Source organism: Charadrius vociferus, unplaced genomic scaffold (assembly GCF_000708025.1).
Source record: "Charadrius vociferus isolate BGI_N301 unplaced genomic scaffold, ASM70802v2 scaffold443, whole genome shotgun sequence".
NCBI classification, from domain to species: Eukaryota; Metazoa; Chordata; class Aves; order Charadriiformes; family Charadriidae; genus Charadrius; species Charadrius vociferus.
The window spans coordinates 301,651-373,739 of NW_009647420.1; the positions used below are offsets into that span (position 1 = coordinate 301,651).

A 72,089-nucleotide genomic window follows, 5' to 3' on the forward strand; every position below is an offset into this window, starting at 1 on the left:
ATTTTTTTTGAACAATGAATGTAAATATTAAAATGCCGTGATATTTTTAAACTTGGCTTTAGAATACTGGAGTGTCTCTGTGGGAAAATCATTTGTCCCTGGCTGTGTAACAATCACTTTCCACCAGTCAAAACTCTGGCTACAGTCTGTTTCTAATTAATCAGGAAGACAAGACAGGGTGAGTCTTGTACTGAGACAGTGTCATATATAGTGGACTCACTGTAAAGCATGCCAGACAAAGATGTGTTTAGTGCACTAAAAGGAACGTTCTAATTATCAGCTTAATGCTCAAGTTTTACATTCTTTTGAAAAAACAACACACACTAAAGCACAGCATATAATCTGGGTACACTGAAAACATGTAATGTAAAATAGTAACGCCTAGGAATATTTGGAATTTTACCATAAAATTTTCTATTCTTCCAGAAGCCCTGCAGAGTACAGGAAATTCAAAAATGTTGAAAATCTAGCTGCTTGTTCAAAGCTGGGTCTTCGACTATTCACCTTCAATAATTTTTTGAGCCAATAGAGCCAGAATAGTTTATACAGCCTAAAGTAAAAGATGCGATGCTCCAAAAAATAATGAAAATCGAGAAATTAAAAAAAAAAAAAAATAGTTTGTGAAAGCCGCTTGTATTTTCTGGCCAGTACTAGTTCTGATTTGCTGAATAGAGCTCTCTCTTGCAAACCTTACTAACACAGATGGTTCAGCTAAAGTTAAGGGAAGCGTTCATCTATCAGCTATGTGCAGGGGCAGATCATGAGAGAGAAAAATGATTTACTTTAGAAAATGGGAGTAATGGAAATTCTGTCCATGTTCACTTTTATTTTGCTCTTGTTCCTTTTATTCCTGATGCGAAGAGCACTGTAGTGAGTGCTGTGTGTCATTGCTCTTTGGGATTCTGGAAATAGAATAGGACTTGCTCCAGCAACAGAGCTTAGAAATGATAGTCAGGGAGTGTGATTGTGAAAGAGGAGTTATGTCTGTTTATTATTCTGCCGTCTTTTGAAGAAGACCAGTGCTGTCCTATAATCTCTTAAAATTAAACTTTTCATGCTCTTTCCAGAAAAGTATTTCTGACTTTATTGCAAATATGGATAGAAGTCCAGGGTACTGTTTATGTATTTAAAACAAAATAATGGTCTGTTATTTCTAGATGGATAAAGCAGTGAAAAAACCTGCAGACTTGTTTAACTTCTGTTCATGCTATAGCACAGCAGCGTCAGATAAAGAGATACCCTGAGTGCATGAATTTAGCTGAAGGGTTGATGTTACGTCGCCAATTAAAATCACAGATGATGGGAAGACCTACAGGTTGCTTTGTGTACCAGCAACAGTTAGAGATTTTTGGTTGACTTTTACATTTGAAGCAGTTCTTGCAAGTGGGTGGGCTTTGTGGGCAGAAACTCTCCCAGGACGGAGATCTCACTTGATAATCCGGCTCCGGATGTAAAAACGTTAGCCATCGGAAACTTAATCCAGCAAGGGCCTTTTTCTCTCTAACCTTCCATCTATGCAGCACATACCCTTTTCCTTCCACCCCTCAAGGTCTGCTTCCTTATCAGCAAAATACACAAAAAGGAATTGTTACAGATTTGTGTTGCAAGATTTCTCATCATTTGCATGAGCACACAAACAATATATATCCTAATTAGACCACTCTGATAACTTTCAAATTTTGGTCGGCAGTATATTTCCTTGCTGCTTCTCTCTTCCCAGAAACAGACTGTATGTTCTTTGGGGATAGGAATTTGTGTGATAATCCTAGTTACTTTGAACATAAAGGTAGTTTTGCGCTCTAGGATTTTACTACTTGCCTTTCTACCTCTAATGCAAGGCACCTAGTCTGCCTTTGGGCTATAAAAGCATGAAAAATAATAGTACTTCACAGGGAAAAAGTAATTGTAACTGAAAGGGGTGAGTAAAAACATAATAAAGTCTGCTGAGGCTAAACTAAATTGCATGAGTCATTTCTCAACAGAGACCACCTCTCTGACGTGCGCTGAGCACAGGATGCTCAGGGCCAGGAAAGCTCGTTGTGGATACCTGGGCACAGCATTGTTGCAAATTTTACTAAAGATATCGGGGGGGGGGGCAACCAAAAAAAAAACCCCAAAACACTACCATCAAGCCACAGAAAACAATTTAAAAGGATGATGACTGCTAGGTACCTTTCCTCAGGCATTCTTAGCTACGGCTGTGAATCACCAGTGGCCTCAAAGTCCTTTCTGGAGGTTATTGAAAATGCTTTGGTCTTCTGGGGTTGGGTTTTTGGTTTTCAGCTTCTAAGCTCAATTAAAATAGAATAAAAACAGGAGGGAGTATCTCCCTGGTGCTGTGATTCTGGCTGCCCTGCTCCACAGAGGCATGAGGTGGCTCTGGCTTTGGTTTGTAAGATTTTTGGGGCAGGGACTTAGCCACATGTGTTTGCTACCTCTGAATAACATACCTGTTTCAAATAATTAAGGGTATTAAGTGAAAAAACCCTTTTCCAAGACAAAACATTAACGTCACTTATTATGTTTTATACACAACTCCTAGAAAGATTTTTATATGGCTTTTGTAATTAAATACAAATATAACAAATGCTTTTCTTAAAATTAAGAGGATTATGGTTTTATCAGAATTACATGAGCTTTTGATATATGTGCAATTATATTAATTGACATTGGCTATGAAATCCATACTGAACGTAAAGTTTTCAAACACAAAAACACAATCGATTTCTCAATTAAGGAATAATAGGAAGTTAGGGTTTCATTGTAAATACACTCATTTTTGCTATCTGAAGCATGATATAAGCTTAATTTTAAAAAAAAAAAACCACAAACAATGTTTATACTAAATTGTTTCCCTTCCAATATCTCCACCTGGTGATTAAAAACATTGCAAACAAGCTAGACATTTTCTAACCATAATGGACTGATTTGGGTACTCTTGGTTCCATTTCTATGGTACGCAGACATCATGGAAAGGAGTTTACCCAAAGACAAGAGACTGGAACCGTTCTTCCTTTATTGACAGCTCTGTTGCCCCTTTCTCTTCTAAGGACCTTCTGACCCCCTGGCAACTATTATCTCCTCTCCCGTGCTTAATAAGCATATTTCAGATTAGATAAAGATACACCAACTCAGTTGCTTTGCTGTTTGTAACCTGTCCACAACTCACTGTAGTGGAAGCACATACTCTGTATTTGACAAATCTGACTAGTTTTAATGTTTTAAAGATTTTTTGCCTTTTTTAAAAAAAAGAAAAAAAAAAACCCACACACACCACCACCACCACAACTCGTTGAGGACGTTTTATGTTTTTATATTTGAAAGAGGGATAGCACAATAAAACAGGCGGCTATCTGAATGGTTAACAAGAATGTGAAAACACAATACACCATGAAAACAACCACCCCATAGAGTTAATCCTGCCAAATAGAAATAGCATGAAACTCTAATGTTATACAAGAAGTTCACCGTTTAAAAAAAAAAAAAATAATAATGCTGTGGTTTCTCCAGGAGTTGAACTGAGCATCTGTGGCTTGAACTTTAGGTTTATGGACAGCCAGTCCTCAAACAGCATTAACAGAGAGTGCAGGGGGGTAAGGGGGTGGGTGGTAGGTTGTTTTGGGTTTGGGGGGTGTCTTTTGATGGATTTATCACATTTATTACTTTGTCTCTTTTGCTAAGGGAATGGAATTGAGGGAGAAAAACAACATAGGAGGGTGGACTGAATGTGGAGAAACAACAACATAGGAGGGTGGACTGAATGTGGAGAAATGATGCTTTATTCTTAGCTTTATTGTGCATTTTCTGTGGTCCTCAGGGCACAGATAAACTTCAGCAGTTCTGCTCTGACTGCCCATGTATACGTCCCTACACAGTAACAAATAGAAGGCGATTTGAGACAGTGTGAAACCTGTTAAGGAGAGATAACCTGTGAGAGGTTTTCTTTCCACCTTCACTAACTACACTCCTGTGTAAGCTACCTTGTTGATAATTATGGTTGGCAAGTGCTGACTAAGTTTGTTCCAGATCTTATGGATTTGCAGTCACATATCAGCATTAAAACAAGTTTATACAAGTCCTTGACATTAACGTTATCTTTAAAATTCCTCAGTGGTATGCTTAAAACCAAGTGTTTTTATAAATTCATTAGCCTATACTGGTGAGAGTACTCCTATGTCTGATAATCTATTGCCTATGTAAATAGAAAACAGATTTCATTGATTATTTTTACTCTGCCCTCTAAAGCAGGAATAAAAATAATCATTTTAGGCATGCTGAATTTACTCACTAAAGCCTGAAGACATCCTGTGATATGCTATCACAGACTTTCTTGAAAGTGGGAAAACCTATAGGAGATTCTGGTATCTTCTCAGTAACATTTCTGAGCAAACACGCTGGGGATTCATTAATGCAAAAAGAATAAAACATGTCTGCAATTATTCTGAAATTAAGTAGTCATAAGCATTATAAGCTGAAGTCACACTTTTCGGCAGGAACCAATTGTACCTGCTCTTAAGCTCTGTACATGCCCGGCTAACCCATATTTAAGCAGATTGCCGATAATGTTTTCAGTATGCAGCTTGGTTTCATCTGCACTAGTTCAGCTAAAGGAGAAAAGATGTGATATAACCCCTCAAGTCCTTCTTACATGCACAGAACAATGAATTGCTTGAAGACCGATCTTTAAGCTAGATTCCTTCAAGCGCTTTGTAACTAAACAGCGATCTTGTATTGTTCACAATAAAACCGCCTGTTCTGGACTCCTCCTCGTGAAAGGTGTATAGTGATGCCATGTGAAAAACCCACAGACTAATGGGATAATTTCCTGTTAAATGACGTGACATCACAAATGTGATTAATATCCAAACAACCTAAAGCCATCAAAATACCGGTCATTTAGGAAAATGAGAGATTAGGCAATACTGCTGAACTTTTGTGAATTCTTACTCCTGTTCAAGACAAGACACTAAAAGGGAAAAATTGAGAGTCCCTAAATTATTTCATGAAGATCATGCATCTATGAAACATGCTGTAATTAGATATTCACGCCTAATTACAGAAAAGAAAGTGTGTTAAACCTACAGATGTGCAGACCCTGGGAGGAATATCTTTAACTCATATCCCTTCACCTCTTCATGCAGATTACCTGGATTTCCCAATCCATCAGCAAATTTTACTGCATTATTGCTCATGCTTTGGAATTTCCAAAGGCTAAATCCAAGGAATTAATGTGAAATGTTGCCTTAATGATATTTCTGCCAGCCTGAGCAGATCCAAAAAAATTAATTATTTCATATCTTTCAAGATGAAGTAGGCAGGCACACGTGTCTCCTCTAGATGCCCAACTGTAAAGCTTTTGCTTTATATTCAGTTATACATGAATGGTTACCCACATGCTATTTCTCGGTGTCTGTCAAAGTTTAAAAAAATGCCTCACAGCCTTAATTTCCTCAGTGAGTTCACTAGTGGGTTAATTAACATTCGGAGACTAACAGAGATGTTTAGCAGTGGAACATTCTATGGAGCATTAAGGGTAAAAAACAGTTATTCACTTTAGCACAGAGGTAAAGAATGACAGAGAACTTGAGTCCATAAGCACGTTAAGTAGTATTTCTACCACTACTAATAAAATTGAATAAAAGAGACACAAGAGAAGAGTTCCAGAAGCGGTGGGATGTGTGGCACTAACTCTCAATGTCAATGCATTTGTGCGCACAGTAATTAAAAAGTGATAAGCCAAAGTCTGTGAAGCTTTCCAGTGAGAATATTTCACATTAAGTGGTGCATTTTGGAAATAAATTCAGGTTAAGCCATGCATGGAAGTCTTCAGGGCACGCAGAATGCCTTAGAGTATGGCTCTCCTCTCAGTCTCTGCACATGGGCCCATCTATGGAAGAAAAATCTTCCACAGGCTTCCTCACTTGCCTTTAGATGAAATTAGTAAGTGTTCCTCACTTGCCTAGGCTAGTCTTACAAACTTAGTTACTATGAAAATCTTTTTTATTACAGAAAGAAAATGTTCTGCAACTCTCACTCCTGGTTGCTGTCATTTGTAACTTGATAAGCAAATCACAAGCAGTGATATTATACTGAGGGTCATTCAAATGTATCTTCTCAAATCACTATTAGCCGTTTGGAAATCAAGTAAATTCTGATCGATTCTGTCTATCAAAAATATTTAGTAACATCTGTTTGTTGCAGACTTGTTTCAGACCTTAAACTTAAGAAGTTTAAGCACAACTTGCTCACTCACATTAACATACTCCTTCCACATAGGTTAATTTGCTTGGAGGCTTGAGAGTCTGATGAAACATTAATTGAAGTCAAACAAAGATTTTCATTACTTCCATTCGAAATTCACTCAGGCACTTCGTCTGCAAATAACATGGATCTAGACATAATCAGTCGTATTTTTCTTTACATTACTATTTGCCATGTGTCCTGTGACTAACTTTTAAATGACTTGTATGAGAAACAATATTTGAAAAGGTTGTGATATAATAAGCAAAACTATTGACATTTTTTCTGGAATGTTATTGAACTCAGTGATTTTCAATAAAAAGGATGATCTATATTGGCTCAGTAAATACAGAGTTATGTACAATAGAAGATTAAGTAGAATACAGTGAACACCCTATAGGAATGATCTTAGCATTAACGGCAAGATGGGTTGCAAACATTTAAGTGCTTATCTCAGTATACACCAAATACATACACACAAGCAAATGAGAACAGTGATATACATCAGTGGTCCAAACCCTTCCTTAGACAGACCTTGCTGCAAATCCACCTCTTCTCAGCTCCTCGGTTCCCTATGTAACCCTCTGGGCACCTTACCATTTCTCCTCATCCCCAAAAAAAACCCAAACAAACAAAAAAAAAAAGCTATTCCTGCACCCAGTGACAGAACAAAAAAAAAAAAAAATTAATTTCTTACTTTTAGTAGCTCATTGATATTCAGAAACTTCATTCATGAAGTGTTGGAGGAAGCGTGTCCTATGCCTCATACAGCGCAGGAGGGATGGAGGGAATGGGAGTGCATATCTGAGATTTTGTACACCGAATCTTTGCTACACAGGTCCTTCGTTGACAGAAAGGCACCAAGGAGCTGCGTCAGTCCAAACAGTCCGTACCCACTCTGCAGCACCAACCCGACCTCAGGTGCAAAGGACAACTGAGCCTATGATGCCATCTTCAGAAATAAGAAATACCAAGAGAAGGAAGATAAGAAAGCAGTTTATGGGTATAATTGCAAAACAACGCTACTTTCTTTCCTGAGAAAAGGAAGTTTTAATTTATGCTTGTCAGTGCGAGAAAGCCATAAATTAAATTCTCATCCACCTCTGCATAGCAAAGGATAACACACCACTCCCTGTCCCTGTCAGGACTGTTTGCAACCTGGACACCAGCACAGAGAGAGGCAGAAGTAGCATTCTTGGGAAACATCTGTCCTAGTTGACTGGGCTAGTTGAGCAGTGCACCACTTTTCCTGACTGCCATGCCAGCTGCAGTGTGGCATGCAGATCTCTCCAAACTGGCACCTCCTAAAGGGGATCAATCACATACAATCCCTGGTTGTTTTGTTGTTGGTAGGGTTGGTTTTTTCTGTGATTTAACACTGCCAATTAAATCATTAACAATAACAAAATATGAAACCATCATGCATTCCAAATCAATATTGAAATTCAGAGAAAAATATTACCTGCTTCTGCAGCTTGTCATTTGGAAGAAATAATACATGATCCACTAGCCAAGCAGCATAACCAAGATTGTAAATCACTAAGACTGAAATCCCCACAGCATCATCTTTCTGTCAGCCTTTCCCCAAGACTCACAGAGCTGCAGGATGTCTGCCAGAGAAGTAGCATAAAATGCTGCAACATCGATAAATAAGATAGTTATCCCAACTAAGAGTTCAGATATTTTCCCCCTTTCTAAAGTATTGTTCATGTTTTTATACATATATGTATATATTTTGGCTCAACATTTCTTAATGTCTTCATTCTGTGTTATCCCCCTGCTTCTTTGCTTTATTCAGCTCAGCAAAGTTTCAAGGAGAGAAAGGGAACAAGCAACTCATTCACACACTGCAGGTATCCCTTCAGTATCTTTCCCCAGATCTTTTCTTAGATGTTAGCTGGAAGTTTTCAGGTCCTGCTTCACACCCAATTACAACCAATTACAGTATTTCCATTGTTGGGGGGGGGGAGGTGTTATCCTTCATTCTAATGTTTCATTTTCAGAAGCATCCAACTCATACGCAACTTGTATATCAGAGCAGAGGAAAGGAAGAGGAAAGAATTGTAGACTGTTACCCAATATGCAGATGCTCAAGGAAAAGCCTTTCTGCCGTCTGTGCAAAGGTTAGGTATGGGTCAATCACTACATCTTAATTTTGTAGGTCTCCAACAACGATAACAGCCAAGTCCTTTATTTTTAGCCCCTTTAAACTCTAAGTTTCTACTTCCAGAGGCACTCTCAGTATTAGATACTGGTTTTACTAGTAAACTAAAACAACAAGTCCGGATTTTACTTCTTTCACCTGGCAATAAACTCAGATTCAGTTCTCTCACTGACAAGATTTCGGGAGAAATACTTGCATATGCACAGCAATTATATTTTAAACTCATATTACTGTTCATCTTCAAGCAAAGCATCTAAGCATAGGAATTAACCTTCAACCCTCTACTTAGACAAAATTCCAAAAGTGCATCACATAGAGGTTTTTAAGTCTTTGGAAAGTCAGTATTAAAGACATAGACCTTAAACAGATCTCAAAAGTGAAAGAAGAAGGACATATGTATTGTTAAAAACCACAGTGTTGCAAAGTCTTTACAGATCAAATATCTTACTTGGTGAAGAGATTCCCGAAACAATCCCATGAATAACCGAAATAGCTGTGTCAGTATAGGGCAGGATTTTGCAAACCTTCATTCAGTCATTTATTCCCTATCCGCCAGCTGTGATAATTCTGAAAAGGATTGAATTCACATGGTACTGAATAGTTCTCTGTCCTATAGAGATGTCTGTGGGTTATCTGAAGCAATACAATTATAGTCATTGCAATGAGGAAATAACTTTGTGGTTCTTTATACATAAATGAATTTTAACTATAAAATATTCATTTTTGTTGTTGTTTTTGAAGAAAAGAAAATGAACTTATACAAATGCCTGTTTTAAACCAAAACCCAACTGCTGCTGGTTTTAAAGTTTCATTTTCTTCCATTTAAAAAACCTGAGAAGGATCCCCACAGACTTTACCAACAAGGGGCAAAGGGGGCAGGATCAGTCATATATTCTTTGCTTTAGTTTTATTGCAGAAATCCATGCTGATGTTTTAAATACATATTATATTCTGAAGTCCTTTTGAGGATTTCTACAGTTTTCTTGCTTGCATTTTCCTCAGAGGTCCAAAGTCCTCCTGGTAAGCACTCATGATGGCTGTTCAAAGGAGCAGGATACTTCCCAGTTATTCTGTTGATACCACACCTGGGGTAAAGCGGTAGTCACTCAAAAGTGGGCAATTAAGAATTGATCCAAAAGTTGGATCCATTAAATAAATCCAGTGGTGTTTGTTTTTTATGTAAAATCATTGCCAATCACTTTAGGTAAGTTGGCTTTGTAACAGCTTTCAGACCATGGATCTTTATGAACGGTAAAATATTTAGTGGTGAACAATAAAAGCTACACAAAATTTATGTGAGGTTAAATCATTAGCTGAATAGCAATAGGCAATAAATAGAGATCTACACTTGTACGTATAATCAGGTCAGGTTTTCAGGGGCAGAGAAAAGAAGAATAAAAGCAACAAATATGAATGTTTACGAATATGCACAGCCATGGCAATTTACAGCTTGCTGCTTCTTTGGATATTGGGGCCAGAGGAGCAGCTATTCACAGCTCATTTGCTAGCTCTGAAAGTGCTGGTGGAGGTAGAGGCAAAACAAGGCAAAAATATGGAATATAAATCCTTTGTTGTGACCTATGAAAAATAGCCCATTGTCCTTAGATATTTTCAGTAGCAGAATAATTCAGCTCATTCTCTACAGGCTGAGGCATCAAACAGAAAATTTTGATGACTGCTTGTGAAAAGCAATTATCTTTTTCCAGTGAACTAGAAAAACTACACAGAGTTATTTGAAATGTTTTATTTAAATTTGCCTCAAATACAAGGTAGTATTTTATTGCAAAATATTTCACAGCTAATTGTTTCACATAATATACTCACAGGTTTTGGCCTTGCACATCCAAAAAGCAGTGATTCAAAGCTTATAATGATCAACTGAGTCTGTCTGCTTTTTATTAAGACTGTTTTCTATTGAGAAATATTTCAAATGCAAACAGGTATCTTCACTGTATGACTTTTGACATGTCTTTGTGCCTTCACTTGCCCTGATAATAAAGGTCATCACAGAGTCAAAGAAATGAGGGCTGAAATATACCCCCAGGGTCCTGTCCTCCATCCTTTTCCCCAGTCCAGAAGACTAAGGTGCCCAAACCCCTACTAGAAAATCTGTTTTCTTATTTTAAGAGTACCACAGAGCTGCTGAGAGCAGCTTGCATTATTAGAGTGAGGACTTTTATGTGAAAGGTTAGGAACTTCCATGCCTAAATAGGGAGGTTCCCGCTGAACGGACACCAACAGAGCTGGGACCGGCATTAAAGTCTCAGAAAACCTCAATCCAGTGCTCTGTGAGGCTACAGTGCTCCTTACGCTGGTTTGTCAGCAGCAAGTAAAACCTACTGAAAATCAAACCTTCAGACTCTTCTTTTGTTCAGACTACATCTCATCAAATGCAAAGGTAATAAGATGGGGAAATTGTACTGTTCTGGGATGGGATTGTCTATCCCCTCCTTTACTACAGTAGCCCCATTTTGGGTGGAAACTTATCTTGAAAATAGGTGAAATAGGTTGATACTTACCAAGGCGTCATCTTATGGGGCTCTCATTACACCTCTGCTAGTTTTCTTCCAGGCATTTAGAAACTGAGTGATTGTTGCTAACATCATTGCAATCCTTTAGCTGAATCTGACTGAATTTGCCAGGCAGCAATGGAAGCAGCGTGTCACCAGCTCTCAGGTCATGCTATGCACACATTTGTATTTGTAATACTTCCTAGATCTTAAGGGCAAAACTCAATTCTCCTGTCTGCAATGCAGTGTTTTAGCTGCAGTGCAGATCACTAATATCTGTTCTCCCGGACCAAGTCTCGGGGAGGTCAGCTATGATTTTGTGAACATCGCTCTGCAATTGCTTTCCACATTCTAGCGTCTCTTTCACAATCGGTGTGATTAGAGGGTATGTGTTGCCTTTCTGTCTGTGATAGCTTATTGCTGACCTGATGGCTCCATTCCTTCTTTTTCCTATGACTTTTTAATGCACCCTCATTGCTGACCCTCCAGACACTCCCAGACAAAGTAGCTACAAGAGTGATCTACGGTCTCTGACCTCCCTTCTTCAATATGTAGTGGACATCCAATAACTCATATTGTTTTATTTTGTGATATGCCTTTGAGTCCCACTTTACGCTAACCCATGTGAGATCAGAAATGAGCTTCTCTCCTGACAGTCGGGTCAGCGCTACCTCGCTACACGGTTCCTTCATTTTTAACCTGTCATGTTGAGGAGTGAAGGAACAGCAAGAACTTGGATGGAAATAGTTAGAATAGCAGTGACAGGTTAGCTCCTTGTGATATGGTGCCTTCAGATAAACATGTCATAAGAAAACTGGTCTTGTTTTTATGTTTTCTCATTTTCATTTCTTTCTTCTGAAAAACAATGAAAGCATAAACCTACATCTAAAATGGTGGAAGACATGTTTTCCTTAAGCAGCGTCCTGGCAAACATCAGCCATTTTCCCACAAATGGGAACAGACTCAGTGAGGCGGGGACTCTGTTTTTCCTTCTGCTTCCTTTCTTAATTCTTTCCCAAAAGGCCACTCTGATGAGTAGCTCCTCTCTGCACGTGGACCTGCAGGAGCTCTCTTTATTACTTGGTTTGATTTTTGACCTGACCATTGACGCACATAATTGAAAAGCAGTCTCCTAAGTGCGGAATGAACCAACCCATAAAATCATGCTTTTTCAAGAAACATTTGTACGTATGTATGGATAGACATATATAGATATATATACACAGGCACAGAGAGTGGGAATTCTTTCACAATCCATTTCAATCACTGCTGTCATACACAAGAAGCATGAGCCTCCCCCTCCAGGCAGTTTTCGTATGGGTCTGCAAAAGATGGATACACAGTACTTTGTACAAGTGTAAGTATTGCCAGAAAAAGTGAAATAGTGGGGAATCAGTCAGGCAGGTCTCATCCATGAGCAGGCTGGGCCAGAGCTAAATGCTGCATTGCACCAACTAAAAGAGGGTGCCTTCCTTCTACCTGAATTTACCCTCTGCTACACCGCTTCAGACAAGAGAACTGAGTCTGCAAATGTCTAGGATTATAACCGTGACTTATTCCTGTGTTCTAGTGCTGTGTGCAGAGCAATTTCATCACCTTAAAAGACTGACCCTCCAAAAAATGAAGAAACTGCACACATATATCAACTGACTTTTAAAAGGCTTATTTTTATCCATGACATCAACACTGCTTTAATAAAACTTATCAAATGTCAGGTGTTTTCTGATGTACTGCACTCCCTGAAGTGAATTCTGTGCCCAAATGGTTTGCTAAAAAACTCATTATTGGCAGCACTAAATTTGCATTAAATTCTTCTCTAAAGATCAATTAATCGTTTGTAAATACTTAGGTATGTGGGATATTCCAATAACTGGAAACTGATCACTGAAGTTACATGTTATTCTTTCTTTTCCATGCCTGGATAAAAATGTAAGTGTTATTGGAATGAATTGCTGCTCTTGCAATTTTTAAAGTTTTCCATAGCTCTCAGTCTTGGGTGCTAGGAATTCAGTTCATGTAAATATTAATGTCATCAGAGTGTGACTGCATGAGAACATAAACATAATATAGAAAATAGTGTGAGCCCAAACAGAGCAAGTTCATCATGGAATGACTCATGTTAATATTACAGAAAACCTGCTAACGCATAGAGAAAAGTCTAGAATCAAAGACTTGAGCCTATATTTTACACATGGTGCAGTACAATGGTGCAATCTATTTTGTCGAAAAAAAAAACCAAACCCAAAAAAAACCCCAGAAAATATTTTACAAAAAGCCATTTTATTAACCCCAACAAAGAGAGAAGAAGATTCTACAGGCTCCCACCAAAATATTCAAAAAGGAAGCCTAAGCAGCATGAGCTGAGAGCACCCTCTTCTGATCATTATTTTGTTTTTCAGGTTCTACATAAAATATCTTCTGCATATGTTGTAAAATTCCAGTGACCTGCTCTTTAATCAGGATTACAAACACATAATCTGTTCAGGACACGAATACAATAAACTTGTTTCAGTTACAAGCCAACATTTTTACTTTAATTGTTTTTTTTTTTCAAAGGTGAAGACACTTCTTCCAGTAAGTCTTTCCCCTTGTATGTTCCAGTTTAATTTCCCTGAGGCCATCCAGGGACAGAGGTGAAGGAGTCAGGCTGATTTTTTTTATTTAGCCCATGTCACCAAAAGAGAGATTTAAGTGCGGCTGAAAAAAATGCTAGTTTAATACTAAAAGACTGTATTTACAAAGATGAAAGAAAGAGGAAAGGGTGGGGGGAGAACGAGAGCAAGAAGAAGGTTAGGGACATAAATATTTTTTCTATAGCTATAGAAGCGTCATTTGTACAGTGTTCTCAAACAGACCAAGCTGAAAACACAAATTTTAACTCCCACTTTAATTCAGGAAAAAAGCAGAGAGCAGCCGCTGCCCTTCTACCTCTTTCAGTCTCTGAGGACCAGAGAAGAGAAGTAGCTCATGAATATTAGAGCTAATGAAGCCCGATTTTCTCCAGATTTGTGTTTCAGTGTTGATTGACTCTCATGTCTGGAAGATGTAAATTGTGACTGAAGCTTGTTCTGCATTTGAGGCACTTAGATGTGCTTTCTTCAGCGTGTATTCTCTGGGATTTAAAAAGACTCAAGCTCATGCTGTAGAGTTGTTCTTTGAGGGCAGCAGTCAGATGTCTCTCTGACCTGGACATCTATTTTCATAGATCGTAGGAACATCCTATCTCTGAGATTTCTATTCCTTTATCATATTTGGTAAAATACGACCGTGCATTCAAAAAACTAGATAGCATGGACTAATGGTCAGATATATTGATATATCTAACTTAATACACGCTTCACCCCATCTGTTTAAGTCTCTGAAGCCTTTTTTTAGAGAGCCCTTGGTAAGCGTAGGTGTGGTTAGAGGTTCCCCTTGGTGTAGGTAGTGATTCAAATCAGAAGCGAAACCCAAAGAGACAAGAGGAGCCTGCAGCCGTGCAAATGAGGCAGTGCATTTTGGGGTGAGTGGTTCCACCTCTCAGTGAGAGAGGCTAATGTACCAGCACGCATCCTCAGCATCACGCACACTGAAAGCCAATAGAAACAAAATTGGAAGATACAGGCACAATCCTATTATGTGATAAGGAAACCAGGGTGGATAGAGACAGCACAGAGATAAGAGGGTCATGAAAACTAACGGAGCAATTTGGATCTGAGAAAGTGGATGCACTATTCACCAGATGCACTCAGCCACACTGGATTGCCAGATGAGGCTTGTCCTTGTCAAAATATAATAAATTAGCCTCTTCAGCCCTCTCTGCATTTAAGGTTCTGGCACGGACCATTTTAGACAAACACAGATTGATGGTTGCAGTGTACACAGGAATGACACAGGACCAGGATGATGCTGAAATATCATTAAAATTGATGATTTTGGCTTGTCCCTCTGTCATCTTTAGTACAGCATGGCAGTGCATCTGGAGACCTGACATTATCAAGGAACAATGTAGAGCCTTCTGGGAAGGGAAATGCAAGAGACAGAATACAGACATATGCAGAGATGCAAAAGATACAGAAACAGTTTTTGATTCTGCTAGTAAAGAGCTACATGATAATTCAAGTTACCCAACAGAAGAGAAATCCAGCTCAGGCTGTTATGTGCACTTGCTTGCAGAAAAGGTAAACTACAGTTGGGTAACTGAAACAAAGGTGTAGATACTGTCCAAAGACTTTTAAGGTAATGTATGGCAACCCAAAGCAAATGCAGCTTTGAAATTATTGGCCCAGAAGTGGTAAATTAGAAATTAGGATTTTAGGATATTATGGTAGAAATTCAGGAATTGGGCCTTTTTTCTTCTGGGCTCTTATTCTTGGTTGGAGGCAGATAGTGAGACTGACCAACTGCAAAAAATCTTTACCATTACAACTGCTGTATCACCTCATTTTCCAAAACTTTAGCAAGGCTTTACCTAGCAGCTGGAATGTGGTGGAAAGGACAGTCACAGAACAAAGAGTTTGAGGTTTTGAGTCTGGTCATTTGCTCCATCTGAAATAAGACTGTAGCATCTGTGAGCATATGTGGTTTGAAATGGTGAGGGGTCTGCCATGTGGTTGGCATCCATATGGGATGCTCTATGGTAATGTATGGAAATCTCGGGTTATCAGTTCTTGTTATCAGGCTTCACAAAATGTGGACCAGCAGTGCATGAAAAGGTTGTTCAGTAGAATTAAAATTATCCTGGGGCTTAAGAAGCCTTCAAAATCTTTAGATATTTGCACATCCTACTTTATTTTTTTCTTTTAAAGAAAAAAAAATGACAAGTATCTCTGAATCTTTCATTATGAACGAACCTCAGAAAGTACTAGGAATGATACTTGAGCACAACACTTTTACAAAAATGATAAAGAATGATGGGGAAAGATGATAAAACGATGCTCAATCTCTTATTCATCTTTCTGGGAAAGAAGCTGAGAACAGGGTTCAATTCATATTTATCTACTTTAAAAATTTCCTCAGACCCTAGTCTACTATATTATTATTTTGAAGATTGTGCCATTTTGGGAGGTCAAGAATGTCAGTTCTTGTGTTCTCAGAAATGCACCGAGGGGTTGTCAAGGTAAGCCTTATAGAACTACAGCAGGGATTGGACTGGATTCCTGTAAGCAATTCATAGACTGATAGTGTAGGGTGGAAGCTGTTGCTAAAGGTCGTCTTTTTTTCACAGGGATGGAAAATACCATAGAAAAAGACAGTTGTATTCATTAGATATCATCGAAAATGTATTGCTGTGAATTGAAAGCACTTTGATTAGGACTGAATTAGCTACATGCACAACATAGCTCGGGGTATGAGCCTAACGGACTAGCATATAATTAAATGCATATAATTTTGCCGATCGTTCCCTCAGAAGAGATTAATGCAGCGTTACGTGATTCTTGTTCACCTTGTCATGGCGCTCATCCAAAGCAGATGCTCGATAAACCAAAACTGGAAGTGGACTGAAATGAACTGGCTCCTAAAGAAACTGGGACATAGAAAAAGGGGAGACAGTCCCTTCCTCTGCATCTTTCAAGGGTATATCAGTGAGTGCAATGCTAGCTTTCCCCATGCTGGCAAATCTCACAAGTTTTTTACTGTTTCTGAGATTGTAACAACATCATCAACATCAACATGAGGGCCAGGGGCATACAAGCTGAGAATGTCAATATGTAATTCAGGTTTAAATCCATTTTATACTCTCATGTTATTTTTTTTCTAACTTTGCCAGCTTGTTCTGCTTCCAAAGCAGCCAAGCCCCAGCCAGAGCCAGTGCTGTGAGAGCTGCTCTTCCAGATCCATGCCTGACCTGCCTTTAGAGTAGAAAAATGTCATTCCTCTCCTTTCTGAGAAATCAAATAACCCTCATATCAAATCTTTTTACTGTCTAGGTTCTGAAAATTACCTGCTACACCAAAGGAAGCAACAGTGGTGCAGCTGTCTCTGCATTAATGCAGATGAAGTTATCCAGTGGTTAAATCTGGATTAGATTTAAATTCAGAGCAGAGTTTGAAAATGAATCAGGTTATAGTTTGTGTGCACATGTGATGGTGCTAAAATCTTATGGGGTTTTTTTGTTTTCTGACATGTGACATTTTTCTGGCTGTGTTTGATCTGGCATGGGAAAATAGGGTTCATTCCAGTTTGGAAAGAAACCCAGAACCCAAATTATATGAGTAAATTCACATCAAGAAACTGAAATGCCCCCAAACGCCCCCTTATCCTTCCCTTTCTGAGGATGGAAAGTTTGACTGTCAGATGGGACTGGGGAAGAAAGATGTCTCCAGATGGAAACTGATGAAAAGTTGAATTTGGCAATATTATTAAAGTGGACCCCTGGCTTTAATTATGAAGTTATATAACAAGTAATGGCAAATCCATTACATGTCAAATCATGTCAAGTTTATCTGCTTTAAGCGCTCTCAAGCACCCACTTGTCTACAGAGCACAGAGCCCACTCCAGTCTTCAGCTCTCAGACTGAGACACCTTGTTCTTGCAGCGACCAGTTTCATCAGCCCAGAAGACTCCCAGCCCCAGTTTCCCACCGTTTCAACAAACCCTACCTCCAAGAGAAACTTTTCCGAAAGATTTGAACCGGCTTTTAAAATCAAATTGATCTTTGTGTCAACTGTTAGCAGTGTGCCAGTGAATTACCCAGGAACATTTATTTAGGATTCATAAATATTTATAAGAAAACTGTTGCCACAGTCACTGTTCTGCATGCCTTGAAATACTGAGATACCATACTACTTTGATTTGAAACACTCTAACCTGCAGGAGAAAACCTGGACATCGGGATAGAAAATTCAGGTTTAAAGCACAAGGTATTGTGGTCATGATGTTACTTTGCAGACTGGAAGAATACATTAACAATTTAGGTGGCTAAAATGATGGAAGCTGCAGCCTGGATTTGAGAAGCCTGAACTTTAGTGTGAAAAATAGAAGGCCTCAACAGTCCACCTGACAATGCTGTTTTGTCTGATCTTAATTAATCTGTCGCTACAAACATGACCTAGTTACCATAGTACAAATGTCATCTTGTAATAGCTTTTCCCTAGAGTCCTCCTTAACTAGCATTTGCCATTTACATTTGCTCATTCAGTCATGAAGAGTAGTTAATTAGCTCCATCTACTGCTGCATGGAGTGAATTGTACCAGCAGCGTCAGTTCTCCAGTCACCTCTCCACATTGCACTCGTAGACGTGTTTTAGGCACTGCGGCACCACGCCACTGGCAGGAGCCGCCAGCAGAAAGCAGGAGGTTTACATCGTCCTCTTTCTTCTTCTGTCATCAGCTTTACTGTTAGGTAGGTTTTCTTTGGTCTCTAATCTTTTTTGTAATTCCTCTTTGAATTACAGGGTGAAAATGTGGGGCATCGTTTTTTTAATACATGCCAAAAGACATAACAGTTCTCTTAAAACAATTAGCACAAACAATGAAAAGACGTGCAAGGAAGGAAAGAGAGCTATTTAGGTTACTGCTGCACTGATAATAAAGAAGGCCACTATGCAGAAAATGATTACTCAGATCAACAGATGGATGCCCTTATCTTATGCTTGCCATATGTGTTGACTGGAGTATTCAGATGGGGTATTTAGTCATTTATGTTTTAAAATAAATGTTCTGATATTCATTTAAAATGCCTTCTTAGTTTATGCCTGTTCTAAAATGACAACTTTCTTAGTATTTCCCTTTTGATTTAGGCGCAATATTTCAAATACTCTCAAAACATCCCAACTAGCATCCCAGTGAGCGGGCTGCATGAAATACTTACATACAACATAGCTGAATCAGAGAAACACACCAGATAATTGCCAAAGTGGAAAGGCAGCAAGGATTAATGCCTTCAAATGTCTAAAATCTCAATTTTTTTTATTACTATATTTAAAGAAATAGCTCAGCAAAGGATTTTCTTTTCATAACAAATTTACTTTTCCATTAAGAAAGAAAAGAATACCAAATAGCTTATTAAAGTCAGAAATGTTTTTCTAGTCTGCATAACGCTTAGGTACCTGTGAGACAGCTGCTAAACCCGAAGACCAGGCTTGTGGGTATTCCCCAGAGGAAGAAAATTTATTCCTTGGGCTGTCTGCTGCCTTCAGATACATCTAAAGTAGTAGATGTATCTGATCTCTTTATTCTTCTACAGCAAAGTAAATTACATGAAGGTGCATCATCAGTTCGTGCCGTTACCCCCTCCACCTACCTCGCGGCCGCAGTGGCACACCTGCCTCAAGTGGCCTCAAAATACGACAGGACATTTCTGAATTATGAGTCTGAGAAGGTCTCTGATTAGAAAACGTTCAAATCAAAGTAAGCAAAAGAAAGACAACTATCAACCAGAAAATGATTGCAGAAAGTCCAAGGTCTTCCCCCTTTTCTTTTCCCCGGGTAGGAAAACAAAGCCGTTTTCCCTGCTGAGCACAGCTTTGACTGCCTCGGCCGCAGCTTTGGCCCCTGTTCTTAGCTTTAAAAGAGACTTCTCCATCTCTAATTTGCCTCCGAGTTTTAGCCTTCAATGCTTGTTCGTGAATGCCACTTACTTAGAAGAGCCTTTCCAGCAAACCCAAGGAAGTCAATAGTTTCTGGGGACAGTTTTATATGTTTCAATGGGATAATTTAAATGATGTTCTTCATTCTTCATACACCGCACTGCAAATCTGTTCCCCTGTCCCCTGGAGGGAACATCTTTTACTTACACAAATTCATGTCAAACCAAGTTTTGTTTTTCAAATTAGTAATTAATGCAGAATTATGCAAGGCAGAATAATAAATAATCTAGCTGTGCAGTCTATTCTTTCATGAAAACATGGGGGACTTCAGTGTCGAACTCTTCTTACAATTAGCATGTCAGGGGGAAAGCAGACCCTGTTATCAGTTAATGCACTGTAAATAAAGTTGTCCAAACCTTCAACAGCTTTCTAAAAGAATATTTAAGGTGAGTTATGTCCCAGTTAATTGGAAGCTACAAAACTCTAAATGCTTACTTTATGCTTGCAGTCAACGTAAATCCCAAATTTAGTGTTAACACAATAGGTAACTTGCAATGTGTGGATACCTATTTGAAAAGATTCAGGATTACTATGAACTTCAAATTTAAGAAACTACGTACAAAGCTTTACCATATGCCTTCTCTGAATTTTATGGGAGTAAGAACTGGAAAGAGATCTCAGAGTCCAGTTCCACACCTCATTTCCAAGAAAAAAATCTCATAGAATCTGTTCCTGAATAAAGGGTCTAAGGTCAAATCTGCAGCAGCAGAACGTTAAATAAAAAATATAAATTGGGTTTTTTTGGCTTGCCCTTAACACAGGCAGTCTTGGTTTGATTTCTTGAATGCATTTGCTTTTATATGAATGTCAGAAGAACCACAAAGTACCAAAAACCATAGACTGTTCTTGGAGTCGCATTGCCTCAATAAGCCTAGCAAAAGGCATTAGTGATCACAGTAGAGCTTTCAGTACACAACCCATTTAGAAATAAAAATACTGAGGGGATTTTATTGACCTCATACTTGTTTACCAGTGTGCAATGATTTTTATGGATTTGGTTGTGAGCAGGGGCAAATCTAACCCACATCGGTATTTCGCACTTTCCTCCTTCTCAGGTAATAGTGTCCTTCACAGGCAGCACACTGGCAGAAAGGTGCATCAACTTTATGGGGGCTTTATTTTGGTGCATTTCTATGTGTTCAGTGTGTCAGATCATCATAAATGTCAAGGTACACAGTCTATTAAAGCACATATACACATTTATACATATATATGCAATCCACACATATATTATGGCCAGGAAAAAGGTATAGTAAGTGCTTCTAAACTTCCAGACTACAGTATAAGAAACAGGTTGCCATATCAATAACTTTTGTAATAACTGTCAGTGAAGTACCATTCAGAAAAACTGTTATGGTTTTTCATCAAGTGCAACAATTCTCTCATGAGGGTCATAACTTCATCTCAGTAAAACTTTCCTTTTTTTCATCAAGAGCTATTGCCTACCCAGGCTTTTCTTTTCAAGAAGTAAGCTTTTTCATCTTTATATGAAATTTTTAATGGCAAGTGACTCAAGGAATTTGCTACGCTGAAAATTAAGCATATAATACTCTGCATAATTGTTACCCAGGCAGTTGTGACTGAGCAGAGTACAGAGTATAAACATCAGCATAAATGGCCATATCCATTAAGGACTGGCCAACACCTAACTATGTCCTCACTTGGGAAAATCATCTCTCTGACTCTAAACCTTTTGCCTCCAGTCCATTTCTGGATTTTGCCCCGCACTTATTCAGAAAAGCTATTGATGCCTATGGGACTTGTGTCTAAAGATGTAGGGAAGAGTCTCAATACATATTTGTGACCTTACAAAGATTGTTTGGTTTGTGTTGGTAGCCCATGCCTTCAAAGTTGTTTCTTGCTATGAAGCAAAATCACTTTGATCTGCAATTATACAATGTCTTATATAATCTGGAAAATTTATGCATTACTGACAAAGCTAGAAGGAACCGAATACTGAAAGCATAGCAGGAAAACAACACCTAATTGTTTTTATTTTTAAACATATTCAATACAGTTCAGCAACAAGTGCAATAACTTATTTTACAAAATTGACCATTAAAATATTTTAAAAGGATTTACTGGCTTTTGATAAATAGTTTAATATGGGACATGCATGCTAATAGGAAAGTCAGTTTTGGATGACAGTCGTTTAACAGTGGAAAAGTGAGTTAACAAGAAACTTTGTAGAAATGCTTGAAAAGATGGCATGTCCTTTCATACCCCTTTATCCAAATGCAACCTCTTTATTCTTCTGCCACTTCCCCTCCCATATCCACTTTCTAAAATTTAAACCAACTTTACACATTAAAACATTTAGAAATACAAATAATATACCCAATAAAATACATTAATTATGATGAATGATAACGGGAAAGAAAATCTGGCATAGTTGTCTATGTGGTAAGGATTTTTAACATGGAAGCAATCAAAGATACAGAAAAGTCTTTTCATTACTGACATTGGTGAACTACACCCACTGTGTTTACTTCTCTCCCTTTTTCCATCGATGCTGGTTTTGCTGCTCTTGTTTGAATCCATCTCGTTCGTATTGTCAGGGGCACTGCAGCTGTTAGCAACGGCTGCCAGGACTCCATTCCTCTCTTCTTCAGCCTCTTCATCCTCATCCTGATAGGAAACAAAACAGCAGGTACATAAGTGCATGTTTCATCGCCTATTTACTTCAGAGCTGCAACAAATAATAGGATTTTTCTTACAACTCCTCCTGTAGCTCCCTTCTTGAATTCAAGGGTGAGCACCTACACGCACCAGACAGCTCTTTTCAGCTTCCAAAGCCTCCATTTACAGGAAAATCACTGACTTAAACAACATCTTACTGCAAAAGCTTTCACAGGACTGTCGAGCAAAGCTGGATTTGTTCAAATATGGCCCACTAAGCTTTACTTAAGACAGCAGCAAATCCATGAAATGCACAACAATAAGCTGTCTTCTGCTCAGGGAAAATACTGGCAAAGGTCAGTGTCTAGAAAGCGGGTAAAGCAAAGCCCCAGTCTGGAGATGGAGAAGGTGGGGGAGCTGCCAGACCAGCTAGTCAAGCTGGTCGCACCCCAAATCACGCACTCCAGAATAAAAGACACTGTCCTTCTGTGCAGTTGGCTACTCTATTTCCAGTGCTTTGTGATGAAAATCAAAATACTTAAAAGCAAACAACAAACAAACAAGCAAAAAAAAAAAAGCACCAAAAAAAGAGGAACATAAAGAAGGACAAGCCCCACAAGTAATTCATTACTAAATAGCTCATACTACTTTATTTCAAGTCCTGAAACCCCTGCTTTAAGTTCAAAGTTATGCTAAGGTTAAATGTATTTTTATGTGCTTCACTGTATCAAGACAGCTCTTTGGAGAATGTTGTGTAAGCCTTCTGGTGGGTTTTGTTTCTTTGATTAGAAATGGCTCGGAGCCACGAAGTTCATGTATGAAATCTTCACCCTTTGAAGTCAACGGGGTTTCTGTTCCTGACTCAGAGGACACAGGATTAGATATCAGCTGCAGCTCCAGCTCTAAACACAAACTTTCTCGGAAGTTCTGGGGTATTTACTTTGGTTTGGGGTATTGCAGAGATACCAGCAGATCCAAACTACAAACATTGGCTCCAGCTTTGTATCTAAACTAAATCAAAATTTGTATAGTCAGAGGAGGGGTCATTCTAAATCAGGCAGGTGTACACATAATTTTGATTTTCTCCTGGTGATTTTATTACCTTCCAAATCAGTAAGTGGAATCCAAGCAAGGAAAGGCTAAAAATTTATTTGTGAAATGTAGAATCTCTTTCTGCTGACAAATTTGCTTTTTCCATTTGCATCATGAGAAGAAATAGATTAGACAAGGCAAAACTTCAGAAAAGATGTACAGCCCTATGTGTAGCCTCACAAAAAACTCATTTAGAAATATCCCAGCTATTAAAGTCAAAGAAAGCTCATTAAGCCACCTAAGTGATCTCCATGCTGGTGCAGAATTGCTCTTCTGCCCAGGGTACTTGTAGACGGCACGGTTCTTGAGCCTTTCTTCCTCTAAAATTAGTAATGTCCTTGAAAATTAAAGTGGAGTCTGGACAATGTCCTCAGACTGCTGTGAATCAGTGAAGCAGAACAGATGGAGCTAGAAAAAGGGATTATTACTGCTTTTCATTTTCAATTTGCCAAAGAAATCCAATATATTTTATTTGAGAGAGATAAACGCAGCTCAACACAACGTGTCATCCTAAAAATACACAGGCTACAAAACCTTGCTCATCCTCCACCTAGCCTCCCGCAGCTACCTGAGAATTTTGAAACCAAAGGCCAGGATAAAAATGTGCCAACAAAGCATTAAGAGGATCAATCCATAAAATTCCAGTCTGAACCTTAGACAATCCCCAGGGTAGCACTAAAACTCAAACCTGGAGTTTTACTTGGGGCCTAACTCTGTTATAAATACCCAGCTCTTCTGCTTCAAAAAGTCCGGGCAGCCGAGGGGAGCGCAGGGGATGGCAGAGGAGCTTTTGTCAGCAGCACCTGGCACTTGAAACAAGGCAGCGGAGCGGCAGCCTAACGAATGCACTCGGTGCTTCAAAGGTTAATAAAATAAAGAAACCTGTCAGAAGAGTCTTGACTTTTTTTCCACTGCTCATTTTTTAGAAAGGGGAGCAAAACAACATCTATGCTTCAAAACTGGCAGGATTTGGGGCATTATTCAAGTCTAGGAGTCTATTTGTCTCTCAAGCAGGGCCAGCTAAAAGTTGTACAGAACTAGTTTTACTGCAGAGCTTGAAAGGACATTGCGTACGTGCCATTTTTCTTTTTCACGCAACCACATGTGAACAATTCGCAGGAGGCTGATGCTTTATTAGGCTGTTCTTAACTCCTTTCTACTTCCCAAGAGGCAGTTATTACTTAAGCAGAAAATACCGTACATGGTGCATATGTACTTGCTTCCGTTTGCAGTGTTTCAAGGCAGGGCTCCCGCAGAACAGAGGCGAGTTTACAGCAGAAGTGCTGCATCACATTCCTTGAAAAGGAGAAAGCTGGTCTAGAGGAGAACCACAATGGCAAGTTTATAAAGAACTACAGTCTTATAAACGGGGACTGCCAAGGGGCTTTCCCAACTCGCTATGGAGAACTGAGTGTGATGAAAGATTAAGCTGGTTTACATTATATAAAAAAAAAATGTGTTGCAAGTGTTCAACTGTGGCTTTAATTTTAAATGTCACACTACGTTTTCTCTGGCTTCCAGCTGCCAATGAGAAAATGGCAGCTGGCACCAAGGGCTCTGGTTGGATACAAAATCGATAGCACCCAGGAAAGGTACTGTACGTCACCTGAAAAGCACTGTATATGGCACCTGCTACTGTGGCTGCTGTTTATACTGTTTGCTGACATCTAACAGCCAACAAAATTGAGGAAAGTTGTCACTTCCATTGAATAACAAAGATGCTCAAGATTAAAAATATTTCAGCCTAGAGTGTTGCACACCTGGAGCTTACGCGGTGTTCTGAAAGACTGCATGATGCACGCACAGAAATGCCACGCAGACTGAACACTCCCCTTGCAACCTTATTTTCAGTTTTCAAACTTTCCTCCTTTCTGAGGAAAAGGGAGCGGTTTAGGTGGAAGACAGAGGAAGGCCAAGGAGAATGTCTCTGTTTTATAGCAGAGCACAATTCACACCTTTGTATAAAAGAGAAGAAACTCAGGATTTTGGAGAGGAAACCTCTCCGTTTAGGGAGTCTCTTACGCAGTTGATGTGAATGGCACGTTTTGTCTGACCTTCCTTGCAGCAGGTGGTTCCTCTGCTTTTACTGTTAGCTTTGAAGCTGTCTCTGTGGGTCCTGCTTCACGTGATGTGAGACACCGCAAGAGCATGAATATGACAAGCTCTTTCACCAGTTTACATTCTAAACTGGAGATGCCAAAGGCTTCAAAAGAACATGATATGCCACTGCCCAACTGCTTTAAAGAGCAAACCGGAAAGCAAACCAGTACAACTAATTCCTATACAAGGCACAGGGTTACATTTTCAATTCCCCTCCTACATTTATTTACATAATTCCGAGTGCAAATTTTGTATCAGCTCTCATATGGGAATAACAAACTGGGAAGTGAGATTTCTAATTAACCTGTGTCCACAAGAGAATACGATAATGAGGAGAACACATTTGTGGTGACGATACTCACACAGAAATTTGTTAAGTACCTGCTAGACAGTGACATGAGATTTTAGCTATTTTAGCTGCTACTTCTGTCCTTGCGATGTTTTGTTTCTAACAGTGAGAAATGAGAAATACAAGTCAGATGTGCTCTCCATGGCACTGCTCTGTAAGAGCGCTTGTCCTTGGCTACAGCAGGAAAAGGACATGACGGGCATTTTCCTTATTCTACAGTCTTGAGTTGATCGAGGACCAACCAACTGCCCCTTCCCTTATATGTCTGCGTGGGCAAGGAGTGAGTTAGACTGGCTTGCTCATTCCTGATGCACAGCAAAAGGCAGGAATATCCCTTAACTGTAACTTAAGTCTTTCTTCCTTCCTCATTTTAGGGCTGTTCCTCCCCTTACTCCACATCTTTCAAGTCCGTGAGTTCTCATGTCCGTCACACCTGTGAGCACTAGTACACGTGCCCCTCATGAAAGGGAATTTGACACAGGCAGGCGAAGGCAAGGGCAGACATAAGTGCTCTTCACAGAGCCAAAGATGCTGAATCATCCCAGCACTGAAACACTTTATTTTCTTACCGAAACCTCCAATAAGATTTTTTTTTTCTGCTTTATGAGCAAAATGACAACCACTTACTTCACAAGATGGATATGCTCAGAGGGAATTGTCACTGATGCTACCTTGCCAAGAAAAATTACTTTCAGGCTTTCCACTCAAACCCTCATTTGAAACGAGTGTTGGCCCAATTGCAGACATTCCCCTGTTAGATGTTGTCTTTTAAAACCCACTGGGTGGCTCAGCTTTGTGTCCATTTTTCAGTCTTTCTCCACACACCCACATCTCATGACAGCTTTGAACACATTCCTGTGCATGTACAGAACCTCTCTCTCATGCAAACAGCCAAAATCCCATATTAATTGTTGTACTATTTAGGCATAAAAACCCCACATCTTCATTGTTTTTAAGCTTCTCCACTTGAACCAAATATTCTGTTTCTTGAGCCTACCGAGGAGCTTTGCTTAAGCATTTGTGATGCTCTGTTCTAGTTTAGCTTAAATAGTTAATAATCTTTCTTCCTCTGGCAGTTTATCCCTACAGCACTCAACCAAACTTCTTTCTGCTTTTTTTTCCTGTTATTCTCACTTTCTATGTTTTACTTTTCTGTTCGTCCAGAAATTTCATAAGCTGCTTAGAATTTTCTTTTGTATCATGCATATTAGATTCAGTTCCATAATTAAAAGCTGCAAGACAATCAGCTTCCAACTTCCTTGTGATTTCTTTCTCACTGCTTATGAAAGCAGTGCTAAACACTGGAGATGGAAGATGTGACAAAACTTCTTCATGAACCTGTCCTGATTATTTCAGCAAGATGACAACCACAGACTCAAAAATGCCTATGTTGAAGTGATCCCTTTTTATTTTAAGTCTATTTCACAGTATTTCGGAGTTCTGAGAAGCTCATTAGAGCAGCAAAAAGCACTGCTATAATAATGATGCAGAACAGAAAGTGAATCCCAGTCTGAGCTCCATCTGCAGCTGTTGAAAGAGAAGGTATAAGTGGAAGGCTATAGGGATCTGATACACCTAATGCGTGAAGCTGTCTGCAAGTAAACTGGCCCGTGTACCATGCACGTGCAGAAGATTTCACAAACAGAATGTGATAATTTATATTTTTTTTCCTGTATTGCAATAAGACTGAGTCCCCAAGCTCAATCAAATTTTTGAACTGCGAGTAAGTGTATGCCCTTGCTGGGGAGACACGTGCCAATGATTTTTGTGATACAGCTAACACATTGTTTGATAAATGGCCATAAAGTGCACGCCAAAGGAGAGAATCATTATGGAAGGGTGTTTCAGTTTGGTCTCTTCCAAAAAGTTCCAGGTATATAAATAATTTTTCTCAAGGTTATTCTGTTTTCACTGTCCTTATTCTAAATTAGAAACTTCTTTAAATACATTCACCGTTAGTGCTAAGATAATTCACTCTCTTTAGCAGGTATAATTGAAGTCTGGTTTGTAGGACAAGAATCAAAGAATTAAAATACCTTTGGAAGTTCCTTTGAACTGAGCCGATGCAGAGTGCAGAAATGAGCCACAGCATACTCTAACAGTGCTCCAAAGATGAAACTGAAGCAGATACCGAGGTACACATCAATTGCCTTAATAAAGCAATTAGCATTTGGGAGTGAAGTCCTGGCTCCCATCATCAGTGTTGTCATAGTAAGGACTGTGGTAACACCTGTGGAATGCAAAAATCCATGTTCTGATAAAACACAGATAGCAATGAGGGCCTCTCCTATGAGAGACCTGCTACGAGAGCTTTTCCTGGCTCTGTGAGCTCCTAGTACGCCACAGCATTTAACGTGTCATGTTTTGGAAAGACTTTCAAATGAACTTGTGATTCTGAAGTTAAATGCTTAAAAACACTCATGAAAAATGTTTGTAAAGCTGAGAAAACTGGAAGTTAAAATGTGAGAGATTTTGGTGTCATAGAATGTATATTCATGATTAACGCATTATTATTGCAACGCTATGCAAATGCTCCCTTTAAAACAGTCAGATAGCACTCTGCTCAGTGCAGTTGCCCCCTGGCCTCATTTGATGTGAAGTATTTCTTTCTTTTCTATTCTATAGGAGTGGTTTTCCCATCCCACCTGCAGTCTGATCAGAACTGATTTGCATTCTTTGCCTTTCAGAATATCCTTTATTTGAAATTAATTATATTTAATCTCTTATAATTCTCTTATTATTCATGTGTTAATTAGTACGTATCATTAGACCTCACAAAAGCCTCACAGTTCTGTCTGTGCATGCCATGTGTTTGAATATGTTGAAATTATTTCCAAAATGACTGAGCTTTTTCCTTTGCTTTCAGCAGCCTCCCCTGCCTCCAAGTCTTCTCTAGCTCCCAAAGACGTTTTCTTTGTTAAAGAATAGCAAGGCTTTCAGGAGAATCTGCATGATGTACTGCAGATGGCAAAACAGAAAAGTAAGTCCATAAAACTCAGAAGTGTTTGCAACTTTTGGAAACAGATGCCGTGTACATGCAATAAAGAAGGTGCCTTAATGATCCAACTATTGGCGGGGGGGTTATTTTGTTTTATCAGCTTCTCACCTATGCAGATTCTGGCTGGAACTGATGACTGGCTTATCCAAAACGATACCCAGGAGAGCACAACCAGTAGGATCGATGGTACGTACGTCTCTAGTATGAAATACAAGATGTTTCTCTTCAGTTCAAAGTGAAACACTAGTTTTGGGTAACGTCCTGTGGAAAGAGCAGGAAAAAAATGTTGTGAAGTTGCAATGCGTAAAAATGTCTTTAAATTATTAACCTGTATTACTTTCATGCATTACAATGCAGCGAAAGCTCAACAAACAAGCTTGAAAAACATTAAACACGGCACTGAAAAATTCTATCATGAAGACTCTAAATTGAACTGAAGGAAAAAATCAAAATATGTAACACCCTGTCACCTTATCCAGAGTTTCATTAAAGATGTCTTGAACTGGAAATTCACTGAGGATTAGTGAAGGAAACAAAAAAATCCATGAACATGTGGAAAGGATGTTTCATTATATAACACAATGCAAGGAAATTTGAAATCACATATGTATTTAGCTGTGGCTATTCTTAAGGATTACCACAATGAGCTACTATATAAACTAGCACAGTAACAGCTGTAATTTTATGAAGTTAGCATGGGTCCTTATCTTTAACTGCCTCATATATCTGGTTTATTTTGCTGCTCTTTTCATTTACTGTTGCTCAAGATGTGGATCAAAGGTACCTTCTCTGATACTGCTGACCTACATCTTATATTCCACTTAAAAACAAGCAGTGCCTTTGCATCTTCCCTATCTTTTTTTTCTTTACATTAGCGCATTACAGTGTTTATGCCGCTGTGAGCGGTGTCACTGCTGTGGCACAAATGGTTTGCTTCTAAACGAGTGATTTCCACAAGATGAAAGTTTAGACCCACAGTCAAAGACAGAATTGGGTTTCATTGGGGAGCAACACAGTGGTAAGCAGAGCCTGAATTGGACATCCAGCTCCCTAACTGAGCAAAATTTGGCTATGTTTGGGCAACACAAGCGCAGGATCTGAAATTGTTACCAGTCCAGTGGATCAAAGTAAGGCAAAAGCTTGCTTCTTACTAACTTAAATGTGCAGAGCAGAGTTTTTACTCTGACTAAATGTTCAAAGTTCAAAATTGAGTGCCAAAGTATTTAAGTTTTTTAAAACGTTTTTGTAACACAATTCCTGAACCAGAATATCAGTGACAGAGTAATGCCTGAATATACTGTGGTCAGATAGCTTTGGCTTCATCTATTTTAATCCAACAAATGATGATCTCCAGCACCTGTGTTTCTGAGAGCTGCGAGTCAGGACAGAACTACAGAGCAGTGAACGCACTTTAGCAACAACAGCGTACGCATAGACAGGCTATTTGTGCATCCCTCAGGTGCGCTGTGAGACATGGAGCCTACAAAGAGTACTTTTAAAAGCTTGAAGTGCAAGTAACAGATGCCAAGAAATGTCTTCTTGCTCCCAAGCTAGAAAATGGATAGTTACATTTCCATTTTTAAAAGTGTTGTATAAATTGCATCTAGAGAACAATAAGGTTTCACTCAACTCTTAAAATCAGAAAGAATCACTAGATTATAGTCTGACCCTAATCACAATTCATTACACTTCCCAAATTATCCCTTGCTTTGGACTCAATCACTTTGATCAGAATAGAGTCCACCTTTCACACAGACACCTAGACTTAATGTGAGGATATCTAGACACGCAGCACCTGCCATTTCTCTCAGTAATCTGTCACGAGAGTTAAAATCATAACATTATCTGTTAAAAAGAATGCCTAATTTCCAGTTTAATCTGACTTCAGCTTTCTGCCATGTTGACTCTGCCTTTTCACTAGTAGATTAAATGGTCCTTTGGTAGTCAGCTCTTTCTCCTCCTGAAAGTACAAATTCTTCTTTGTAAGCTCAGCGTATTCAGTTCTTCAAGTTTGTGATCAATACAAAAAAAGATACAGACTGTAGACTTTAACTCTATCCACAAGGCAGGAGATACAAAGATGATTTACAACTTTATCATCATTTCTAGGCAAAAAGAGGAACATTACATTAGTGTACCTCTGCTGTGATTTTTACCAATACAGTTGTTTCAGTAAAAGTCCTTTTGCCCACCAAAATTGATTTTAAGTGTAAGCAGACCAAAGTAAAGCACTCAAAAGTTAGGAAGTACAAAACTTACAGTTGACTGTGCAACATTACTTCTGCTTCTGTCTGCAGTCATCCTTGCACTAAATCAAGCACTATGGAAAAACACTCAGTCTGTACAATAAAAGTCTACAGCATTGGGAAAGAGAATTAGGGTTGTACCGGCAATTGTAAATCTGGGGCTTTCTCATGTGCAAGAGCAAGCATTTAAAACTTTAATAAAAACTGTTAAGGATTTTATTCATTTTGCCTGGGATCTTCTAGGCTGCTAGTTAATTAGAACTCAAAACAGGTAATTTTAAATAGAAAGACAAAATTTTCTCTGTAGTGTTTGTAGCCCAAACTGTCATTACGGTGCCACGGTTGCAGCTAGCACACAAAGGACGGTGGCACAGCCACCGTGAGTGAGGGAAGGGTGTCAACCCAGAGCTTGTGTGAGAGAGGAAAAGCAAACCATGAGGAGGAAGCTGAATCCGCTGCAAAAGTCGTTTGTCTTGCGTTTCTGTGCTGACCACAGGGAAGGATGTGGTGCCATGTACCCAGGAAAGAGCAGTGACAAGACTGGACTATGCTTCCTGCAGGGTACCAGAGCCACTTGGGAGTTCAGCCTTAGAGCTTGTCTTTAAGAAGAAAAACTCTGAAATAGCCAATAGATAACAGCCATAGAGCAATACCCTCTCCTCGTTAGCGCTCTACAACTGCTTCTCCGTTCACCTTAGCATAAAAGCCAAGTGTGTACATAGGAAGTTAGTTCAAAATATCAAACTTGAAAGTCGCACTTTGCTGCAACTTCCAAGTGTAGACAAGCCTTTTGAATGTTCCTGTGTTCTTTCTTGTTATTTTTCCTGATGCCAGAAATTTCTGAAGCAATGTGAACAACAAAATAAAATAGAGATGTAACAGCTTATAGCCGAGTGGCTTTTTGGGGAACAAAGAAAAGGCATTTCTCTAACCTTAAGGCTTTCTGCTTGCCAGAATCCAAAGACACATCATGGACACGATAATAATAGTGTCAGCATTTTTCTAAAGAATTCAGAAGAGCTTTTATAATGGAAATTTTGAAGCAACCTATATATAGAATTCATATGAGCTTCTCCTGTAATAAACTGAAGGAAGAAGTAGTAGTCAAGAAAAAGTATGCAATGCACACTTACCATGCTAAAGCAATGAGGAACGGGATGAAATGAAGACAGGGAAATATTACAGCCCATTTTTCATTTACACTCCCCATGTACCAAAAGTTATCATCTTTAAAAAGAAACAGATTTGCTACTATTATGTGAGTTGCACATGAGATTGCAATGCTGTATCTCATTGCCTTTGACTTGCACTTCTGAGGCAATAGTGCCCTCAGTCAGATCAGAAGTGGAACAGGTTCATGTAATCGTAGTCCTGGCTTTATTAGAGTTAACTCAAGTACAGCTCAAATTAAGTCCTCAAAACGGTCAGGTTTGCCCCTTGCTTGACTCTTATTAGCAACAAAATATTTGCATTAAAATGAGAAGATGTTTTTTCTTCAAGTTTCTGGCCCATGATGGATGTCATCTCAGTATGTGACCGCTCTGATTTAAATTTGATAATGTGATGGAAATAATCTGTGCAGATAGCCAACTCTGCAGCAAAGGCATAGTGTTAGCGCTTACCAAAGTACCGAATTACTGTGTTTAACAGTTATTCAAATGAATCTGAACCTAAATACAGTATACATACTCCAAACCCACCAGAAGGTGAGGTATTCTACTTAGGTCACCCCACAACAAAAGTAGGTTAAGCTGAATTACTTGGGCTTTATAGAATTTACCAGAGGGCAGAAGTATAAAAGTAGACAGTAGCTCTAGCTTGTACATGAAGAACAAATCTAGATAGCAGAATATAGTCTCCATACCTACTCTAATACTCTCTATTGCTTTTTAAAAAAAAAAAAAAAAAGTACCCTAGACAGTAAAAAGAGGCCAAAGATAGCAAATGTCAGTTGGCTCCAGCTGAATTCTTTTGTTTCAGTATCATAAAAATTATACCAGCATAGCCTTTTTCCCAGCAGCTGAGCAGGTGTAAGTCTAGGCCTAAGGTAGATCTTTCTGAAGGCAAAACAAGCTAGTTTATTCCTCTTTATAACTTGCCTTTGAAGTTTGGCTTTTTGGCTTTTAAAAACAATATTCTAATTTACAGCGCTGCCTATCTGACACTTCGTCCAGATGTTGCCATAATAGTGATGGTTTTATCAACACTGACTATTCCTGCACTGCCTGAGAAATAGATATAAACCTAAACAAACAGGCTTCCTTATCACCCTAGCTCATTCATTTTTTGATTATCCCATTTTTCTGTGGCACCTATTCCCAGCTGATGGCAGAACGCTGCATCCCTGCTCTTTCCTGCTGCCCTCTGACCAGCAGATGGTCACAGCAGAGGCGCCTGAAGGAAGGACGGATGCTCTACAAACGCTGTCAGCAGTTCCTACCTTCCACTCCAGTGTTAGGGGATGGGAGCACCTTCCCCACAGTTACCTCCTGTGGACTTTTTGATGAACTCTACTCTAGTAAAAGACTGCTCCACATCACTTTATGTAAGAGGCACTTCAGTATCCTGCACAGGGGTGTGCAGTCAGGCACAAAGAGCACATTCTTCTCTATCATGAAATATGTATGCTAACCCCTTGGGTGCCAGCTAAAACGTGTGATGTACATCTCATACAAGTGCATCAGTCTAACTCTACCAATGCATCATTTTTCTCTCTTCTTGCACCTTTTAAGGTCAGAGTACAGGAAAGCTTTAAATAGAATTTTACAGCCTTAACTATGTGCTGAAAATGTACTTTTCAGTATGGAATGTTTTCTTGCTTGTTTACAATGAACGTGTGCATTAAGTAACAGGTAGCGTCCCCACCTTTACCCAACAAATAAGTTGTGCAACTGAAATGCAATTCTCCAACTGATGTACAATGCTAAGGGTCTCAATATACGTAGTTAATATGTTATTGCAGCTCCTTTGTCCCTCCCTCAGAGGACAACCAGTCTTCTGTTCTTCACACTCAAGATCTTATAAACTACCTCTTTTCCTGTCTGTTCTTCAGAAGTGAACTAAAGGAAATGAAAGATCAGGCCAGGCTTGTCAACATGTGTTTCATGTTCACAAAAATGCTTTACAAAATATGGGTTTGAAATTCAAATTTCCTAAGAATGAAACAAGCCTTTTCATGTAGTATTTGTGGGGAGATACATTTATCCATTTAGCTTACCTGCAAAAAAAAAAACCTTACCAAAAAATTATGCCACGGAAAATTTTACATGTGTTTATGTGTATTTGTCTATACCGCAAAGAACGTCCCAGAAGTTATCAAAAAAATGCGTCTTCTTAATATCCTCAATATTCACTCCATTCATTGCATTTCCATATGTTTTTATGTTACTGTAACTTTTTCCATGCATTTTCCAAAACTGTTTTCTTTCTAAACTGCTTTAGATTGCAGAAGTGTCACAAAACCAACTCATGATAGAAAACTTCTCAACATCAACTCAAGTGGAAAACCTTGCTTACAAAGAGTGAATACATGAGCTCAGATAGGTAAGTTGAACATAACACAGTAACAGATACATACACATATGTAACTGCTTGAATCTTAGGCGAGGCTGACCAAAGACTCACCAGATAAAATAATACTTAATATGATTCTAAGATTGTTTGCAAGCCCTGTATGGCAAAGATGATGTTCACAGAAATAACAATTGGAGAGCAATTACGTATTATAAAAGAACAGATAAAGGGAATGAGAGAAGTTACTCAGCGTACCATACCTCAAAAAAGAAGAAATGAAAATCCTAGAAAAGTTTGATTGTTAACTAAGAAATCTCCTGAGCCTTGGGAAACTGCAGACAGGCCTGTATGACAGAGCAAGGTAATGCCTCTATTTCAAGAGAGAGAGACTGGCTGATGAACACACACTCTGCGTAGGAGTCTGGTATATTTATACACCCTTTACAGTTCATATACTTCTTGATTTTCAGCTCACTAATTATAAACGAGAGCAGCTCATTACTGGCTCAGTCGTGACCTCCCACCTGAGAAGCCAACAACATGGAGTGGCCAGAGGTCAGCGGGGTTTCAGCACTTCATAGCCAAACGAGTCTGACGAGGCCTCTAGCCCAAGGAGGCCAAAGCAGGATTTGTGATAGACATCAAAATCCTGGCAGTGACTGCAGACAAGGAACAGCAGCCAGCTCCCTTTGCAGTCTTTTTCAAGAGGGCAAACATCTTGTCTTTGTGCATCAAGGAAAGGAGACTGACTTTATGCCTCTGTCTCTTCTTGCCCCTCTGTTCTGCCAAAATAATACGATTAGAATATGCCATTTTGCTGACTTCATGGTTTTCTAAGCAGGGAAAGTGCCTGACATAACTCTCCCTGCCTTCTGGGCTCAGGCTGATGACTCAGTGTTAGACTAGACCTGAGCGAGCTGAGCCTCTTCATTCCTCCTGCTGCTGCTGAGGACTTGGCAGAAGCGCGAGAAAGACTTAAGGCAAGTTGCCGGCCAGAAGAAAGGGTATCAACAGCCAATTAGTCTCAAATATTAAATGATGTTTTTGCTTCTTTCTCCAATTAAAAATGTTAATTGAGATTAATTAGCTACTGCTTGCTGTGAAAATAGAAGCATTTCTCAAGTGGGAACACATGGGGTCTGTCCTGTGCCCAGCACTGCTCAGTAATAAACGTGATGAAATACCAAGTGTCTTTTAAAAGAGGAGTATTAGCACACTGGAGAACAGGATTAGAGTTCAAAATTCTCAACAACTATCAAAAACAGCCTGAGTAAAACAAGACACAACTCAACAAAAGCAAATAAAATCCTACACTCAGGTGGGAATTGCTAACACCCCAAACAGAGCACAGGGAATATGCAGCTACAGTGCAATAAAGGAGGAGGAGTACCAGAAGGAATTGCAAGCTGAACTAGGTCAAAAATGCACAATAATTTTCTGCAAGAAAGGCAAATATCAACCCAGAATGGATAAAGAGAAACAGAGTTCATGAAATGCATTAAGCAAACCCTTCCCTCTATGGAGGATATCTGATGGGAACAGGGTACCCAGTTTTGGGTGCTGCACATCAGCAAAAATATGAGAATTTCTATGAGAGAATAACAGCAAAGACAGGAGATGTAGAAAACTGTTTATATGAATTTAAAAGAGCGAAAGTGTTGGTCTGAGAAAAGATATATCTGTCATGAAATAGCGAAAGGGCTGCTGAGAAATAGCAGGAAATTTATCTTCCATATCCACATAATGGGTTTGAAATGCAGTAAGGGAGGTCAAGACGAGGCATGAGGAAAACATGCTTGTAATAATCACCAGGAAAAAAAAAATCATCTAGGGAGGCTGTGAAGCAGACACTTTGGAGGTTTGTCTAACTCACTCCTAGAAACATCTGTCAGGAAGTAGGCTGTAGATATGGACGACCTTGCCTTGCAACATGAGAATAGATTAAATGCATTCTTAAAGTGTACTCCAGCCTTATTTCTATGATTATTTACACAAAAAGCTAGACTGTAGCAGTCCTTGTTGCTTTTATATTTTTCCAATAAGAAACGCAAGCTTTTTATATCACTATTTACTACTCTGAGAATGCAGGTGGTGTTGGCTAGAGAGCTAAAATAAAACCCCAACAGCCACTGATGCACATACATTGTTTTGGGGTCCAAAAGTGTATCAGTGTATACAGAAGAAGGGCTATAGTTAAAAGACACATAGGAAGTGGTTCTAGCAATTTATTTACCCAGGTCCAAAATGAAATTGGTCTGCACCAAAACAAAATCAACACCAGACCCTAGCCAGCAGTCTAGCTAACATTATTCGCAATGACTTACTATTATGTGATTACAATAATGTGAGCACTATTATGCAATACTTGCTGTTCTATAAACAAGATTAATCCACAATGTCCTCTTCTTAAATTTACTGAAGTTACTTAGGTGGGAATTTTGCTGACCACGTTTTAAATGCGGCTCTGTCAGTGGCTGTACGGGAACTTGGGCTTTGCACTGTCATACAATATTTCACTCGCACAGCAGCTGTACTGTCTGTTCAAGTTCACAGAGTATCAAATCCTGATTGCTTTTTTTGCTGTGTTAAGAAATACTACACACGGCTCTTCTCTCATATCTTTAGCTTTAGCCTTGTGAATCATAACTGTTACAAATAGCTGTTATTTATAATGTAGCTGTTTATAAAATACTCTCAGATACCTATTAATGGTGTTAAGGAAATGCAAAGCATCATTTTCCATTTCTAAATTGATTACCTAGTGCCATAATCTCATTGCTTTTTTCTTTTAATATGGGCTACAGCAGGCACTGCGTTCCTAAGAAAATCTGTAGAAAACAGCACCTAACTCATAATGACTCAATAGAAAATTAAGAGGATTATGAGATTTCATTTTAAAAGTACTGCATAGCACTTGATAACATGGCTTTCTTGAACAAGAGAATTGAGACAAGCAGGTGTGGGAAATTTTAATTGAGTTAAGATGCATGTGTAAAAAATGTATAATTAAAAGTATCCTTTGACTTTATACATGTGATTACTGCCAACATAAAGGGAGGAAGATAGCACCATTTACTGAAAAGAGGAGCACAGTTCATCTTATCATGCCTGTTCAGCTATTGCTGGAAATTGGTTTTATGTTATTTGGTAAAAAAAAAAAAAAAAGGACTTTTTTGGCTCTAGAGTCGGGACTCTATGATAGAAGGTGGTAAGAATTAAGCAGGTTTCCTCTTCCCTGTATAGTGAACAGACCCTAATACCCTTCTGGGCAGAACAGCAGTAAAGGATTATTCTCCTTTGATTGAACCTGATGTTGCTTACCCAGAAGCTGTAAAGAGGAGGAAGGCAAGCAGATGTCATTTATATAAGTAGCAAGATACTTTGTGATCCTGGAGCCTACTACTACGCATTTAATTTCTGCTTTTATATCCACGTAGATAACTTTGACTTTTAGCCTCAATAATACCTGAGATTAGATCATAAAGTTTCTCTGTGTCAAATTACTAAAGCAGAAATCCCAACAATGGAATAGAGAAACTATATGTCCGTGATTCAGAGTAAGTAGCATACCCTCTGGTGAAACTACAGCTTTGAAGCATGTGTGTGCCTTCATTTAAAGATCACTGTTTCGGCTGGCATGTTGACTTGAGCAGAAGGAAAAATGCAGTGAAGAACAGCAATGAAGAACCTAAGAGTAACTCAAAGACCATAAAGCAGGTTTGGTGGGTCTTGAACTCTTTGAAAACCCTTTTGAAATCCCTGGAAAATAAACAGGAGCAGACTCTTCCAGAAGGTTAAGTCCTGCGGTTAGAAGAAACTTTCTACAGCAGTTTCCTAAGATCAGCAGAAGAGCAGGTCTGTGGAAATGCTTCTGACCCTTTGCTGGGCAGAGGAACCTCAGGTTGGGCAATGTGTGCTCTGCTGCCCACCAGGCTGGAGAGAGGCAGCTGCAAATAAAGAGCAACTCCAACAAGCACCAGCCATGAAACCCAACTTCTTGCAGTCATAAAAGCACCCAACATAATCTCAGAAATTTCCATGGCTGAATAGAGGCTTTTGAATTGCTTAATAAAGCTGGAGTGGCTGTTTCCAGTAAAGCTGGGAATGTTCTGAGCTGGGTACCCAGCATCCCTGGTCTCTTCAATTTGAATGCCCACCTTACAGGCTCTTCTTCCTTCACAAGAGCTCTCCCTGACATTATATGGAAGTAGTAGTACGTCTCTTATTTATCATTCTTTAGATAATGCGTAGCCTCCCAGAAAATGCTCAAAACCTCTCAACCTTTACATTAGCTGTGACTCTGCTGGTAACATCTGGGAAAGTATGTATGGTTTCAAGAATGTAATCTAGCAGAAAATGAAAACTGTCATCCTAAGAGAAAGCAATGTGCAGAGAAAGCAGTTCCCTAATGCTGCTCTGTTTCCAGAGCCATATTTTGAACTGTACCCAGAAAGTGTTAGAAGGGTGTTTTTACCTGTCTCATATACCGCTTCAGATACTGAGGTAAAGTGGTCTTCTACTGTATACTGTGCCAGTCGGAGTGTGTCCAAACCTCGAACTGAATCATTTCCTCTAGTCCAATAAAACATGACATCATTGATGTTGTAACCCCCTGTAGTGACACACAAGCCAACAACAGTGTTTATTTTACACAATAATTAATTGGTGCTGAGCCCACTTATGGTTCAGCTGTTTCTTATTTGTCTGTCTGACAGTACAATTAGACATAAACAATGACGGTTTTTGGCAGAATGTAATGCCTGTGCGCAACAAAACTCGCAATAACATGTGAAGTCTTATAATTTAAAAGCTGACTTTTTTTGGAGGTGGCCTTTTTTCTATCTTTTATCCTACTATAGATGACAAACTAGTAAAAGAAACTAGTACCACATGGTATTCTAAAGGCAAAAGCTATTAAGCTTTGAATAAATACAGTTCTTATGAGTTACAGCACTGCCAGCAACCGGACTAAACACGAAGCGTGCCCTGTGCTGTGTCTCAGGCGGCTGTTTCTGGATGCAGTGCATTTGGTCCTCCTTCCCGTAGAAGCGAAGGGGTGAGGAGAGCAGCAGAGCTGCTGCACGCGGGCGCTGTGCTCCGAGCCAGCTTTGGGTCATCGCTTGGGATGACATTTTGGCTTAGGAGCTTGGATGCTTCCCAAGGACACCAGCTTAGACGCTGATGTTTCTCCAGGCTCAACAGCGTGGCACGCTTCGGGGGCCCCAGGAGATTTCCTCTTAACCTTCAAGTAATAATTAGGAGCTGAGATGGGACATGAATCATCTATCAGAAGGTAACTGTATTTTGCACACACTTGTCAATATGCAGCACAATCATAGCTAAAATACCTCTGTAGCTTTTTCCCCCATTATATTAAAAGGCAGGCAATTTTCAGACTAGTGTATATGATTAATTCAAGATTATGTTAATGTAATTTACATGTTAACGGGGAGCATTTGAACATCTTTTCCTTTAGCATACTTAGATCAATCATTCCTGTATTTGACAGACTTATATTGTGTGAGTTAATAGCTAAGCTTAGGGGGCAGAAACACGAGCAGATGATTATTTTTAGACTTCAGTCAATTGTAAGTAAATTACAGTATGATACAATAATGCAATACATTGCACAAGGGTATATGGTGCAAAAAGAACAAAGATCTAGAATCAAAGAAAAAGACATGCACTAAAATCAAAAAGAGCATTTTAATATTTTTAAGTTAATGGCTTCAGTTCTTGCAATGACAAAAAAGAACTGATTTCCTACAGCCATTTAAAGCAGGAAAAACAAGAGTTCAGAAATTTCATTTCAGGGAAACACTGTGCTGGTTACCAATTAAAATTACAATTTTACCTGGAAATTCTTTCCCTGACTAGTCTTTAAATGTAAATCATGCTTTCGCTATCACTGGCAGTTTTCTGAAAAGGTATCATGACCAGGAATTTCTGCTCACATTGGCTTTAATTGATATAAATCTGATAAAGTCAAAAGACTAAGCCAAAAGTACGTGCGTCCAAGCTAAGTTCTCAATTCCCTAAAACCACACGCTGGGAAATTTCCCAGATTTGGGATGAAAAATAAAAGTAACATTTCCTATAAACAAATGATTGCATTGTCCTCAGTCAAAACAAAGTGGTTCGTCGAAGAATTTTTTATGCATGACTCCAGGTATGGATTCATTGTACTTTTCTTCAGTATAAATGAACTGCAGATATTTTTAAAGAGTCCAAAGCAACAAAGAGTACCACAGTAAATTCTTATTAATTTTTTACAAGTTACTGAATCTTCCAAGTTTTGTGAGATGGGAGAGATTCCCAATGCCCGGATGGGTGAAAACAAACATACCTCCAAATGGAGGTTGTTTTGCTTTAATAGAGCCATTTTTGCTCCAAAGTATTTTCATTAGCTGAACAATTAGTAAGTTTTGGTGATCCCTCCTATGAAAATTCTTTGAAAATACTAATTCCAAAACTGTTATTCGTGAAGAATTTTCATGAGGATAGTCTTCCCAATAGTCAGGAAGGTTAAATAGCACAGTGCTCCCTCTGTGCAGGGTTATTCTTTATTTAGGGAATTAATATTTTACTAATTATAAAATGTTTCAAAAATTTATAGACAAAATCCTTAAGCCATTTTATTTGGCTTCTACAAGTAATCTCTATTCTCTTTACATGACACCGAGTTTTCATTTTAATTCCTCAAGCCCAGAATATCTCATTCCTGACTTCGATGATACAGTACGAGCAGCTAATGTCAGCAGGGTTAACTACAGGAACAGTAAACTTGGGATTAAACATTCGTAATGCCTAATACAAATGAGTTTCTTTACCTTTCTGTTGCTAAATATAATTTCCCCTGATTGTCAAGCACAAGTTAAGTGCCTTCACATGGCTCTTCACTGAATAAATGCTAAAGGACAAGTTCAAAAAGGAAATAAAATTTCAGAGATGGGCCCAAAACATGAATATGTATTTGGACTGGAGGCCTGGGGGCATGGGGGGGACAGAAAAGAGGAAAAAAAGCCCTCAGCCCAGCGTGAGCGAATGGTGGTTCCCTACCACATGGCAGAGAGCATGAACCCCCCCCGGCAGCACCAACTGAGACAGAAGCCCTCCAAGTTCCCACATGTCACATCTGCCATACCAACAGAGACTCAGAGTGGCATCTCTGTCTCGTAACATATGCCTGTACCGCCTTCTAAAGTGTTGCAATAACATGGGGGGCCAGGGAGGAACCAACAGACATTTTGGCTGAAATGTATTTTGCTGTGGAAAAAGTATAAGTCAATTAATGTTATTAACTACTAATAGCAGAATAGCACATTATAAAGGCCACCAGGGATGCTTTATTGTGTAAGGCCATTGCCTGATAATATCATGTTATGTTTTTCTTTACATTAGGAATCACTTGATAAAAGGCTTAACACTGTTTCAGTTCAAATATTTGCTACATATTTTACATTTTATTTATAGATGTCAGTATGTGTACATATGCTTGCATTCACAATTCTTAATTCCAGCTAATGGTATTTGCAAGCAGTACTCTGGGATAATGTCATTATTCATCTATAAATTCACATTCTCCTGAGGGGGCAAACACCATTTCCACCACACCCAGAAGAAAATATTACAGTGCACCAAAGAAAAAGGGCCACAGCTAAAGGCACACTCTCTCCTTTTGCATGTAATGTTTCTAGCTGTTTTCCTCAAAACTAAACACCAATGTCATGGGAACATTTGTGCGGACTTTACTATGTTTTCCCCTTGGACAGGAGACATTTGTTGAAAAAGCAGATGGAATCATTCTGAAAAATGCTTATTTTTAATTATATAGGGAATTCTCTTTTTTTTTTTAATCTTGTCAAATAGATTTAAGTTCCTGTGGGACATATATTTCCTTCTGGAACTAGAGAAAATATTGAATGACTCATTAGGCAATACCACTGATGTAAATCCATATGCGTTGACTTACCAATATGCTCTTCCAAAGGAATATAAATTAGAGACAAATCCAAATTCTAATTTAAATCACTATTTGTTAAACAAATCTTATAAAACTGTTGATTCTAGATGGAGTCCTGTGTGAGGAAGGTTTTGGGGTTGATTCCCTTTGTGGTTCTGTCTAAAATGAAACTTCGCAGTAATATCGTAACTGGTCATTACCAACAGGAGATAAAGAACGCACACGTCTGACTTGGTAAAGAAGACGTACTTGACAAGAAAGTACTTGACAAGTACTGAAAAACCTGTATTGACATATATTTGAACATGTATTTTCACCTGACAAGACCAGGTATCCTTTTGCCCATGCAAAAATATTTTAATAGAGTCTTATTATATGAATAATAGCAAAAAGTTAACTATAAACATCCACATTTGGGTATTTGCAAAGGAACCATGTCTACAAAGTAGTAGAGAGGATATTTTAATGAAAGTTATAAGGACATTGATTGATAAAATGAGAACCTATAAAGGTATATTTAGTCTTAGTCCATCAGTTGATGACATTTTTTCCCAGGGCACTGGCACAGAGAATTAAAAAAGTCATAGAAGGATCTGTATATATCCATCTCAGAACTGTCTAAACAATTACCTTTTTACCAGTATGAAGACAGTAAATTAAACATTAATTCTATGCCTTAAAAATAAGACTTATTCTAATTTCTTTTTTTCCATAAAGAAATTTTGCCTCGGAGGGTTGTGGGGGGAAATACATACTAATTGAAATAGGAAAAAAAAAAATTCTCAGCTGTGCTGCAAAATGCCTGCTCACAGAACTCCCCCTGAAGACCAACAGAATAACTGCAGGATGTGCTGCAAAACCAGGCCTGTGATAATCTCCTCAGATTTTGTCTCATCATTAATAGCATGGCAGCATCTCAGTACTGCCGTGCTATTTTCAGCGAAGCCTCATACATTTATCTTTGCAATTCAACAGGGACTGGTCACATACTGTCCCCAGGCTGCTTTGAAAATTCCAGTCCAGTAATATCCAGTAGCCCTTGGAAAAGATCACCGATATTTTTCCTCATTGTATAAAAATAATAAAGATTAAGTCTCTTACAGCTTTCCAGTTGCAAAGTACATGTCTGCTTATCCATCGGATATTTGGTGAGATCCATGCTGCATGCAACAGTTGTGGTGATTCTCGAAGGAAAAAAAAATTGCTGAGTATTAATGGAATAAAATTGTTCATCAGTAAAAATAAGCCATGTACCTTTCTTGAACTAATATTTGCAGGCAAGTATTTATTGCAAGGAAAAAAATAAAATCAAGTATTTGCTGTTATTTAACATGGAAACGTAACAGTATCCCAAACAGGAAACCACTCCAGAATAGCTGAGCTTAGTGGCAGCCTAAAAAGGCCACCCCTTGCTTCTCACTTACAGCCTGCATTTTCCTGTGCTGATATTTTGCAATACATTTTACAATTTTGTTATATTTATCAAAATCTGTTATAAAGGATAATCTGCAATAAATAATGCAAATCAATCATCACCGCTTGCTTTCCTCGGTGATGACTTCATTGCAAAACAACTGGAATGGCAAAATGCAATTCCTGTATTTGATCTACATGAAAGCAAAAGGGTCTATTTAGGGAAGAAAGAGTCGTATTATTCAAGTTAAAGATTTAATCATATTGGTCAATAATATCACATATTTGTAAAACTGCAAGACCATGCATATTCTGCTTTTACAAACAGATCAGTTTCTCAAGCATAAAATTATGCTAATCTGGAAAGTTTAAAATGTAAGTAGAAGCAAAATACAGAGGCTGGTATGTGGTATATACGTACCGTAGAGCATACAAGACTGTTCCATTAGGGTATATTCTTATAAGACGATTCTCAACAGTGATATCGTGAAGAAAAGACTTTTTTGAATCAACTATGAAGGTATCCGGTACCCAAAGCATTTCCACAAGCCGACCATCTAAGCTTAAACTCTTATTACCATCGAAACAAAGTCTCTCATCAGTCCATCGCTGCCTTAGAAATATAGTAGCCGTGTAGTCCTGAAAGAAAAAACAAAATTATCATACAAGGCAAGCCTGTATTATATTCTGTTTTACAAAGGTATAGGGAAACAGCTGTTGGGCACAAATAGCCGGTGACTCCCTGTCCCATTCTTAAATGCTGGCACTCCGAAAGCAGTTGTACTGGCTCTTATACCGCCAAATTTTCCAGGACTCGATGTGAGATTGACATCATTAAGAAATATCATCTTGAGTAGATTTTGTTCTTATGGTCACTGGAATTTTACAGTAAAAGCTGACGGCCTAAGTCTGGGGCTATAAATCAGCTGAAGTCATCAGAGTTTTGTAAGCAGATAATCTGGCTCCATAAATCTTTACATTTTAGAACGATTTATTTAAGTGGTTGCAAACACCATTTTGTTCACATAAACTACTAAATAATTCATTTTTTAAGAAAACTTTGGAAAAACTATAAATTCACATAGACAAAAAAGTTAGTAAATAGGAAGGGAATCACCATCTTTTAGCACAATTTATCCTTTCAGCATCACAAGGGAAACAGTGCCAAATTTATCGAGACCTTGAATATAGCTCTCAGCCCTGTTCACTTTCAAATCAAATATGCCTTGTAGTCTTACATTAAACTCACACTATCCCTTAGCACCTTTTTAATCAACTTTTGATTTTATGGTCCGTTTTTATCAGGATAAGTTCATCTTAAGTTCTGACCCTACTTCCCCCTTTCTAAATACTAATACTTACAAAGTACAGAGGGATTCTACTCTTCAACTTCTGCAGAAGCCTGAGTAATGAAATGGTAAGGTACTCTTATATACATACACTTTTATTTTTTATATATCTGTGAACACACTTTTACATACATATACACACAAAAACAGTTTCTAATATTGAATAGCTTATTAGTGAAATTTGGCTTTTATTTCAATGTACTAACATTAGATCTTGAATTAGAAAAGCATACTCCATAGTTTGTTCAAAAATGACACAAATGCAATGAAACAGCTGGAATAAATTAATGTATAACAGTAACAGTAAAAGAGAAACAATATGAGTTCAGCTGTGTCTAATCACAGAGAAAGGGAGTGCCTTCAAAGTCACATGAATATATCTAATTTTCAGAAATGCATAAAGATTTAGAGATTTAATCTGGAAAATAAATACTGTTCTACATGGCTTCCATTAAGATTAATACTCAGTAGCAAATTTGTGTTTATATCTATGAGATGTGCAATTTGCATCTGCATTTCTATACTTCTTATAGTGCTACAACCACTATCTGTAGTGAGAAAAAAAATTCTCCTAACACACAGTGCCTGCACAAGGAGAAAAGCCTCAAAGTCACATTGCAAGCAGCTGGAGACACAGGACATCAGCTTACCAACAAGCAAAGCAAAAAAGACTGCAAAAGTGACAATACCATATTTATTTCTGATATCGTATCAATGCTTGCAACATCCAGACTCATTCCAACTGACACAGGACCATCTGCAAAAAAAGAGAAAGTCAGAATCTAGCACACAGTTCTTTAACACTCAGTGGTCCATTCTTTTCTAAACGTTTAGTAGCTTTTTTTAAAGATAAATACTTCTCAAACATAGATTACGAAGGAATTTTAACAATTTCATAACTAAATATAATAATTTTAAATCTTGGTTTTCATGAACATGTTTTATTTTCCTAAGTGTGTCCTGGTTTGTGTGATTTTTCTTTTCCAGAAAAAAGTGCTGAGGAAAACGTTGCAGAGCAAGGTGCGGAATGTACAATCCCCCCGATACGTCTCATCCTTCTGCTCTGAGGTGCAGAGCGGTGGAAAGAATTCTTCCAGTTGCAACATCTGGTCCCTCAGATGTCAGCAAACTAAGGAGTTGCTCATGTCATATGGTTAAAATTTAAATACTTGCATTTATAAAGGAAAGTTAGCCATTTCATTCTTTTAATATTAGTATCAGCAGGTTTCTTCAGTGTGATTAAACAGCTTACTTAAGGAGTTGTCATGATGTCATTGTAATGTTAGTATGCTCAGAGTCTCGTTTCCTTGTGAATGTGCATTTCACACTGTCAGAGGGAAGATCACCAGCTGTGCATTTTAAAATGCAGAATTTGTGCAGAGCTTTCATGGAAACATGACATTATTCCTGGTTGAATATGTGCAGAACGATTAACAGAGCACATGTACAAAGAAATTCATATTAAATAAGTGCATCTTCCCAAGCAATTGAGAAGCAGAGAACACAGCACTGAGAAATGCAGAAATACTGTAGATAAGACCTAGGTAGCCGATAGCGCCACACATATGCTGCCGAAACCCCCTCTTGGCTCCTTGCACCACATTATGTGCTCTTATATGCCCCCAAATGGCACCTAAAGATGGGGCCCAACTCTACCCCACTCAGTAACACTTAAAGAAAAAATGTGTCATTCTAAGAGGTATAAGTTTATTATGTGTTTGGGTTTGGTTGGTTGTTTTCAAAATAATTTATTTATTATGTGTTTGGTTGGTTGTTTTCAAAATAATTTCCATTTGTAATACAAATGTTAAGTTTGTTCAACATCTGGCACTCCTGAAAGAATCTATAAATGCTTTGTTCTGGACTCGGTTGAAAGTTTAAATCTACAGCTCCAGCTTAAAGCAGGACTGTAGGCTTGCAGCATTCCCTGACAGTAATCTGTGTGTCTATTATATACTATAAATTGTACACAGGGATTAGGAGAAATTGTTCGTCTATTGGAAGATGACTTTGGAGGTTAACTTCAGAACAAAATTATTTGACTGAAGAGTTCTCAGACCATTGACAGCTTGTTCTTCTGTTTCTTTCCAGGTTTTGATACTCCAAGAATACATTTATGTTTCATCCCTCCAGGGTTAAAAACTTGACCCTCTGGGAAACTCTGCCCAACTTTCTAGGGTGCAACAGCATCAATTGATACTTATGTTTACCATCATACTGTATCATTACTACAGATACAATATTGCCAGCCTCAAAAGACATCAGACCATCAAAAAGAATTAAATTTAAAAACAAGTGTGTTTTATAAACCATTTCTGATTATTTTTTTTTTTAAAGTCTTCCTACAGATTTCCATGTATGGCTATAACAGAGCATATTATTGCCAACTGTCACACAAGAATGGAAACTTAGCAGAAAATTGCATTCCCCTCAGATACAGCAACATGCCAGGGAGAAGTTGTGCAGGGGAAAAAGAAAAAAGTTACAGAAGGGGTCTTTATTAACGCAGTACGAACTGCTGAGAATAGCTTTGCTTTAACAGTTAATTAAACCAGAAAAATATTAATAGTTAAATGTTAATTTCTTTTCTGTATGTGAGGCTAAATACAATTTATGGTGCCTTACTAAATAAGCAAAGTATTAATAACAGAATGCATCTTCCCGTAATTATCCACCAGGGTTTCCCCTGAACTTCCTCTGAGAGGTCTCCTGCTGACAGTGTCAAAACCAGGGCAGTAGACCAGATGAGGCAGTCTGTTCCTACATTTCCATATGTTTGGCAGGAATTGTATGCATAATGACAACTTCAGAAGAAGTCTACCAATGTTCAGAAGTCAGTGTGTCCTGCAATAGTGAAGAGAATCTTCTAGACATGGCAAAGAAACATCAAAGGCTGTGCCTTATACAGCAATAGGTGCACAATCTAATTAGCATACATTTCAGTAAAAGTTAAAATGTATGTACAAAACCTGTTAATTTATAGACATGCACAGTAATCCCACATGGGAAAGCAGCCAGAAGAGTGGCAGGCAAGTTTGCATCACCGCAATGATCCAGCCTGTTGAACTTTGTGCCAACAAAGTAAACCACCACAGAGTCACATACGCAGTTGTAACTCTGAAGATCGGCTTCTGAAATCAATCAGCACTATCGTGAACCACCAGCGCTGAGCTGCTAGTACAAGCTCTTTTTCATTTGGTTTGAGAAAACTTAAAACAGTTCTGACATTCAGAAGTATCTTAAAAGAAAGACCACCTCACCCTTGCAGCAATACCTGATGAAAAAATATTCTACTCTAATAGAGAATTAGAAGGGAAAGTATAACTAGCCTGATTTATTATAGTTTCATGAAAAACTGGTTTTGTCTGCCTAATCTCCAGCTTTGCTTTGTCTTAGAGTATTATGGGACATTTAGATAAAGTGATGCATTACACTTGAATTTTTTTGGTGCATTTCACTTTCCACCAGAAGACATCTTTCTTGACAAATATATGTTAAGTGAAGAGACGGGACAGATTACGACAGGCCTTCTGACTGATCTCAGCTGTAACTGTTGATATGATGACATCAGAAAACAGACCCATTTCTAGCAGGAATCAGCTTCAATTCTATCTATTCACATCAATGAACTTTACTAGCGAAGCTACATCGCTGTCTACAGTTTGTGGGCAAGGCAAAAATTTGTGGGGGGAGTAATAATAAGAGCTTGTTAAATCATTTGTCAAAAACCCATATTTTAACACAGCCAAATGCAAGCAATTAACGTGGGGACAAATAATGCAGGCAGTATGTGCAGGATAGGAAACAACCTTGGCAAGCAGTGCCTTTGAGAAGGATGTAGAGGTTGTCACAGATAATCTTTTCAACATGATCTTTCCGTATTATGCTTTGGCAGAAGCACAACTGCAATGGGGAGCAATACACAGAATTAAGTTATCTTGCAATCTAGACTGTATTGGCAAGACTTATTAAATTACTGTGACAAGATTGGTTTTCCACATTCAGAAAAAAAAAGTGCAAACAACAGAGTTCAATTGAGAGAGAAATATTCCAGAAGACAAAAACTCTAGAAGCGTAATAGCAAAGCTTGTAACATGACAATTAAGGAACAGCATTTACTCAGCTCCTCAAAGAGAAGACGGAGGGGTGACTTGCCTAATGCCAGTAAGTGCACAGAAGAGGTATCCAGTAGCAAGTTGTGCACGTTCGCTGACAAAGCAAAGCAAGATCCTGGTTTATGGAAGCTAGAGACAACATGAAACTTCAAATAAATTTCTTTTTCTCTAACTGAACTTAATCACCGTTCATCATTTAGAGTCTCTGGAAATCCAGGGAGGGGAGATGAGTGTGCCCGCAGACAAACCAAAAACAAAACCCAAACTGTCAAGTGTGTGCAGGTAGCTGGGTTTGGTGGCAATGACAGTCTCATAATATCCCTTATTTCCATGGGAAAGGAAGGAAACTCTACATTACCAACTGTATGCTGAAGTTTACAGTTTTTTACCAAGTCATTGATTTAATAAGTCACAATTTTAAGGATTCAATAGGGGTTCAGAAGATTAATTTTTCTCCAATATACAACTGGCCATACATCATCTAGGCTTTTTGCCTTTCTCTGAAGGATTAGACATTGGCTAATTGGGACATAAAATAGTCTTCAGATGACAATTAATTGGTACTTCCTTCTCATGTATCCTGTGAGCTTGTCTCACTAAAATCAAAGAGTCTTAGATGTTGCTGAAATCCTGATATCTCCTGATCTCTTTGGGGGTAAACTGTAAACTTCTGAGGACTAAAATGTCTTCATCTAGTTAAATTCACAGAACTTAATATAAACAACATTTAGGAGAAAAATAGGATGACTGGTCTTATGCAGAAGGTTAGACTTCAAGATTTGTTTCTCTTTCTTGACTTTAAACCATGAAATGTATTACTCACTACAAAGCTAAGGAAAATAATTTTTTTAATGTGGTTTCGAATAACTGATTTAAGCATGACACTTTTCTATACCACTTGAAAGCAGCTTCCATATTCAAATATACTTATCTGTGACCTTTTCCTAGTCTCTCTCTTTTTAATTAGAACACTTAAATTATCACATTCAATCACAGAACAAAATCTATTTGTATAAGAATATTTACAAGATTATATGCATCTCTTAACGACTCTCTGAACCTGATCCAAGGCTCACCAAAGTCAGCGGGAATTGCTCATTAATTCAGAGAGGTTTGGCATAGCACCTAAAGTTATAAAATTGCTCTGCGCAGTTTCAGCAGAAAACCTGATGTTGAAATCAGCTTGTACTGCTGTGATAGAGTGTCAGGGTTATGTAGCACATTTAAGGGAAATAACTGTGCATTTTTAAATTCCTTATGTCAGCTTTTCTGTAAGAGACACTCACATCTATCTAAAAGTCTGGGATGGATATTATTATGTTAAGGGGTACTATCCACTAACAGCAGTATAGGAGTATTTCATATTCCAGTCTAAAGAATGGCTAAAAATCATTCTAGATCAGGTAATTTTTTAATTCGCTTGTGGAAATTCCCAGGTCTATCTGTTCAGTTTATTGAGCTGGTTCATCAAGCAAGTCTTAAAGAGGAACATAAAAATGCTACAGTTAAGGAAAGAGAACATTCTTAATAGTAACATTCAGATGAGGGCAGAGCCACGTAACCAGTCCAGATGGGATTCCCCTGTACTAAACACTGTGTAGAAGTACCCCCATGATTTGGTAACTGGTATGTGCCACCCGCCGCAGGTAAACATAAAACACTCAGTTTTACTTGTCTGCAGAACTTCGATATACCAAGCCTGGCTTCTTCTAATCTAACTTTAGGCACCTAACGTATGTGCCTAGTGATGGCAATGACAGCCTGTGTCAAGGCGTAAATGGCAGTGTTCGGGTAGCAAGGGTCTGGAGGGGTGACCTGCGGGGGAGGAGATGGCTAAAGTAAGGTGAGGTTAATCCAGGCTTAAAAATCTAGAAATCTATTAGTTCCAATCCATGCAAAGGGAGGAGACAATTTTTATGTTGTTATGCAGAGTCATTAAATTCAAATGAAGAATATCTTCATAATCCCCTCATTAATGACACTAGCTGAGCTGTACCCGCTTAGGTAATTTCCAGTGCCAGCACAAGGACCAAACACAGGCAAATGGGGGGCTTATTAAACTACAAACATATGAGCTGCCATAAAATTTCCTTGACTAGTAAATATTTCTGTTTCTCCTGACTTTAGAAAAAAAAAGGAGCCTTCATTTTATGATCATTTGTTTATACCTAATGCATTTTCAGGGCTAAAAAACTATTTTGGTAAATATTAAGAAAGTCAGTGTCACTGATTTTGTAAGAGTATGATTCTATTTTGGCAGCAAGCATAACTTCAGAAATCCCCATTTCCTGCCTGAAGAAAAATGTTGAGGACAAATAACATTGAAATGACTTTAAATTACGTTATTCTAAAATTCAAGCTAACCTCTGGCCTGCTCACACTTGATAAAAAACACATTTCAGTGTTCCATTATGACTAGCTAACGTTAAGCTCAAAGCACTGTAGATGCCAACAAGTAATACCACCTAGTTTCGTGACAAATTTCTTCATGCATATTTATGAGTACATATCTAACTGACCACACAAACAAACAGAAATATGCACATTTTTGAAAGCAAAGGAATCTTGGCCAGAAAAAGAGGGAGCCAAGCATCTTAAAGTGGCTGACTTTAGGATATTGTTTTTTAATATTTCTGCATATCAACAAACACATACTAGGTTCCCATTTTATGCAAATCTTTTCACACGCTTCAGACAGCAAACATAGATCTTGGGGTTAATATGCATATACATCATTTTCAGTTCTTGTTTCTAGAAATACAAGTGTCCTTCTCAGAGTACATCAGCACCAATAGGTTGACAATTAGAACTGTGCAGGCTTTTATAATAGTGATACTCCCCACCAGTACCAGAATACCCCAGTTTATGTTCATTAGCATACTCAAGTCTAACCAGCACTTTGATCTTACAACCAAGTTTTGACTCATCAGCCTCTTACTATTAACATGCAAATATCATACCAAAGAAATTAAAGATCTGAGGGGATAAAGAGGCTAAAAAAAAAATAGTCCTAGAAGAGGTATAAATGACTAAATTGATACTCTGGCTTCATCAACTATTTAGCAGGTGTACTGTAGCCATTGATACAACTCTGAGTAAAGCCAGTTATACGGAAGTCTTTCTCATGAAGAACAGACACAAGGTACACCATCTGCAGGCAGATACAGAAATAAGGAAAACGTTACATGGAACAAAGCTAGGATGGCTGTGGGTACACAGACCAGTATAACCCACCGATTTCTTAATCTGAGGATTGAGGTTGGTCTACTAGTTGTGCTTCTGAGAAGACCAATAGCTGCTCCTGGACCTGAAGGTCCACCCAAGCTGCAGCCGCCTTGCCAGGAACAGAGAAGGGTCAGGGCTGAGCAGGTACCCCACCCTCAGCATACACACCTATCACATGGAAAATGATCTTGCAAAAAGCTACAGGTCCAAAAATCAGGATGAACATTTCCTAACCTAAATTATTGCTACAAAATAGTCATTTCTCACAAAACCACCAACTCCACATTTAGGAACAGCAGAATGGCATCCATAAAACGCATCTTTCATAGTCTTATCCCATTCCTTCAGCAGTAAGGCTACTATATATCCATCAAAGATTTCTGAGACACAAGTGTTTGTATGTCTGAGCCATGGGAAGCACACGCAGCAATGCTTGCACTGTTTGGAAGTGCTAGACTGGCTCTGGGTATGGCATAGACTTGATCTGTGCTTGAGCTCCTCTGGGATTTCCAGGCAAACACAAAGTCCTTGGCATCCCTCTGAACCAAATTTCCCAGGAAAAACAAAAAAAAAAAAACAAACAAATCCCACACTATAGCCTTGCTGAATTACAACAGTTGAGAGAAAAAGTCTCATTAGAAAAGGGAGATTTGTAACTCAAAAGTGTTCTACTGAGACTACCCAGTCTTAACTACTACCATAGGATTTTGCAATAGAATTCTGTTTTCTGTCTACCAAAGCACATCCATCATGATAGTGCCAATGTATCTCTAGTAGTACCATGAAGTAATGAATTAAATAACTATAAGTTTAGTGGCCCTGAATATATTTTCCAATATGCATCATCTCCAACGAGAAGGGGTTAGATTAGCATCACTTATTTTGCTGATATCTTCATAGACCATATCAATACTTTAAAGCAGCTGTACCAGCAGCTGAGACAATTACAGTAACACCAAACAGACGAAATAGTTATTTTCCCTTTCTCTTAAACCTAAAATACCAATTTATCTTAATATTTCTATGACAGTGATTCAGAAACAGCACATGATGCTGAGTGTCCTTATTGAACAGGCTGATAGTTTCACCAGGTATTTGGATGGCAAAAGGAAACAGTATGGTCTGAGAAACTCTTTAGTCAATCATTTTTAAGCAGGATATAAAAGTCTTCATTTGACACCCACTTCTGAATATGTTACTTAAGAACTATTGCCTAGCATTCACTCTAAGTTTGTTTTCTGACAAACGGCACTCAGCATCTTTTCAACACGCAGACTGTTTTCTTTTTCGGCGTTCTGCAGTTACTCCAGGCAGAGATCTTCACCCCACCTCGTAACTCTTCAGTATTTCCAATACATGCAATAGCCTGCCTCAAGCCAGGAATCTGTTTGCCACTGAGATTTCAGGTGCCTAATGTTGACTGCGCTGCAGGGCAGTAAATTCAGCCTTGGTGCAGTAGCATATATGGGTCTTCCAACCTGGTGACTGCGGCCGTCTGATGCACAGAACTGACATTTTCGATTCATTTTCCCCCCACAGTTCTGCAGTGAACCAGTTCAGTGACCTTTAAGACCCAAGGCAAGAAGCATTTATTAAATAGTTCTCTTGCGATCTTATAGAAGATGCACATAATACTTGGTATAGCAACAAGATTTGCCTGTGCTTTTGTGAACAGTTTGATATATAAAGCTTTCTTTAATCAAAAATTTTAGGGTTATTATTTAGGAAATTAGGGGAACTATGCTTTTAATTAGGTACGGTAAGCTTATTTCACTGAAGACACATGAACATCAATAGCCAAGTTTCTAGCAGAACCTGGACGTTTTCTTATGAATGCCTGGAATATATAAGTTTCACCTTGGGCCACAAAAGCTATTATGCTATATCTTATTAAATCATAGTACATCATGTATAATCAGATCAGTCACTGTCAAACATCAGAGAAAAAATACAGTGAAAAAACATTTGCTCTCATTGCTGAGTTTCAGACACTGCATTATGTTATAGCTCAATCTTATTAAAACAGCTTTTCTACTTACTATCAAAAAATGGACGTAGATACTTGTTATATCCTTTTATTATTTTTTGTATAGTTGGAGGTAGAATTTCACCTTTTCCTTCAGCTTCAGGAATTTTCATTGACCTAAAAGGAATGAAAAAAGTGAAGATGTTTTAAAAGAACATCAGTTATAGCAAAGATGACATTCCAGGAAAATGCTGTATTAGGTTCAGTGTTATTGATGATCACAGTCCATCAAATGACATATGAAACATTTGTATGTTTGCATTTCATAGCACTATAGAAAAAATAACATTCTAGAGAATGTCAGATTTTATAATCTGTATTAGTCTTTCATTAGAAAAAAATACCACTTTCATACCTTAAAGTCTATCATTTCTTAACATTTTGCCTCATGAAGTAATTCAGTCTTCTTTAATACCTTCTCTGTAAATAGGGCACTATTGTTATAATCTAGGAATGTGGGAGGGGTGTTGATTGTTTATTTCAGCATTTAAAATTAAGCTTCTTCTTACATAATGAAATACATTCAATTTAACTCCTGGAGAGAGACATAGAAACCAGCCTGAGAGATTAGTGCATAAAAACACTTTTAAAATCCTGCTTTTACAACACAATTTTTAAACAGGTTACAAAAATAATCCTGTTGGGGAAAATCAGTGAAGTATAATGAGAATTCAAACCACTCTTTTTTGTCCAGAAACAGCTACAAACGTGATCCATAGAAGTCAAATATAAACAAGCAATTATAAACCCTGTTTTTGCCTGGAGGCCCCTACAACGGCCTCACTAGGAGGATAAGCAAAGGGCCTAGAAAAGATGCCTACCTGAATTACAGTTCTTTACTCAAACCCCATCAGGATTCATTTTTATATATTACACACCCACCTCCACCCCCTCCACCTTTTATGGGTCTTGATGGTTAGCAGCTGTGGGAGGGACACCTGGGACCATTTAGGGCTGTGACACTGTAAGTCACAGCCTCATAGCAAAAGATAATTATAGCTTTGCTCTTAATTTCTGCCTAAACCCCAAGGTGAGTACCCCCAGAGTGCGAGCAGGGTGTGCTCCCCCGTCTCAGACTCAGGCTGTGCTCTTCATAAATTAGAACACAAGAGCTACTGACTGCTCGCTGCCGATGATTTGAGAAAAGTGGGGCTACCGTTTTTCTTTAACTGTGAAGGTGAGAAGCAGATAACTGATTGCCTCAAGGAAGGCAGCTGGCTGCAGGCACAGGTGTTGCCTCTGCTGATGGAGAGCAGCCACCTATATATTCACCAGGAGAGGCTCTCTGTTTCTTATTCCTTATGCCAGAACTGCCTGGTTGTTACAAGTGATCAGCTCTACCCCTTTGCTCTCCTGCAACAGGTACAAGAGCTGTGGCTGCCTAGCCCTGGGGATGAGGATGTAAGTACAAACTGATGGTTAAGGGGGCACCAGTGTTTTGCGGTCTTTGCTAGTCCTGCCACATCATCACTGAATTTCTTTTTTCCCAATTTCTACCACAGCTCCTCTTAAAATCACTTCTTGCTCTTCCTGGAGATGTTTCTGGGCCTCCTGTAGCTTTCCAAGGCTTGCTCCTTTGATTTTAATTTTACTGTGTTTCTGAGAGCTGCTCTGTTAAGAAACTGTGGTTTTCATTCTTTAGGAATAATTCAGTATTTTATATTGACAAAACTTAAATGCTAACATTATCTTGCTGAATGCACATGGACAAATCACACTGTGGTTCTACATGGGGCATCCACTGTCTTGAACTGCTGATATTGCTGTGTGATTTTTCTCTTCACCAGACCCTATTCCCGTATCAGTAGCTGTTTTTCATTAGCAGTCTTCTAACTTGGATAGCTTAGATACTTCAATGAACCTATTTATCTCTCCTATTGTTGTCCCTGGATTTTATTTATTTATTGTTGAACTATGTTATTTCTTTACTTAATGTTAAGTGTGGTCTTAAGTAATGCCAGCATTGAAATAAGGAATGTTTCTCCTATAAGTTGCATACTAAAGAAATGAGCATGATCATGTTGAGTTGAAATGTGAATGTAAATAAAAAGGCCAATTTTACTCTGTACAGAAGTGTTGGAATTAGAAACGCACTTGAACTTAATTGACTTGTTATACTGTACTTGCAATAGATTTTTCTGCTTTTGTAATTTACATATAATTTTAGTGAAGTGTTCCATGAGCTGCATGAGTTTAATTTCACAGCTTTACTGGATTGTTCTTGAATAAATTTCACATCTTGTGAAACAATAAAGGAAAACTTGTCCCTTTTCCACTACAAGGGTATAATATTGTTCTGCTGATCAGCATGTAATTGCAGAGTGGTCTGGTGTGTTATCATTTACAGCTATTTTATGAAATACATCCTAGATATTTGGGTTTATTATATGGAAGTCCTTCTCTTCAATCACCTGTGGTACCTTTTGAGGTAATTCGTGATTTCCCTCATTAATACATGATGTGTAGCCTCATATCTTTGGTCTTTGATTTTTATGGTTGAGTAAGGACTTGTTGGTGTGGGAGAGCTGTTGTGCATGTGAGTTAATGGGGCACTGTCCTCGCGTGCTATTTTGCCGTGCCATCTTTGAGAAGCCCTATCATAGTCACCCAATATATGAGCAGAATCTGATGCCTCCTAAACGTGAGTGTGTGGTGAGACCATCCTGGCAACTTTGGGGATACTCAGAAGCAGATTGTCAGTGTTGAAAGGCAAGGAATCTGCAGATGTCATGTGCCTTAAGTGCTTTCACTTATCTACATTTCAAGGGAGGATGCCCTGTTTCCCTTAAAGTGCTCTTCAATTCACGTGCCCTATTCATCACTAAGCAAGAGTGAGCTCACAGCTGCACACATTCCTGTATTCTGTCATATAGCCTTATGCAGGGATCACAAAGGATAAAAGTAAAAGCTCCTTCCTCTTATGCATGTACATCTTCTCATCAATGCATCTAAGCTTCTCTTTTACCCAGTATTTGTGTTGTTAAATTTAACTAACTGCATATGGTTTAGTCCCTCCATTTTCTTAATGTATTTGAAGCACACTGGCATGCATCAAAGTATGGAATTGCCTTGAAACAGCCACTAAGGAGAGAATAGGCTTTTATAGAAGAAAACTCAATGTATATTTATTTGACAGTCTGGAATATCTATTTGTTCTGGGCTGTCAATGTGTAATACATCTTTCAAACTCTTCAGGCTCAATGACCTATGCTTGCTTTTATAAAAGCTGAATTATAATTATTTCATTTCCTTAGTTATTCTTCTGGTGCTCAACCTTAGTATTTTTACAGGATTGGAAGGTACAACAACTGCTTGTTATTTAAGATACTTTCAAGTTAGTGTCTTAACAGAATTGAGTAACTAGAGGGGAAAAAGGGAACATCTGTACTAAACAACACTATATATCACTGCTTAAAACAAAAGTACAGTCTAGACACATGTACAGGAATATTTTTCCTGGCTATATTTTGTCAGAAGTTATGTATCACGAAAGAGGCAAAAACACCTTAGAACTGAGAGAAGGGAGAAACAAAATGCCAAATGCAGTCTGAGCAAGCTTTTGAAACATCCCCCTCAGGAAAAGCCACTGATAGGCAAAAGGTCTATAGATGCAAACAAAGGTGTTACTTCTTGTTTCATACCTGACGTGCTCAGGGATACAGGCTTTTGTATGGCCACTGCGGACAAACTGCAGTAGAATCACCTACATCACTGATTAATCCTCTGCTTGAAAACAGTCAGTACTGTCATGGGTTGTTGGTTAATTAGTGAGGTTGAAACACTAGAGTTATGCCACAATTTACCAGATACAGGAACAAATACTTAATTCGTGTAAATTCTCTTAAACTCAGCCAACAAAAAAAGTCCCACAGAATTTTCTGGATCTGAGCCTGTAAACCCAGGCTAGCATTCCTTAATTTGAAAACACCCTGAAATAAATAGGAGCCCTTCTTGGGATCAAATAGCATATATTTAATTAAGCTGATTCCTGATGATGATTTGAAGTGTAAGTTCTATTGATTACCCAGATAAATTTGCCTCAATTTTTTCATTTCTCATTCATAATAAAAATATTTATGGGAAAGTGACCACCCAGGCAATCCCTGGATATAGATACTCATATGTGTGTCTGTGAAGCAAGATGATGTTGACCCCCACCTTGCTACAACCTCCTTTCAGATGGTTGTGGAGCTATAAGGTCTCCCCTGAGCCTCCTTTTCTCCAGGCTGAACAGCCCCAGTTCCCTCAGCCTTTCCTCATAAGACTTGCTCTCCGGACCCCTCACTATAGAGTGTGGCACATCACAGCTGACGAGGAAGGAAGGTGAAATTAGAGCAAGTGTGTGTTCTGGACAAAGGTCTCTTTATAGCACTGGAGAAGGTGGGGGAGATGGATGTTTTAAACTCCCTTTGGGGGAACAGTTCCACCTGCCCTCACAACCAAGTGGAGGCTTTATCTAAATATGTGTTTGCACACCCACTTGAACTAAAGCTCAGGCTGAATCTTATCTTGAGGCGCTTACTGGGAGACCAAACAGGTCAGGGAATTGTACACAGAGATTTGCCTAATAGACTTTAAATATTTCAGTTAAAGGTGGTAGTGGCAATGTTTAACCTGTCCATGCTTGCATTTTCTTACTAGAATAAAGAATAATTTTTTCCCTGTTTTTATAGAAGGAATGCATTTTAAGTGCTCCATTTCTGTCTTAAGTTTTTTGTCATGGCAACTGCACTGTTAGCAGGATTACTTGTACACAGAATTTGCTAAGCATCTGATACAGTATTCGCACTCCCTACACAGTAATCCTTCATTTGAAGGATCACTTGCTTAAGTTAAATTCCTTTCTTTTTCCTCTCCCCATCAGTCTTCTCAGTGAAAAATATCTAACTCAGTCAAGGCAGCCGAGATGATTCGTGAAAGAGTTCAGTCCTGTATTCCTGTTACTAACATCCAGGTGGTTTAATCTTTGTAAGAGGCAAGATTCAACTGTCAAGTAGATCTGGCTTTGTCCCCTGGTCAGATATATTTCTAATTATAAGTAAATTGACCATAAACCAACCGATACTATTATACATTGAAGAAATAATATTTTTTAGCAAATATTTCTTACCTACAGAGCATCAATAGAAAAAGGACTCTGAGACCACAGCATTTAAGACTGCACATTGTCAGGTGTGGTTTCAAAAGTTCTTGTAGCTCCTGAAAAAAAGTGCAGAGATAATGCTTTACAATACATTTGCATTTCAAATATACAAATTTCACAAGGTTTTCAACACTAAAGATATTGTTTCTCAAATAGCTGCTGCTATAAAGGTATTAGTAACTATCTACAATAATAAAAAAACAAACTCAAAGCTTCAAAAAGACATGGCATCAGCAATAATTTAACTTACCAATAGAAGTTGCATTCCAGTATACTACAGCTCTTTCATTTTTGCATCTGTTAAGTATTAGGAAAAGCAATTTTTTTTAAACAATAATGCAGTCATGTGCAGGAGAACCATTAACACTGCGGTTTGTTTCTGCTATTCACGCTTGTACATGAGTGTACCTCTGGCATATCAGTGTGCTCCTCTGAATGGGAAATACAATCCCATCTTAGAACACAGAACTGTTTAAGGGCAACATCTCTGGTACATGGGTAGTAACAATACCTATGACATATCTTTGGTAAGCTTTTTGTTAAAAAGGAAAATTGAAATGATATGTTTCTACCTCTAGCTATTGGAAAAAAAAACATCCTTGGACTGTATATAAATAATCATCTATAACCATCCATGCTCATCAAAATGTTTGGCTGTGGCAAGAGGTTTTCTTCTGAAGGGGATTTCTTTGCTTTTGTCAGTATGATTCACATCCTTAATGGTTATTTTAAGTAATCTGTCAGCTCTGTAAACCATTTCTAGATGAACAGAGTCTCCATCAATAGTTTAATGCAGACATCCAACAGATCTGAAATTTATGGACTCAGAAAACTTTTGCTATATATAATCAAAGCACTGAAAAGTTATTTGTAAGACTTGCTTCAAAACATTACCTACCCAGAATCTGCAAGACAACCATTAAATGTTAGTAAGTACAAATGAAATATTTGTTGTAGGTTTTAGAAGGGACAATCAAACAATACTATTTTCAATGTCCAGAATGAATTTTGCAGGACTCTCTTGCACTTTAATTTCATGATGAATTACTAACAGTAAAGAATGTCAAGCTTCAGAGCTTGAAGCTTTGTTTCACCATCCTTTAGTGACCAATGCAAAATGATTGCAAACTTTTTTTACCCCAAAGTAACTTTTCTTTCAGTCTATATTTCCAGTAAGAGCAACACTAGTGGTATGTACTTAAATTCATGCAGTATGGCATCTGACTTGTATGGAGCAGTGGTAAAGTCACAAAATAAGTTGTTAATGTCTCCAAAGAAAAATGGAAGCAATGGCTTTTAAAATAAGTAAAAATTCTTGGCATTTTGGATACGTTAAGCATACGCCAGCCTGCTATATATATTAAGGTAAAAATAAATCATACACTCCTACTGACTTCCACAGAAAATCATGCATGAGACATTAAGAAAGCTTGTAATAAGAAGATACAGCACAAATGAGCAGATGGTGTTGTCAGAACACTGCTCTTTAAATGCTGATTCTGTAATGCTCCTGGTGCATATTGTGGGATCTCTTCTGCGTATCCCGTTTTGGGTTTGGATGCATACTTTCTACATTGACTATCTTTATCTCATAGGAAAATATACTAAAAATAAGTATTATCTTTCTAGTTTCCCAGAAAATCTCTTACTGACTTTATAAGCTCTTAATAAAGCTTCTTTTATATTTAGCTTCTGAATTGCTACTATGAGCTTCTAATGTGTCTGAAGATCCTTGATAAACAGATTAAGGAAACCTATGGATATTTCTGTACTTGTTTTGGTTTTAGTTTTTACAGTACTGAAGATCAAAATGAATGAGTTGATTACTAATCTCTTTCTAAAGCAACCGGTTTACCTTCAGATCTTAACCAACATCCAATTTAGCAATTTTATAGGGGGGTGGGGTGGAGAATTTTAGTCGTTAACACATGAAAGGTCAAATCCATTCCATGGTACATGGATTAATTTTCTATGCTCAGGAAGAGAGAGCATGGAAATAACAGGAAGGAGATAATATCTTATTTCTGTATAAGAAATACTAATCAAGACATCTAATTGCCATGTCAACTGGTAGTCCATCACTGCAAAGGGACATTGCATGTCAGCCAAGGAATAGAATTGGGTAACTATTGAATTCTTAAGCAGTTTCCCAGATAATACTGAAGCTGGGTATATAAATCACTGCTGCATGTGCATACACGCCTGCATGCACACACACATTTTCTCTGCTGTCCTTTTTTTATGGGGCTTACTGAGCTGGTTTGTTCCATTGAAAAGCCTGCCTCTTGGCATGTTTGCACATCTGGACCTTTCCTCTGTCATGCATTTATTTATGAAATGCTACACACTCACAGCAGGACTCCTTCCTACATATGTAGACTATATTAACTATTAGTATTTAAAACTAGTTCAGCAGGACCCATAATATTTTCCTCTTTCCCAGAGCCTAGAAAAATACACGTAACCTCTTCTGCAGGGAATATTGAGCCATTTGGGTTTACTGGACAGACTACATGCTGTCCAGATTATTGTGCATATATTGACACATCTTCAAGTTCTAAACATATCATTAAGTAATTGAGAAAAAGTTAACAAACATCTGCCCAAGTGTCCTGTGTGATGAGACAACACCACTTTCTACTTTGAATCAGATCAGAATAGGACTGTAAAATAGTATCTAATGTTTTGGCATTTCTCCTGGGAATTCAGTATTTATTATCGTCTGCATGAGAGGAAAAGTGAATTATGAAAGTTCCACAAACCTTTGAGACTGAAATGGGATGAGGCAGAGAGCTGGCAGAGCTAGTAGCAGTGTCTTAAAATTTCACTGGAAATGAATTTTGTGTGAATGAATCAAAGGATGAAATGCTTGTCATACTGCAGTGTCTTATCCACAAGTGGATGCGTGGAAAAGACTAAACATTATTAGATGAAGACACTTTGTCATATGGTAGTGGCCATATGCCTGTATTCCCATGGCTGCTGTTGCAGGCATCTAAAACTGCATGTAGAATTATCTTAAAATAAGTCAGTGGTGGTTTCATAGATATTATGAGCTGAATTGGCGTTGCAGTTGCATTTGATTTCTGAATCCAAACTGTTGAATGACAGTGCCTTTAAGTGCTTGACTGGGAAGCAGCTAGAAATTCAGGTGGGGTTAAGCCAGAGTGCCAGAGATGTTTAAGTCCCTTGTTCTGCATTGTCCTACCTGCATCATCCACTACAACGGCAGTGTAGCGAATGAGTCATATATATATACATATATATATATCTTGTTTATTCCTTTGTAACTCCTTGTAACTCCAATCCTCTGGTTGTTAGATCAATATGAACCAAATTAAGGGAAAATGATGCAAAGTCGAAAATACTAAAGACTCAGTGGAAGAAAGGGAGTGGATATATGTAAGGCAGTCACAAGATAAAATTCAGAAGTAGAGGAGCAGAGAGATAAAAGGGAAAAACTCCTCCAGCATACGGCCCCATAATGCCACTGTCACTTCCAGATTCTTTATTCATTCTTCACTCCTGCCTCTGCTTTTAGCAAAGTGGCACCTGACACTAAATTACCATCTTCATTGGCTTCTCTAGTTCTTCTAGGAAGTCTGCTTTGCTCTTCGTATTTCCAAGTTGCATAGAAAATAATTTTTTTTATATCCCTTCAGCTGTGCACAAGCAACAAGCGAAAATGAAGGGACTGAGTAACTTTTGCTCATAACTTGGAAAAGCCAGCTGCACGCTGACAGTAATCACTGACAGATAGCATTTTGTGGAAAAAAAAGCGACATGCTATCCATCTTTATGGATGCCTGTCTATAATAGCCCTAGTTTTATACTTTTTAGGTCTCCCTAAAATACATAGATCAAGAAAGAGAAGAAAATGCAAATTTCTCACACATTAAGATTGTTTTTCTTGTTAAGATCAATTAATACTGCAGAGCGTGCGGCTTGAGTGAAAAGTAGCAAGAGAATTTTTATGGGGCGAACTAGAAAGAAGGAATAAAACCCAGCAGCAGCAAAACTCCAAGTCTAATTGGGGAATTGACAGATGAAAGTGGACCAATGCATGTGTCACGCATCCTATTACAAGGGGCACCCTCTTATTTGACTGACAAGCTGGCTCTTGGCGTACCAGCTAGCTCATTTCTAAACCCTAGGCACATCTGATCTTGCCCAGCATGCACGTAAACCATGCAAAGTCTCCTTGGGCAAGTAAGCAAAGTTAGATTTACTCTGTCCGTGGGAATTAGCTGTCTTGTCATGTTTTCTTTGTGGATACAGCCAGTACGGGGCCATCGGTGGTGACAGTGCTATGTTAGCAATTGGATGGATGTTAAGTTTCTACTGTTGGTATTATCTAGCAATAGTTCAAAGTGAAATACTGGATTCCAGTTATGCTCTGATGTTCTGATCGATACAGTTGTCTCATGTGCCAGGAAATACAAATAATAGCTGAAAATGTCACTTTCTCGCCAAAACACTCAGCAAGTTGCTCCAATCTGTACAACATCTTTCTCATGTTTTGTGCTCTAAGATGTCTTTGTCAAAGATATCATTCAACAGCACAAAGTCATATTGTCAATGAGTAGAATGAATTTAAGATTCACCAGAAATGAAAATCTGCTTCCCTGGTGCAGCAAGATGACCTGTAAGTGAAACTTCACAATTAAACATTGTCTATATATGTATAGGTCATTGTATGGGAGTCTTAAAAATGATCCTGAATAAATCTGTATGACAAACAGGTTCATTTATTTAAAAAAAAAAAAAAAAAGAATTAGCATGACAAGATTTCAGACTGTATCAGTAACTCCTCAGGGATGCATTTCAATATCCCAAATAATACACAAGTTAACATGTAAAATTGCTCTCCTCAAAATACACTGGAAGGTCATAAGCTAAGTCAAATAAACCCACTGCTGCAGCTATTTTAGGTGGGTTTTTTAGTATCACCACTTCTCATCACAACAGGAGTAAGGACTAGCAGTAGACTGCAAATACTTACAGTATTAAGTATACTAATACAATTTAATTGTTAGAGACATTTGCTGTTCTAGGTTGAGGTCTTTATTGCTTGCAAAGTTCTCTGCATTTTCAATTTTGTTAACATCAAAGCCTTAGAGTAACTTACATAACCTATAATAGGATTATTTTATATGTTTATCTGTTGTTGTTTTCACTCTGTGCCTTTTAAATAGATTAGTATGTGTCTTGGGTTAGCTGGGAAATAAGTTAACTGGCAGAGATGTTGTTAATGTTACACAGTTTTCCTGGAAAATGAATTTCAGATTTATAACTGGGTGTTGAGGATGGCAATATAATTCTAAGAGTTACCTTTGTGGAACAAGTGTCAGATGTCCTACTTCCAACCAGCATAACACTGACCTGAAAGGTTTCAACAGTGCACAGACATTGATGTAGTAATAAACATTCGCAGAATAGGTTTTAATAAATGAATGTGTTCATGCGACTGCTGAAATATACCACTCATTACAAGCTCTGCTCACATCTATTGAAAAATATACAGAAAGTGTCCCACACAGGGTATGTTCTAGTAAAAAAGGCAATGGATTAAATAACTTACCTCCACCTTGTTCCTAAACAAGGCTTTTAGACAGCTGACACTCAAAAGTCCAGCAGATCAGTGGTGTTTGAGTCATGGGTGATGATTACTGCCATTTGTAATTATTCAAATTAACTGGAAGCTTGTGGGGTTGTTAATGGTTGTCTATATGTGCATATAGACTTTTTTACTTAGATCATTTGCTCTGTACATACCAGTTCTGCTATCTGTGCAGCTGGACCTCTACATAACTCTGCAAATCTCTTGTACCAAACTACATCTCTCTCAATTCTGAGACCTTTACTGACTTTTTACAGTGTATGTCAACACTGCAAGATCATCCCACAGATGGTCAGGGATCACCTTCTGCCACACCAGTCTGTGTTTGACAGTCACAAGTCACAACCCACCCAGAGCTACACTGGAGCAGCAAAGAGCAGAGAGGTGCTCAGCTTTCACGCAGTTTAGAGAATAAATGTGTTTGACTCAGCGCTTCTCAGGCCACACCTGGAATACTGTGTTTAGTTTTGGTCCCTGCTATACAAAAAAGATGCAGATGGGCCAGAGGGTCCAGAGAAGGGCCACAAAGATAATCAAAGGACTGGGAAGCCTGAGGAAAGGCTGGGAGAACTGGGTTTGTTACACCTTCAGAAAAGAATGCTTAGGGAAGACCTTATCACCATATTTCAGTATCTAAAGGGTGGCTACAAAGAAGATGGAGACTCCCTTTTTTACAAGAAGTCACATGGAAAAGATGAGGGGTAATGGGTACAAGTTACCCCTGTGGAGATTCCAACTGGACACAAAAGGAAAAGTTTTCACAATGAGAACAATCAGCCATTGGAATAATCTCTCTGGTGAAATGGTGGAGTCCCCATTGTTGGACACCTTTAAGATTCAGCTGGACAGGGTGCTGGGCCATCTTGTCTAGACCGTGCTTTTGCCAAGAAATGTTGGACCAGATGATCCTTGAGGTCCCTTCCAACCTGGGATTCTATGATGTGTTAAGTCAAAGAAGCAGGCAACCTTCAGAGGCTGCAAATGACGAATGAAACCTCAAAGGTGCCTTAACAAAGGTTTTGACTTTGCAGGAAGGTGCAAACAGCTTTCAGGTGGCTAATCCTGGCTTGGGTGGTCCCCTCCCATCTGAGACCTGACAGCTGCCTGGGTGAGCACTCTGGGTCACCAGGTTTCTGAAGGACATTCACAAGTGTGGGTTGAAAGCAGATGCAGTGCTACTGCAGCATCGATACCATACTTCACTAGTTATACAGACCGGGCTAACTTGTTCCTACAGCCCGTAGCAAAATGGAGCCACAGTTTCATGTGAGCACTATCAAAAAAGATAGGATTAATATAAACAGTTGAAAAATCCAGAAAGTTGGACAGAATGTGCTGGTTCAGATTAAGAAAGTAACTACTTGATTTGAAAAGACAAGAGAAATCATGTCTTTCTGATGCCAGCTTAAATTACTGTTCCTTACGAAAGTTAAGGGCTAGAATCTTCTAGCTCTTAACCTGGAGGAGAGAGTCTCCCCACATAGACCCTGACATCTGAGTTTAACTCGAGCATTCTCCTGTTGTAGAAACTATCCAGGACCCAACTGATCTGCCCATGGCTTCCCCACATGCAGCCTCTGGCGTGGGAGAATGAGGGACATCTCGCTGTATGTCACTGAACACAGGCTGGAGGCTGCGAGGGAAAAACAGTAGCCCTGAGGGAGCAGATTAGGCTTAATCATAGCTATCTTCTCTCCTCAAATATTTTGCAATGTGCCTCTGAGATTCAGAACAGAGAATCAGCCCCTTGGTTTGCAATTAATTTTGTTTGCAGTTGCAAAGGCTTGTTTGAATATACCCCAGCGATGCCTTGTCCTCTATGCAAATTATGATTTGAACCGTAGATTTTTTCCTGTTTACATGCATGTGTAAGAACAGGCAAAACCTCCAGAGAAAGTATTATTTTTCTCAGGACACTTATTCACCAAACAACTACTTGTCCATTTGAGTCTGAGGTCTGTAATTCCTTGCTGAATTAATAGGTGTCCTGTAACCAGGAGATTTGCAAACTAACCATTTTAAGCAGTGCAACAGGATGAAAGTCCAAGAAAGACAAAATCAGTTTTTAAGCACCTTAGTTTTTTTTTTCCACAGTCTAGGGAGCTTTTGCGTTTGAAACAAACAGGCACAAATTAATTAAAATTACTCAGTAGAAACACATATATTCACAGGAAGAAATGCTTTTAATTGTACAGCCCCACAAAAATGTGAATCTTAAAGGCATTCAGTGCCCTACGCTCAGCTTCACGCTTTTGTACCTGCCAAGGCTGCAGTCAGAGGAGTTATTCTGACCAAGACATGGAACTGAGCTCAAAGCCAGCAGGAAATCGGTCTAAGAGGAAATCACAAGAGGGGCTTTGAAAGTATGTGGCATTTTAAAAAAAAAAAAAAAAACAAAAAAAAAAACACCAAACCTGTATTTCAGATTTTTTTCCACTAATACAGATTTAGCTAATCTTCTCATGTGGATAACTGTCTTGGGATCTTCCTTTTCCTTAAGTACATACTTGCTTTAGCTTTATTCTGTAACAGTCATTAGAATTACCTGGAGTTGTGTCATGATGAAGAGCAACCTTTAAGAACCCTATTTATAAAGTTTGAATAGACATTGAAATTATGTATATAGGCACATGATTTTTTTTATAATTAGAAAAAAGCCTGCTAGAGAAATAAAATGCTTTCATCTAATTCAAATATTTCCTTTCATCATGACTCAATGCCCGACAACAGGTTTAATCAACTTGATCTATTTTTATTCAAATATTGTACACCTTTTTAAGTACTGGCACGTTGTATTTGAGGTGAGATGTGCAGATTTGATGGGGAGTTGGGAAAAAAGGGGGGTTGGGGGGGGGGGGAATGGAAGCCAGCTTTTAAATCATCTTTCTGGAAGTTTACCCATATATGATCCATTGGTTTTTAAAACCAGTTTTTGCAGGCTTTTTGTGGAGGGAACTCACTTCTCAGATTTGACTGATTTCATTAATGGCAATTGGAGTTATTCTGTGATATTTTAATAATACAGAATCGCAAAATGGTCAGAGACAAACCTAACATTTTTATTTAAAAAAAAAAAAAGTGAGCAGCTGGGGACACTAGGTGAAGGTGTTGTAAAGGATTTCTGTTTTGGCTGGTTTGGTCTGGTTTGGCATTTCCCAATTCTTTTGTTTCTGGGCACGTACCCAGCAGGCTAATGGCATTCACGTTGCCTCATCTTCCCCCATGCCTAGTGCTAGCTTAAGCCCCCGTAGATGCCTCGTTATCCCTCTGCTGCAAATCCTCCTTTGCTTACTCTCACTTGCACCCCTTTTCGGTTTCCAGTGGGTTTAGGGAAAAAGATGTTGCAGAGGGGAGTGGTGGGGAATCCCCGGCAGACAAAAAACAGTGGCAGCACTTCCCACTGCTGTTTTTTTTGGTTTGGGTTTGGGTTTTTTTGCTGTGTCCCCATAACAAAGGTTGCATAAAACTTCCTGCTTAGTGCCTTGTTTTCCTTCTTGCAACTGCCACATCCCAGCTACCCTGGTTAGAAACATCCATCCTAGTTCTCTATTTGATGTGGAAGCGGTCTGGGCATCTTCAGGTAACACAGAATCTCCTAGATTGGAAAAGACCTATAAGATCATCTAGTCCAATTATTAACCTAACACTGACAAGCCCACCACTAAACCATGTCCCTGAGCACTATATCTAGATGACTCTTAAATACCTCCAGGGATGGGGACTCCACCACTGTCCTGGGTAACATGTTCCAATGAATGATGACCCTTTCAGTAAAGAAATTCTTCCTAATATCCAATCTAAACTTCCCTTGGCACAACTTTAAGCCATTTCCTCTTGTTCTGTCACCTGTTACTTACCAGGTTGACACACCATTTGAGTCTTTCTAGGAGTGACTGGAAGAAAAGCAGTTCTGCAGGTGTTACTTTCCTTTCTGACCATTCACTTCAGGAGCTGTCTGCAGCTTGCAGATAGGTGACAGTACCACTTTCTCTGGGGGAACACCATTCCATACAACACAAGATGAAGGAAACCACTAAGAGAATGGGATTCCCAAGCCAGGCAGCATGAGGGGAAGCAACTTCTGACAGAGTTTAAGATTTGCCGTCAGAAATCATTGCCTGTAGCTAGGATATAAAGGAAAAAAAAAAATCCTTCCTGACAGGGTCACTATCACCAGTACCAAAATATGGTACTGCTGGTCCAAGCTGTGGAGGAAGAGAAAGAAGATGATTTTGCTGACTTCAGTTTCAACTATTAGTGCTGCTTTTGGGGATGAAAGAGTTGACAGCTGTTGCGGAAGGCAAAGGCTGAGTCCCAACCCTGCATTTTCTACCAGTGAGGACCCTCAGATTTTGCTTCCTTGCACGTGCTAGTCTCAGTTCACATCAGAAGTAAGCATGTGGTGTTTGCTTTCTCACAGAATCATAGAATCGCTTCAGTTGTAAGGGGTCTTTGAAGGCCATCTACTTCAACCCCCCTGCAATGAACAGGGACATCTACTAGGTCAGGTTGCTCAGGGCCTCGTCCAACCTGGCCTTGCATATTTCCAGGGATGGGGTGTCTACCGCCTCTCTGGGCAACCTGTGTCAGGGCTTCACCACCCTAATCGTAAAAAAATTTCTTCCTTATATTTAGTCTAAATCTACCCCTTTTTTAGTTTAAAACCATTACCTCTTGTCCTTTTATCTTTAAATTAGTTCCTGACATGTTATAAGAGGCTGTTTTGACACCACGTGCCTGCTGTGACTGCATTGGAAGCTCCCCCCAGGCTACAGAACGTGGGAAGATCTGAGGCCCAAAATAGGAGAGGAAAAACACATCTCTCCACGACAAAAGATGGTGCGTGTTTCCTTACTGTCATGTGCCTTTCTGCTACTGTTACTGCCTAGAGCTCTTATCTGTTACTGCATCTGTGGGCAGGAGAAATTAGAGAAATGTAAAATCCCATATTCCCTGCAAATGCTGAATGTTGATCCAATTATAAGTCAAGAATACGTGCCGTGTGCCTGCTCCGGGGTACCTCCCCCCCATATCTGGTTTGAACAGTCTGTCTAACTGCGTAACGTGTATAGTGTTTATCTTTCATTCATCAGTCAAGCAGAAAGAAGCTTGAAACCCAGTGGAAAAAAAAATCCCTGATTGTTTCTATTGCAGAACAGCTGCAAGTGGGAGAATCGGCAAGTTTGGTCTCATGTGGCATTTCATAGCATTAGAACTGAGAAAACAGCTTTAAAGACAATTCTATTACCAACTGGCATAGAAACAATGCTGATGTCTGTTATTCCCAATAGCACTCAAAGCACAGGTTACACCTAATGGACAGTATCAGAAGTCCTTAAATTTCTAGGGAACTCACTCTACCTACTTCTTAAAACCTGTTTCAAGTTCCCATTAATTGCAAGGTGTAATTTAAATAGAATGAAAATATTCTGTCTGAAAACTCAAAGCATCGCTGTGGTGTTGCCTGTTTCAGTTCACAGTGCACAAATGGAGAGCTCTGAAAAATAATATCTTAAGAAAATGGGAATTCAGCACTTGTCTGGATTTCAAGGCTTTAAGACAGTTGAGATGCATTTGAAAACCTTGGGCAGCACGCATCCTTCTCTCCATACAAGAGTCCAGAGCAGTGGCAGTCACTGGGACTGGGACAGATCACAACCTGGACCATGGGCAGTCTCTGTTGGAGACAAGTAAGTAAATGACAGGGTTGAAAATTAATTACCATGGCCTGAAATATTAAGGCTGCCAGTAAAACCTGCTCATATAAAACTAAAGCTTATGCTGGTTTCTTCTTCTAAAGCCTTACACTGGTCCGTCGGAGTGCTTATGATTCTCATTTTCTGTTGGAGCATCTGGGGCTAAACTACTGCACCCTCAGTAAGAGCTGTAGTAGTTTATCACAACTGGTGACTGTGGGTCTGTGCCCACACACAGAAGCAGACCTGTCCGCCCGAGAGCCAGCTCCTGCCAAGCCTGTGCCCCCCTTTGCACTCTCCGCAGCAGTGGGACCTCTGAGGCACCGAACCCACCACCGGCCCTTGAGCTAGTCCCAGAAGGGGACGGCTCAATGATTAACCCAAAGCTCAAGTCTTTGAATAGAGCCATTCATCGACTGGGAAAATCAGCTGACTCCATCCTCCGGCTGGTAAAGAGTAATGAAATCCTTTCAGAGAGCAACTTGCAGAAAAGACTCCTCGAACACACAAAATCTGGATGCTAAGTAAGAAATCATTTAACTCCTCTGTGCATTTAGCCCTCTGCATCTGTAATTGGATGGAGCCCATGTTGGGTAAGTTGTTTTTTGTAGGTTTTCCTTAGAGTTTGTAACCTCAAAGGGTGGTTGTAACATCCACAGCACTAATTAAACAGTATTGCAATCTGTAATGATTTCAATAGCTGTAATGCCAAGAATAATAGAAAACATAGTGAATTTCTGGTATCCCAGGGAATTCCTGGATATATATTAAATTCTGATCAGCAGGCTGGCTGTGAGATTTGAAGTGCTTGAACTGCTTGCCCAATAACACATAACCCTTACAAATAAGCCAATATTAGCACTTCAGTATCATAGTGATACATAAAATACTTGGCAATGTGTATCATAAACCAAAATGTCCTCATTTTTAATTTGATTACGTTGACATTTAATGGACATATCTTAGACATTAATGTAAGGACAAATGCTTGGAATACTGACCAAATGAGTTCTGAATAAATGCAGTATTGAGTGAGGACCTGAAAATAAGACTAAATATCACAGCTTTGCATCTAAGCTAAATGCAGTGCAAAAAGTGAGAAAATACCTGCTGATCTATAGATTTGATTTAAATTTT

General features: G+C 38.7%; 1 protein-coding gene across 1 annotated transcript; it reads right to left on the minus strand.

The window, feature by feature from the left end:
• Positions 1–21,801: 21,801 nt before the first annotated feature.
• LOC104282380 (gamma-aminobutyric acid receptor subunit pi-like) lies at positions 21,802–54,570 on the minus strand. Its single transcript, XM_009880468.1, has 8 exons — positions 54,507–54,570; positions 45,817–45,884; positions 44,200–44,417; positions 43,467–43,549; positions 38,877–39,014; positions 28,752–28,904; positions 27,682–27,875; positions 21,802–22,113 (listed from the first exon to the last, which is right to left on the minus strand). The coding sequence occupies exons 2-8, from the start codon at positions 45,862–45,864 to the stop codon at positions 21,802–21,804; spliced, it is 1,146 nt and encodes a 381-aa protein (XP_009878770.1). The 5' UTR covers positions 45,865–45,884; positions 54,507–54,570.
• Positions 54,571–72,089: the final 17,519 nt, after the last annotated feature.

Bases quoted from the DNA above. Each gene is read 5' to 3' on its own strand.
- LOC104282380 (XM_009880468.1), bottom strand. From the start codon at position 45,864: ATGAGTCTGGATGTTGCAAGCATTGATACGATATCAGAAATAAATATG. The intron at 28,905-38,876 runs GTAAAAACACCC...CTCTTTCCACAG, and splicing joins TGAAGCGGTATATGAGACAG to GACGTTACCCAAAACTAGTG. The intron at 22,114-27,681 runs GTATTTTAATTC...GTTTCCTATCAG, and splicing joins GTTCAAAGGAACTTCCAAAG to GATGAGGATGAAGAGGCTGA.